The 72,089-nt window shown below is 39.7% G+C and overlaps 2 protein-coding genes and 1 non-coding gene across 3 annotated transcripts in view; 2 read left to right on the top strand and 1 right to left on the bottom strand.

Moving 5' to 3' along the window:
* The window catches only part of LOC105490782 (aldo-keto reductase family 1 member C1), a 14,387-nt gene extending 94 nt beyond the window's left edge, over positions 1-14,293 (top strand). The window contains exons 1-9 of the mRNA XM_011756693.2: positions 1-59; positions 2,596-2,763; positions 3,604-3,720; positions 5,023-5,100; positions 5,545-5,667; positions 8,556-8,665; positions 8,940-9,105; positions 12,214-12,296; positions 14,042-14,293. The exon at positions 1-59 is cut by the window's left edge and continues 94 nt beyond it. Of these exons, the coding sequence (XP_011754995.2) occupies positions 1-59; positions 2,596-2,763; positions 3,604-3,720; positions 5,023-5,100; positions 5,545-5,667; positions 8,556-8,665; positions 8,940-9,105; positions 12,214-12,296; positions 14,042-14,084 (947 nt within the window). The 3' untranslated portion in view covers positions 14,085-14,293. The remainder of the gene's footprint in view (positions 60-2,595; positions 2,764-3,603; positions 3,721-5,022; positions 5,101-5,544; positions 5,668-8,555; positions 8,666-8,939; positions 9,106-12,213; positions 12,297-14,041) is intronic.
* Positions 14,294-33,309: 19,016 nt separating this feature from the next.
* On the bottom strand, positions 33,310-55,049 carry LOC105490781 (aldo-keto reductase family 1 member C1-like). The gene is made up of 11 exons (XM_011756688.3): positions 54,975-55,049; positions 50,895-51,021; positions 49,926-50,100; positions 47,696-47,863; positions 46,706-46,822; positions 45,362-45,439; positions 44,798-44,920; positions 41,850-41,959; positions 41,408-41,573; positions 37,332-37,414; positions 33,310-35,586 (listed from the first exon to the last, which is right to left on the bottom strand). Exons 3-11 carry the CDS (start codon positions 50,007-50,009, stop codon positions 35,544-35,546), a joined length of 972 nt encoding a protein of 323 aa, XP_011754990.2. The 5' UTR covers positions 50,010-50,100; positions 50,895-51,021; positions 54,975-55,049; the 3' UTR covers positions 33,310-35,543.
* On the top strand, positions 50,888-51,020 carry LOC112428210 (U8 small nucleolar RNA). Its single transcript, XR_003020159.2, has one exon. It is a non-coding gene; the product is annotated as a U8 small nucleolar RNA (small nucleolar RNA).
* Positions 55,050-72,089: the final 17,040 nt, after the last annotated feature.

Genomic DNA, 72,089 nt, shown 5'->3' with positions numbered 1-72,089 from the left:
AGCTGAATGATGGTCACTTCATGCCTGTCCTGGGATTTGGCACCTATGCGCCTGCAGAGGTAAAAATAATATTTTTAGTGTTGAGAGTTTAAAGGAGCAAAGCTAGAGTAAGTGGAAGCTGACCAGGTTGTCAGGCTTGTGTTCCCAAGTTACTCTGCATGACTCTCCTTAAAACGACAGTCTTTGTTCTGCAATGCAGTCTTGTCACAGGGTCATCTACTGCTTATTTGGGGCACTGTTTTGTCTTCTGTTTATGTTTATTTCACAGCCTGTCAGTCTATAAAACTCAGCAGAAAGAACACGGCCTGCCTACTCCCTCTCTTGAAGATTGATTGCAATGGGAGTGGTTTCTCTGTTTCTTTGTATAGTTGAACAGATATTTACTTCTTCCAAGAAGACACAATTCAGAGGAATCTTTATGGCAAAAGTTAGTGGAGATGGGTTGCATGAAATCTGTTGGGAGAGTATCACTGATCTGTTGGGCAGCCTCGTGCACCAAACTGTAATACTAGAGTTGGACTAAAAAGAATTTCCCATGTACTACTCTCACCTCTGGGAAAATTACCTGAAAGGATAAAATATCCTCATTTTAAGAAAAAATAAATACTAGAACGTAACAAGGAAAATTTAAATTCTTTGTCTTTGTTTATATGGGTCAGATTTGTATCAAAATATTATAACAGAGAAATTTCTTGTTTCTCTGACAAGAAAATTAATGGAATAGATTTTATTTTCTAGGCTTAGCTCTTTCTATACTGGAAGAAAACTTGTATCTCAAGACTGTCATGGGAATACAATGTGTATGAATAGGGACTAGTTATATAAAATTTGAGTCTCACATTTCTCATCTATACAATATAAGGATTTACAAAGGGACATTTTGAAGACCATTGAAAGGAGTGGTTTACTTTAATATAAATTGTCACGGAGAGGAAGTAAAGATGAGAACACCACTGAAACTCCAGCTTTGGTAAGCCTTTGAGTGCTCGCACAGCAAAGAAATGATCAAGGATGATATGAGTAGTGGGCTGTGAGACCCAGTATCTAGTTCCTTGTAATTTCGTGGGAAAAAGAAAGCCTCTGAAATACTTTTAAGATAGGAAAACAGTTTGCTTTGTTTCTGTTTTTGTCATTTAAAAGATATACTTTCAAATCTGTATCCACATTTGTTATGTAAGTCAATAATTGTAACTTTCACTGCAATCATATGTTTCCTAAAAGAGTTGCCTTGAATTTATGGAGCTGAACCCCATTTTGCTAATCACTTACTCCCTGCAGTCTATTTCTTGTATATACAAATCAATATCCTTAGAGTATACATCTCTACTCCTAGTATTTAGTTCTGTCATGTAGACAGAATGGCCAAAGGCTGGGTAGAAAAGACTTAACATAATAGACTGCTATGCATAGATAGACAGGCCTGTTTCCAATATAAACCTGCTGGTATCTGATAAGGTGGATTTCTCGCTATTTTCTAACTTATAAGAATGGTGGCTATAAGTAACTGCTTGTGCAAACTGTGGAGTTTCTGTGCACCTGCTTTCCTTTTGGAGACTGGAAGTTTTGTGTCTGCTAGGCAGAGTGAGTCAATGTAAGCAGTCCCAGACAAAATCTTAGTAATGGAGTATGTAGAGAGCATCTCTTGTAGACAACAGTTCACATACATTGACAAAATGTGATGCTGGATAAAGTCAGAGCGTTCTGTGCAGCAACAGGGTGGGAGATGAATCACAGGAGCTTACACTGCATTCCTTCATAATTCCTTCCATGTGGCTATTTCCCCTTCTCTCTTTTCCTTCCTTCCTTCCTTCCTTCCTTCCTTCCTTCCTTCCTTCCTTCTTCCCCTCCCTCCCTCCCTCACTCCCTCCCTTCTTCCTTGTTCCCTCCCTTCCTCCCTCTCTCCTTCCTTTCTCTCTCTCTCTCTCTCTCTCTTTCCTTTTTCTTCTTTCTTTCCTTCTTTCTGAGACAGAGTCTCGCTCTGTCGCCCAGGCTGGAGTACAGTGGCGTGATCTCTGCTCACTGCAAGCTCCGCCTCCCGGGTTTCCGCCATTCTCCTGCCTCAGCCTCCCGAGTAGCTGGGACTACAGGCGCCGCCACCACGCCCGGCTAATTTTTGTGTGTTTTTAGTAGAGACAGGGTTTCACCGTGTTAGTCAGGATGGTCTCGATCTCCTGACCTCGTGATCCACCCGCCTCGGCCTCCCAAAGTACTGGGATTACAGGTGTGAGCCACCGCGCCCGGCCATTCCTCGTGTTAATTTCACCATACTAAAATTAATTAAGATTATATCTATATCTGTAGGTTGCGTCCTGTTAATTTTTCAAAAAAAAAATCACTGAACCTGAAATTATTTTGGGGACACTTCCAAGTTAGTGATTAAGCAGTGATTTTCTGTGACTGCAGAAGTTCCTGCTATGCCCAACCTTTATTACTAACTGGGAAAGACCCAGGCTGACTGGGATGGACTTGTTATTCTACATATAGAACACATCCAAGAGAGGAGGAAAAGCTGATTTTTGTGAACGTCGCTGCTTATGCCTGAATTAACCCTCAGGCACATTAGTCAAAAAATACTGCCTTTGGTTGCTCCCCCAGGTTCCTAAAAATAAAGCTATAGAGGCCACCAAATTGGCAATAGAAGCTGGGTTCCGCCATATTGATTCTGCTCATTTATACAATAATGAGGAGTACGTTGGACTGGCCATCCGAAGCAAGATTGCAGATGGCACTGTGAAGAGAGAAGACGTATTCTACACTTCAAAGGTACTGTGCCTATGATGAGCTTGTGTGCACATGTATTTATTGTGATTGTGTGGAGGTGGCAATTCTATGACTGGATCCATAGTTGACGATGAATTGTGCTTATTTATTTCAATTTATTCACAATTATTCATGTAGTAAAACTAAAATCAAAAGCAGGAAATGAAGATGACTTTCTCATCTTTGCAGTGTTCACAATTCAAAGTGCCTTTCCTTTTTGAGTTCAGCACAGATCAGTATGGTTTAACATAGAATATAGAATCAGAAAGAATCCTAATCATATTATATTATTAGTTTCGTCCTGGGTGAGTTTCTTACATTTGTTACGATTCTCAGTTTCCATTATTGTGTTGATCATACAGAGAGAGAAAGCAATATAAGCAAGCTCTGTGAGTATTAAATAATAATGCCTACATTGTCTCAAATTGTGTCCAGCCCAAGTTGACATATTAAAAACTGTGTTTGCTTCCTAAGCTTCTAAACCACAAAGATACTCAGTCTTGCCCATTGGGCTGAATAGATGAAATAATTACACTACTAACATGAGTTGTAAAACATACCAAAGATAATTCAGATAATGGGTATGCTTATGATTTGATAACAATTTTTACCCTTTGAGTAATTTCACTCTTTCATTCAATATATGTACTAACAATATATCCAACATATTACAAAGTTCATCGGGATATGGCAGAACAAAAGGCATCACAAGAAGAGAGAGAATACGTTTGCCTGTGATCATTAGTTTTGAAGTAGTAGAAAATGTCTAAATATTAGGTGGAGCAAACTAGTAAAATTGGCTCATGTTTTCATTACACAACTTCCTTTCTCTCACCTCTGCAGCTTTGGTGCAATTCCCATCGACCAGAGTTCGTCCGACCAGCCTTGGAAAGGTCACTGAAAAATCTTCAATTAGACTATGTTGACCTTTATCTTATTCATTTTCCAGTGTCTCTAAAGGTGGGCAGCTTATGTGATCAAATTTATTTCACTTTTGTTGTCAGCATAAATATTGTTCTCATGGATATTTGAACTAAGCATTTTCCTAGATTGTTTTCATGGATATTTGAACTAAGCATTTTCTTAGGAGGACATAGGTATTATAACATGGAAGAAGAGCCCTAAACATAACTCCTAATTCCCTTTCTATTGTATACATTTTGAATCCATACTTCTGTGATGCATGTGTACAAGAAAAGAGAGTGCAGAATCCTCAAAGCCTCTGCCTCAAAAACTTGAGGAAGTGACAATCATCTCGTTGAAGGCACAAGGTCTTAGTTATGACTCCTGAGTTCACCTCTTGGGATGTTTACAGACACAGAGTTTCATGAAGTTGTGGTGTCCAGAAAAGCTGTTGCACATAGGGTGAACAATGAGTTTCCATCTTCTTGCCTCTTTTCAAGGGGCGAGAACTCAGTCCGGGTGTGTCTTAAACTACAAACCTTCATGGGAAACCTTGTTGCTTCTGCTTCCTCTTTTTTCACACTGGAGTTTTTATTTTTGCTTAGCCATGAATTATTGTGTCATTCATAACTTTTATTTTAAGGTTACAGAAAACTACTCAGACTAGTTAATGCAAGGGTGTATTAGATATAAAAATGGGAAGTCAAAGCCATGGATACATTCAGAATTTGATAAAATCTCTAAAAATGTATCCTTTCTCCATCCTTATCTCTGCTTTATTACAAAAGGCTTTTAAAATAATTGTTCCAACCTTTTTCATTGGTGGCATTTATGGCTTTGGAGCACTTTCAGGCTCATGGTCATTACCGTGAGCTCCTGTGCATTTCCCAACTTCCAAACTAGCCTTGAAAACGCCTCCATGGACCATGATTGGTTCATGGTCCTGTCCATGGAACATCACATGCTCAGGGAGATAAAGAACTCTGATAGTGGCATCTGGGTCAAAAGTACAATCCTTTATTCCTGGATATCAAGGTCTTTTGCAGTTGAAGAGAGGTATTGTCACAGAGAAAATTATAGGAGCAGAAGAAAGTAATGTAAGTCAATGATGACACTCCATTAGTAACCAGAAAGATGGTATTTATTTATACATATAATAGTTATAAGATATTAGAGGAAGTCTGTCTCCTGAAGACATTCCTTATACCTTCATATGTAGCACAGTTTGTACATATCACTCTCTGGAGCATTGCGTCACCTATCTCAAGGAGGATTAGTGTCCTTAAATGTACCTCAGAGCATGGCTATGTGTGGGGAAATTTATTTGTGACATTACTAAACTGACTGCTTCTACTTCAGCCAGGTGAGGAACTGATCCCAAAAGATGAAAATGGGAAATTACTATTTGACACAGTGGATCTCTGTGCTACGTGGGAGGTGAGTGCTTGGAGGAGAGCACAGATAAGAAAGATGAGATAGGAGATATCTGTTTCCTATCTTTCAAGTGCAAGAATGGAAAATGCACCATTGGATCAAAAACTTAGGAGTTTTACAAAGGTAGTTTTTGTAAGCAGTAAGGAAGAAGAAATGACAGGCATACAAAAGAGAGAAGTGGAGAAGAATTGAGGGTAAGGAGGACTGGGATTTCTTTCCTTGCCTGTGCACTAATCTCTCCAGTTTCCTAAGAAGGAAGCAAATTCTTACTCTTACAATCACTATCTTCTTCCCCAATTTTCTGTTTTATTTTCTCCCTTTTAAGAACCACAGCTACGTAGTTTGATTGTCATATCTAGACAGTTGTTTCTTTCACAGTTCTGTGTCACATTTATCTTGACCTTCAGTTGACTACACTAATGACACCTCACAATTCCTTTTTCCCAGGCCATGGAGAAATGTAAAGATGCAGGATTGGCCAAGTCCATCGGGGTGTCCAACTTCAACCGCAGGCAGCTGGAAATGATCCTCAACAAGCCAGGGCTCAAGTACAAACCTGTCTGCAACCAGGTGAGCACCCCCAGCCTTCTCTCTTTTCTGCTCTTCATGCCCCTCTTTCTGTCCTATTGCCAAGTATCCATTCATTTAGTCCCACTGATCTTTGTAAAAGAGAAGATTCTAGAGAGCAAAGCCTCTGTCTAGAAGGTCATAGAGGGCTCCTACTTGTACCCAGCTTAGAAAAGTCTTATGGAAAGGTGTTGCAACTTTGATGCTGAATTGTGAGTTATATTTAGGGGAAGTCAGTTCAATCAAGGAGGCCAAGGATTGTCAATTAGATTCAGGGAAAGGTGGACTTACCCCTAAGCTATGAAAGATGACCAGAGAGTGGATGGGTGAAGGTGATTTGGAGGAAATTGTGCATAGATATGAAGCCATGAAAAGATGGAATGAGCAGTACATAAGGAGAGAGTGAGAGCAAGAGAAGAGAAATACTAGGGATTTCCATGGAGTTCAGATGTCTCAGTGCCTCTTGGTATCTCTGCTTTCACGCTCCTTGACCAAGGGCATAGATACACTAAAAATTATCTGCAGACAATGAAGGTCATCCATGATAGAAAGAGAAACTGACATGTTTATGGAGATAATCTGTTCAGAGTGGATGAAATCAACACTGAGGAAGGTTCAGTAGAACATCAAGCTGACCAATGACTGCCCCGCTCCTAGTCTGCTGCTGTTCTTTGGAGTCTGTCATGCAATCAGCTGCTTAAACACATCTATTCTATGCGTGGTTCTTTCATAGCCTAGACATAATTCCATATTTTCCTTGCATCCTGATTGATGATTCCAGGCCTCCTTGATCAAATTGACTGCCCCCAAATGTTACACACATTTCAGCATTAAAGTCACCACACCTTTCCCAGTACCTTACACTTTTTTGTTTTATTTCATTTTTAAAAATTTAGAGTTAATGAGTAAAGATCAACAGTGGAAATACATAATGTATAAAATTTGTGAATTTGGTATAATGATATGGTGCCATGATAATTACATAAAAGCAATGAGAAATTAATGTGGTTTTAATACTAGTAGTTCCCCAATTTTTAATATGGCAATTTTCAAACTTTCCAAAAATTTGATAGAAGTACTACTGGAGGCCCATATTACCATTTATGTTCAAAATTACTAACATTTTACAATGTTATATAGGGATATATTTGCATAAATATATATAATGTTTCTAGAACCTTTTCAAGGTAAATTGTAAAGATGACAATTGACCCCTAGAGACCTCTCCAAGCATGTCACAGGAATGAACATATTCTCCCAGTTACAGTGTCATTACTGTATCTAAGAACATCATCTACAGCGCCCTCATGTCATTTGGTATCCAGTCCATATTTGAATTTTCCATTGTTTAATCAAAATGTCTTTTGTAGCTCTTCTTTTTTTAACCAGAATTCAGTTGTTTTTATACCATTGTATTTGGTATCAGTTAACTTGTTTTTCCCAGTTATTGAAGGTTTCTATAAATTAGAAGTTAGATGACAGTGTTTTATTACATTGGTTTAAATCTTTGGGGCAAGAAAATGTTTTTATCATGCCATGTTTTTCAAACTGCATCACACTAGACTGCATACAATCACAGAATGCCCCACTAGTGGTAAAACTAGTTTTAAAAACTTGGTTAAACTAACGATGGTCAGATCTGTTGTTTTTAACACATGTTTTCTCTTTAACGATTACTAGTAATCTGCTGGGGGATAATTGTCGACAGAAGAAGTCATAGTCCCATGACGAATTTTCACATATGATTGAGTATACATCAGTGATTTGAAGTTTTTTGTATTGTATTTCTGTGTTCTTGTTTGTTATTTCCTTGGGTTTTTTACAGAAATTTTTCAATTTTAACCACTTGTTTAACTACTCTTACCTGACATTTTACTAAAAATAGTTTCTCAACAAGTAAAAGTAATAAACTATTATTCTGCTAAATCCAGGTAAAAGTTAATGTCTTCCTTCAGTTAGCAATGTACTGAGAATGTAATTACTATAATGATCACCATCAGAGTAGACAAATATTTGTGTTCTTTTTCTCATTCTCTCACTAATTACTATAGACTCATGGATTTTTGTCCTATGCTTTTTAATTCATTTTACTTATTTTTCAATGCTCATATCTACTCAGTAGGTATATATGTGTATATAGATAGATAGATAGATAGATAGATAGATAGATAGATAGATATGTGTGTGTGTGTGTGTGTGTGTGTGTGTGTGTGTGTGTGTGTGTAGAATTTGGTCAAAGACCCCTGAGGGTAGGTCTAAAATACAAAAGCACTTGTTTCATAGGAAACCCACTGGTGACATTTGAGATGTCACCATACAAATCCATCATACAAAAAGGAAAAGTAATTAAAGATTATTAAAATTATCAGTATTTATACATATATGTATGTTTTCTAGTTCATCCATTATATATGCATATATATGTATCTCATAGATGGCATGTATGTATGTATAAAATATGTTAGATGAATTAGAAAACATACATATATATGTATACATTTTGGTTCTTAATTAGGAAACTAGTTCTTTTGTCTTTCAGACCTGCTCTCATGACTCTTCGACCAAATTCTTGATATCTGGCACGATATGATGCCCAAAGCTCAAAGAATCTTACCTCATCCCAGCTCTGAAATGGCCGTGTCTCCTTCTAGTGGTCAGAGTTAGGGAGAAACCAGGATAGGGTTCATAGAGTTGCTTGTGCTCAGAAATAGCATTTCTATTTTCTTAGGAGGGGCATAAAATTTATTTTTATGAAAAAGATCATTTCTTGACAATAATATTCTCAGTTCGAATTTAATGCTCTATATTATTCGGCTTCTTTTACTTTGGTGATTTTAATATTAATATAACTTTTGGATTATCTGATGCCTTTCCATCTTGCTCATCTGCAGGTGGAATGTCATCCTTACCTCAACCAGAGAAAACTGCTGGATTTCTGCAAGTCCAAAGACATTGTTCTGGTGGCCTATAGTGCTCTGGGATCCCATCGAGAAAAACCATGGTAATAAGAGATACACGAATTTTACGTAAAACATTGTTTTAATTTAAAAAAATTTAATTAGCTCATGCTGTTTCCTGGAGTTCACTGACAGCTGACTTGGGATGAGGGAAGAATTTGCATTTCTGACAAGATCCCAGGTGATGTTGAGGTTGCTGTTCAGGGGCCTCACTTGAGAAGCTCTGGTGCAGAGTGGATGCCTTAGTCTGTTTAGGGAGCCGCCTAACAAACTGTATCCCCAGCCTCAGGGCTTCAGCATTTCCGCCTTTCCTTCCAGGGTGGACCAGAACTCCCCGGTTCTCTTGGAGGACCCAGTCCTTTGTGCCTTGGCAAAAAAGCACAAGCGAACCCCAGCCCTGATTGCCCTGCGCTACCAGCTGCAGCGTGGGGTTGTGGTCCTGGCCAAGAGCTACAATGAGCAGCGGATCAGAGAGAACATGAAGGTGAGGAGCCGGGCTGTGGGCCTCAGGGCTGCTGCACAGTGTTCTTCACACGTGTACTTCTTGTAAGGCTCTCAGGATACCCTTGGGCCAGCTCCATTTCCCTGTATTTCCTATGCATGAACTCTTTGTGTACATCACAAGGATTTCTTCTACTCTGGCACAGGAGAGGCAACACAGGTGGAGAGAAATAGGATGGGATCAAAATCAGAGATTTGAATTAGCGTTAAGTCAATGATATCCATATCCCTCTGTTAGGGATATGTCCTTTTCTTTATTTTCTATAATGAGGTGTTTGATTAAATGTTTTTTAGTCTCCAAATCATCGCTGGTTTTTTGTTTTTTGTTTTGTATATTTATGAAGTACAAATTCCTTATATTTATTCTCTTAGAATTTTATCTTTGCAAATTGTTTCTTTAACTCTGCCTTTTTTTTTTTTTTTTGGTGAGGTGGTTGTCTTTATTTTATGTGTAGGAGACCATATTTATACCAATACCTAAGGTTATAAAACAAGCCCAGTTAACACAGAGGCTTAATGCAAAAGCATTTATTGAGCGCAAGATTCCATGGTTAGAAAATTAGCCTGGGCTCAGCCTAAACTCAGTCCAGTCCTTCTGTTCCTGGCCGGGCTCTCATGTGCATGCAGGGCAGTGAGACAGCTCTGCTTCAGGATGTCCATGGGGCATCTGTCTGAGCGCCCCCCTCTCCCATGCAGTTCTTTATCCTCCAGTCATCCCGCCCAGGGTTCGTCTCGGAACCGGGCACGACCCCAAGGCAGTGAGTGGACACGTGCAAAGCCTTTTCATGTCTAGGCTCAGAGCTGCCAACCATTGCTTCTGGGAAATTCTATCACTTAATGCAAGTTACACGATAGGTCAGACTCAAGGGGTGAGGAAATACACACCACCTCTTATTGGAAGGAGCTGGAAATTCATATAACCAAGCAAGTGGATACAGGGACATGTGATTGTTAGAGGGCATGTTCCTAATTAATCTATCAGTTATATGATATGTGTGAAATAATATATTAATAGGTATATGTATGAATACGAATATATGTAAATTGATGTATTATTTTATATATTCTCAAGAATACATCCAAGTCTCTAAAGAATTAATATCAAATACATACATATATATGTATGTTTTCTAATTATATATAGATACATGAAATATGCATCATATATGGTATATATATTGTAAGTCCTGTGTCGTATATATGACATATATCACATATATGTATATGTCACTATTTTCTAAAACCTTAAGTAAAATCAGTGTAGAAATCCATAGGATACTCTGAAATAATGACACAGAGAATGAGAATGAGAAAGAAAGTAAAAAATGACAATGAAACAATAGATGAATCTAGGTAATGGCATTCACTATATGATTTTAAAAATATTTTTAGACATTTGAAAACTGACAAAACAAAAAGGAAATGTCATAAAAGACTGTGGAAATTATCAGTATTTATACGTGTGTATGTTCTCTAATTCATCTAGTATACATAGATATATATATGAGATATATGTTATATATGTTCAATTAATTAGAAACCACATATATATGTATTTTTTCTGGATATTAATTCTTTAGAGACTTGAATGTATTCTTGAAATAACGTCTTCCAAATTTTACCTGTGTTGTCATATTCTCTGTGGTTGTTTTCACAAACAAAAGTTTCTATCCTTCATGTAGACTCATTTTTCATGCCTCTTTCTTGTGGTTGGTGAGTTTTGTGTCTTATCCTATATTGGGACTATCACAATATTTTACTGTGTTATCTTACAAAATTATTAATATTCTTTCCTTATAAATTTGGTTAATTCGAATAGGATTGACTTTTTAAATACTATATGAAATAAGGATCCAAACATGCATACCTAATTTTTGAATTTTTAGCAAAATCTCCCACCAACATTTATTGAAAAGTTCACATTTGCTCACATAACTGATTTTTTTAACTGTAACATATATGAAATTTCCATGAACAATTATCTGGCCTCTCTTCCATCTTCAATTAACTTTTTTACTTTTCTGTACTATGATGTTAAAAAGTAAATTTCACTTCCAGTATGTTACAAATATTTTTCTAACTTCATTTATTTAATAATATCTTAGCTATTCTTGACTAATGTGTTATTGAAAACTTTGAATTGTCTTATTAACTTCTGCAAGGAAATAAATGTTTTAGTCTCTTCTTGACATTGTAATAAGCCTACCGATCAAGGTGGAGAGAACGGAATCTTTGACAATATGGAGATTTCCAATCCATGATCATAATATGAATTTCCCACTTATTAATAAATGGTATTTTAATAAATATAACATTAATTTCATAACTTTCTCCATTACTGATAATTATAATAGTTTTTGATAACTTTTCATTTTGTTTTGTGGGTTTTCCAATATTAGAAATTTTAATAGAAATATTAAAAGAATAATGCAACACATCTTCTTACCTAGATTCATCAAGTGTTACATTGATGTCATTTTTTTACTCTTTCTCTCATTTTCTGTATTACTCCTTCAGTTTCCCTATTGATTTATATGCTTATTTGATTTAATGTATTAGAGTGACATCTTTTTGATAGAGTCTCCCAAATTTATACAGTGAGTACCCATGCTTTTTTAATGTAAAATCATTAATATTTAGACAATTATAGGCTTGAGTAATGTTGAAAACTAATTTTTCCTATTATACCTGTGCATTAGAGAGATAGATATTCAACATTATTCATCAAACCTACTAAATTACACTAGACATTACAAAATTTGCCGCTAGATTCTTGTGGGTCTTCTAGGTACATGACCCTATCATGTGGGCACAATGTCAGCTCTGTTTCTTCTTCAGCATCTTTTGAGATATTCTCTTTGTCTGCAGTGTTGTACAGTTTCAAAATACTTTATCTCGGAATGGATTTCTGCTTACTCTTCATCTGGTTTTCATTGACCCCTTGAGTGTTTAGAGAGGTCTTTCATAAATTTTGGAAACGTATCAATCTCTTAAGTATTGTCTCTGCACCCTACTGTCTGATTTACTTGGTGTTTCCCAATTGGCAATGATGTAATCTAAAAATAATTAAAGTTTTCTATTACTTTGATAGGTCTTTGAATTCCAGTTGACTTCAGAGGACATGAAAGCCATAGATGGCCTAGACAGAAATATACGATATTTGACCCTTGATATGTAAGTAATTTTGGTGATGGGTGTCCTAATTTATTTTCAGAGGAGGAATGTAGGATGGGTGTTGAGAGTGACCTCCACAGCAGGGGCACAGAGGCCAATGTGAGACAGAGGTGAGACAGGAGCTTTCTGGGCCTCTCCTCCTGGATTCACTCCAGAGCCCTGTTCTCTGGCAGGGAGAGTGGCCCGGGGTCAGCGTGGGTTGACTTGTGCCTCTGCTCTTATGACTTCATGAAACTTTCCAGAGCACCAAGATCATTGCTGAATCTGCACCTTCCATGTAGGCCTGGCATTTCTACCACTGTCTAGTGCCATGCTGCAGATATTACCCATGTGTTCGCATTAGATGTTTCCAAATTTGTGCTTATATGTTGTTCTTCCCAACCTGCACAATGTCTTACCAGATGAAAGGCAGTTCCACCAACCTTGTGGGCCAGGTTCCAATTCCCACCTACTTCACATGGAATTGCTTGCCAGATCCTGTCAATTTAGCATTTTCAGTCTTTTCAAACCTTTTCCCTCCTTTTCTTTGCATCTTTTCCCATGAGCCAAACACAGCATTTGCCTACAAAAATTCTGTCTTAGTGGAGCAAATAGGAGCGCTTGGCCTTGATGTTCTGCAATATGGAGATCTCAGTGCAGAGGATGAAGAAATTTTAAAATCAAGTGAAGAGTGTAGATGCAAAAGCACCATTGCTGGAGATAATTTATAACCAATAACAGACGTTTACTATTCCTCTATGTTCTAAGGTTCTAGGATTCATAGAAGGTCACTCATAAAATGAGGGAAAAAAGAAGTTATGTAACTGATGGCAGTGGAGATTTTAATAACTAATAGAGATGATGAGATAATGTGTAAAAAAAGCACAATGGCACATCATAAGTATGCAAAATTTGGTAGATATTATTAGTAGTATTTTATTATTTAGAGGAAAATACCAAATGAAAAAGGAAATCATAAAAAAGAAAAGGAAAAGTGGCAAGCATTAGAAATTTTTTACAACCAATTAATGTTTTCTGGGATCGTAAAATCAATCACTAGTGCTATTTCCTAGAATTCAAATATGATCTGGAGTAAACCACTTGCAAGCTTCTGAGTGTTTGCTCTTGGTGTAATCACAAAGGATAGGCTCAATTCCCTAATTAACAAGTTGTAACTGTACATGTGAGCAGTCATTTATCTGTGTCTTTATGGGTTATTGGTGCCTATAAAATGGTTTATGCATTGTAGCTCTTTGGATATTGGACCCTATATCAAACACAACAATTTACATTTCTGAATCTAACCAGTGTGTTGCATATGATAGGCAGGTAATAATACGTTAACTGATTAAGTATTATTGCTACCAGTATAATTGCCATACTCAAAATTGTTTGTTAGTGATGAGCATATATCTACCTTGTTCCTCTTCAGTGTAAGGCAGAATGAGTTCCTGTTTTTACTGAGAATTTGAAATAGAAAAGTCAGAATATCTCTTTGCTCTGTTGACAGATGTAGAGAAATATGTTTGAACATTTGACTTTGTGTGTTTTATGTGTTAAGTTCCAGGCAGGGGAATAGAATTAAGTGATTATTTTGAAAATACAGATACAGTAAAGTTATGTTCATTAAACTAAGAAACACAGATTCTAGAGCAGTCAGAAAATGAACTTCTTAACATCTACACTAGTGGCTGTTTCCTACACTGTGCTACTTGCTAGTAACAGAGTCATTGCCATTCAGGGTGTACATTTTTTTCTCTTTCCAGTTTTGCTGGCCCCCCTAATTATCCATTTTCTGATGAATATTAACATGGAGGGCATTGCATGAGGTCTACCAGAAGGCCCTACGTGTGGATGGTGACACAGAAGATTTCTCTATGCTGGTGACTGGACACGTCATCTCTGGTTAAATCTCTCCTGCTTGACCACCTCACCAAGCTACAGCTAAGCCCATTGGCCAGAAAAGACAGACAATAACTTTTTTATCATTTTGAAAAAATTAAATGCTCTCTCCTAAAGATTTTTCACCTGCTTTAGTCTCCATAACTTCTATGTTTTCTTTCCTTCTGACACACTAATGACCCAAAATTGTGATTTGCCTATGTGTTTAGGGCCGGGGTTGGAAGATGATAACAACCATTTAAGATTCATTTCTGCAGTGGGAATGGGTGGAGGTTCACCCTCTGGGAAAGGGGCAGGTGACAGGTATTGGTCAGTGCCTCTCTAGCTCTTGTTGGAAGCAGCACATGCAGCATGGAGTCTACAGGGTGAGCGATATTGACCACCAATTCATGGGGTCCCTCCAGCAGTGTGAGGGTCAGAGTTTCTGGAGCCTTGGGAGGAGGCATCCCTGTGAGAGGGGGCGTCAGGGAGGTGGAAGGGCACCCACCAGAAAAAGTGATTAGAAGTGAGGTATGAGGAGGTTAAATAAGAGAGAGTCAAGCACATCTCTGCTTGGAAAAACATTTCAGCACCCTCTTTTTTTTTTTTTTTTTTTTTTTGATCATTATATCTTGTTCATGAAAGGGAACTTTCCACAATGCTTTAACAAACCCCACAGTTGAGAGTCAGGCATGAATCTTTGATGTGTGCCCAGTCACAGCGTTGACCCTATTGGTCTCTGGTGGGGCAAGACATCAAAGTCATCATTGACTAATCACATTCCCCTGACTACCTCATATTTAGAAAATATCCTTAGATTGTAAAAATGTGCTGTTCATTGGTTATATTTAATATTTTAAATATTTTATACATTAAGCAAAGCATAGTTACAAGTATAAAACAGAAATATCCCAAAGTCATTATGTATTGCACTCAAGATTAAAATGGGAAATAATAAATCTAATAAATCATGTGTTCCAAGACTTCAAGCATCTTTTGGAAACAGGGTATGTGAAACAGCACACTGTTTTCAAACATTGGTAAATTTTAAGAACAACTCTTACAAAGGCATTTCATTCTTATACATAATTTTCAGGGGAACTAAGTAAATCAGCTAATCATGAAGACATGATTTTCATTTCAGACAACACTTTTGAAAATGTGGGATAGTCTCAGGGCTTAATGATCAAAGCATTTTGAGAACAGTGGTTTTTAAGCTGGGCACACTTTCTAACACATTTACCCGCCACTATTCTTACTCTAGTAGCCACGTTAACCCCTTCAGAGACTCCTTCTCAAGGCATGTCTCAGAGCTGATAGGCATCCCAGCAAGTTTGCAGCTCACAATTTTTCCGTAAATTACTTACTCTATAAAATTGGAGGAGGCCATAAACTTTAGAGGGCCCTAGACCAATTTTTTGGATTATTTTTGGTCTACTGTCATTCCGTTGATGATCTTAGATATTCTCTGCATTAAATATCACCTCTAGGCAGAGAAATGCCCCCACAAATATTTCTAGCTCAGATTTTTCCTCCAAATTCTACAATGGAAGATCACAGTGTGAACTCTGCATCGCCACATTAAAGTCTAAACGACATTCGCACTTAGCATGTCTCAAAGAAACCTCATGTAAACCACGGCCATCCTGTTCTACCTTAACTTTCTGAGTCTAAGGAATGATAATTTCACATCTCATAAACCCGATTGATATAATTGTCAAGAAAAGATTGACATTTTGTTAAAACTTAATAGTCAAGTGTGTAACGCTTAAGCAAACTTTCATATTTCAAATCTCTTTTGCACGTGTAACTCTGACTTCAAGATGTGAAATAATCATTGGGTCAGTCATTTGTAAATACTAAAACTGCTATGGACTTTTTCCAGTTTGTCACCATCCATTTTTATAAAACTCTTACGGTTAAAAAAGAAAAAAAAAATTTACTCAGAATTTCATAAAGCCAAACACCCGATTTCAGGAACACTTATGATGTCAAAAAATTGTATAAGGACGTCTAATCACTAATTTTACTATTTTTTCTCTCAAATGCTGAAGGGAAGAATTCAGGTTGAATGAAAGGAAATAGTAACTTATAGCCATATAGAATTATAAAGATTTCTTGTAAATGTGAATATACGGTAACATAAAATCATGTATTTTTGAAATTTTGGATTCTACTCATTATTTTACTTCAAGATTTAAAATATAAATGTCTAGAAGTAAGTATAATTCTAAGTTAATATGTGTGCAATGTAGGAAGCTGTAATTACTGACCAAAACCATGTGAAGTGGAGAAAACCTGGGGATGTAGATGTTTTTTACATGAAATTGAAGTTAAATTCATATTGATTTAAAGAAAATTATTGTAATTTTTTAAAGTTTTTGTCATCTCCACAGCAATCACAAAAAGAATAATTGTAGAATATATGCAAGAGGAAAATCAGAAGGGAATCCAAACTTCATTTAAAAAATCAGGCGGCCGGGCGCGGTGGCTCAAGCCTGTAATCCCAGCACTTTGGGAGGCCGAGACGGGCGGATCACCAGGTCAGGAGATCGAGACCATCCTGGCTAGCACGGTGAAACCCCGTCTCTACTAAAAAATACAAAAAACTAGCCGGGCAAGGTGGCAGGTGCCTGTAGTCCCAGCTACTCGGGAGGCTGAGGCAGGAGAATGGCGCAAACCCGGGAGGCAGAGCTTGCAGTGAGCTGAGATCCGGCCACTGCACTCCAGCCTGGGCGACAGAGCCAGACTCCGTCTCAAAAAAAAAAAAAAAAAAAAAAAAAAACACAAATAAAAAATCACGCAACCTCACACAATGGTAGTAACGGTGGATATGAAGGATAGAAAGCTATAAACCTCGTAGGAAAACACTGAAAATGGCAAAAGTGACTCCTTCCCTGTCACCAATGACAGTCATGTGTTGCATAACGCCTGGACTATCTTCTGAGAATGGCTTTGTTAGGCAACTCTGTCATTATGGGGACATGATAGCATTAGAGATAATTCTCTCAAACACTGTCATGGCCTTATCAACTATGCTTCTGTAATGTTCTAAATCCTTTGCTGCCATTCCAACAATGTTTACCACATTTTCCTAAGAAATGGGATCCATTTCACCAAACCACTTTTCTTGCTCATTCATAAGAAGCACTTCTCATTTGTTAAAATTACATCATGAGATTGCAAGCATTCCGTAACATTCAAGTTCCAATTTGAATTCTAGTTCTCCTGCTATTTCTACCACATCTGCAATTACTTTCTCCACTGAAATCTTGCATTCCTCCAACTCGTCCATGAGGGTTGAATTCACTTCCTCTAAACTCCTGTTCAAGTTAATGTTTTGCCCTCCTGTCATGAATCATGAATGTTTTTAATGGCATCTAGAATAGTAAATCTTTTCCAGAAGGTTTTCAATTTTCTTTGCCCAGGTTCTTCAGATGAGTCACCATGGTAGCCGTAGACTTATGAAATGTATTTCTTGAACCATAAAAGAACAACATCAAAATTACTCTATGATCCATGGGAAACAGAATGCATGTTGTGTTAGCAGGCATAGAAACAACAATAATCTCTTTCAACCTCTGTGTAAGAGAGCTCTTGGTTGATTAGGTACCTTGTCAACAGGCAGTTCTCATTTCAAAAAACTGTTTTGCTTTGCTGAGCAGTAAGTCGTAACAGTGGGCTTAAAATATTCAGTAAACCATTATTTAAGGAGATGTGCTGATATCTAGGCTTTCTTGCTTTATTTATAGAACACTTGCAGAGTAGATATAGCTTAAATCTTAAGGACCCTAGGATTGTTGGAATGGTAAATGAGCATCATGTGTTACAATATAGCTAGCCAGGGAGGGGAAAGATCTCTTTATAAAAGCTACTGAAAGAAATCAGAGATAACACAAACGACAAAACAAGTACAAGAGGCAGCAAAAGGTAACAGATGTCAACTATAAGATCTCATCAAGAACTAAGAAAATGGAGAAAAGTACAAGATGGCAGATGGAAGGCAGTGTTAGCATGCCTCTCCCACTTGAGATTAGTGTGTAGGGATTTACATTGTGAATTTCTTTTCAAGAACAAATGCAGAGACTTAACAGAAACACGAAAAAATTTTACGTACACTTTGAAGAAGTCACAGGCACAGCCCTACTCCATGAAACAAGAAAAAAACACCATATCCCCAGATTCTGAGGGGACAGAGTTCACTCCAGAGTATACATCCCCACTGGGGATCTGGAAATTCAGGCCACAAGAGAAGGCTTTAATCCTATGCAGAGTGGGAATGCATTTAGGGAGCCAGTGAAATACACAAATAGAAGCAGCAGTGGGAGGTGCCTTGCAGGCATTCCCAGTCTTCAGTGTGAACTCAGGGAAGCCATTCCTGACTATATGTCACAGGGGCCCTTGGCGAAGTCAGCAAATGAGCTCAGAGAAGGGTCACAGGGTAAAAGAAGCTCCCAACTGAATTTTGTGATATAATCTCAAGTGGGGACACGTGCCCTTGAGTAGAACCCACAAGGGAGAGCTGGAATTGCATTGCAGACATGAGTGCAGAAGCCGGGTATCCAGCCTTGTGGGCAGACCAGGGGGGATGTGGCCTGAAAGCCATGATTATTATCTCTATGGGAAAGCTGATGGCCTGGGGCTGGTCTGAGTTTTGTGCACAGACTGTCTGGATATAAATCTGGCACTGTTAGCAGAGCATTACAGGAATGAAAGGAATGAAAACTGCCTTGCCAACTCCATGGGTGCTGGGTGAGGCTCCCTGTGGGGGAGGGGGGTGCACAGCAAGCTATTCAATCTTAAGTACAAGGCATTTGAGGTCGGGGCATGGAAAAATGCTGAAGCACTGTGTGTATGTTATTTGTGCTGAGAATGAAACTCCTTGGCCTTGAAAACAAGACAGGGAGTGGTGTGTGTGGTGTGATAAGGAATGCTGAAAACGGCCTCCTGAGAATGAGGTTTGAGTGCTTTTACGAGGCCACAGATGTCTCACGACCTGACCTCATGAAGCCATCTAGTGCAGGTTTGTGGTTTAACAAGCCCTTTCAATAAGTACTTGGTGGATGGATGCTGTAGTGGACCTTCTTAGAAGAGCTGCCCCTGCCACCACCCCGCACCACGCCGCTCAGCTACAATTGTCTGAGAACTCACTGTAAGCTGTAAGCAGCCCACTACTTCCCACTCCCTTTGTGAATTCTTCTGTGCAGCAGAGGCAATGAAACTCTCCTCTGGAACATTACCCCAGCAGCCTGAGAACCACCCCTTCACCCTCACAGGGGCTGCAGCCTGCCTCATCCAAGGAGACTCAGAGTGCAGGACCACCTAACCCTGGACTCACTGGTGGTACCCCTCCACCCACCCTGGTAGCTTAACAAAAGATACACTTTTAGGAGCTTCACAGCCCACCCCACCCCCTCCCTCATTGCCTGAGAAATCACTTTCCCTGGGCAACTCAGGTCAAGCTCAAATCCCACTGTTACCACCACAGCTGGTGCTCTTTTGCAAGTGCCACCCCCTAGCTGGAGACCAACCAAGACAGTCCACACAGCACCTCTAGGAAGAATAAATAGAACTGTTCCCAGGAAGGAGAAAACACCTGCATGACCTCAGCTATTATCACTGTGTACCACACCCTGACCAACCAGAGGTCTTGAGTGGGTCCACATGACGAGTTCACTGCTCGCATAACCAGCATTCAAGAAGCCAGCACACTAAGCCTATCTACAACCAGGGAATCTCAGAGTCTATGTCACTCCCCTGCCACCTCAATCAGAGCTGGTGCTGGTATCCACTGCAGGGAGACTGGTGCTGAGAGGAAGCCTGGGCTGGATGGCTGGAGGATGAAGAACTGCATGGAGGAGACGGAGGCAACCCAACAGATGCCCCATGGCCATCTTGAAGCAGAGCTGCCTCACTGCCCTGCACACACATGAGAGCCCAGCCAGGAACAGAAGGACTGGGCTACATTCAGGCTGAGCCCAGGCCAGTTTTCCAAACTTGGAATATGAGTTAAATAAATGGCTTTGTATTAAGCCTTTATGTTAAGAGGGTTTGTTTTATATCCCAAAGTATTCATATAATCTTGATCTCCTCTGCATACAAACAGGACAACCAACGCAATAAAAAAGAGTCAGAGTTAACAAGCACTTCACAAAGATAAAACTCTAAGAGAATAAATATAAGAAGTATATACTATGTGAGTATATATGGAAAAGAAAGAAATTCACAATGACTTGGAGACTAAAGAACACCTAATTAAATTCCTTGTTTTAGAAAACGAAGAAAAGGAGATGTACCTGGCAGAAGGATACAAAGTCAATTGTCAACTCAATGCTGAAACCCAAATCTCTTGTTGTGATCCCATCCTAATTCTCTCCACCCATGCTGCCTCTCCTGTGACAGAGTGGAAAACCCTTACAATGAACATAAAGCATTTGTGCATAGAATATGCCAGGGAAATGGAGCTGGCCCAAGGGTGTCCTGACAGCCTTACAAGAAGCACACATGTGAACGACACTGTGCAGGAACCCTGAGGCCCACAGCCCGGCTCCTCACCTTCATGTTCTCTCTGATCCGCTGCTCATTGTGGCTCTTGGCCAGGACCACAACCCCACGCTGCAGCTGGTAGCGCAGGGCAATCAGGGCTGCGGTTCGCTTGTGCTTTTTTGCCAAGGCACAAAGGACTGGGTCCTCCAAGAGAACCGGGGAGTTCTGGTCCACCCTGGAAGGAAAGGCAGAAATGCTGAGGCCCTGAGGCTGGGGATACAGTTTGTTAGGCGGCTCCCTAAACAGACTAAGGCGTCCAGTCTGCACCAGAGCTGCTCAAGGGAGTCTCCTGAACAGCAGCAGCAGCATTACCTGGCATCTCCTCAAAAATGCAAATTCTCTCCTCTCCCCGAGACAGCTGAGATTAACTACAAAAGACTGAGCATGCTTTGATTAAACATTTCTCATCAAAATAGTATTTTAGATAAACTTCCTGTTGCTCTTAGTACCATCGTAAGTTTCGCTGCGATCCCAGAGCACTACGGGCAACCAGAACAATGTCTTCTGACTTGCAAAAATCCAGCAGTTTTCTCTGGTTGAGGTAAGTAAGACATTCCACCGGTAGATGACCAAGATAGAAAAGCATTGGATAATATGAAATAGTTATGTTAATATTAAAAGGACTAAAGTTAAAAGAAGCTGAATAAATGATGTGTAACATTAAACGTGAACTGTCAAGTAATAACATTTTTCATAAAAATAAATTTATATCCCTGTCTCCTAAAAGCATCAGCCCTTTCTGAGCACAGACAACTCTAGGAACCTGATCCTGCTTTCTAAATAAACTTTACTACTACAAGGAGACCTGGGATCAGGTAAAATTCTTTGAGTCTTGGGCATCAAATTGTGCCAGAGAAAAAGAATTTGTCAAAGAGACATGGGGGCAGGTCTGAAAGACAAAAGCACTAGATTCATAGAAATGTCACTGGTCACATTTGAGCATCAAAATAAAAAGTCTTATCTGCTATATCGACGTGAGCATTTAAAACACAGTAAAATTAATTAAAAATCATTTTTAAAAATCCATGAGTCCACAATAATGAGTGAGAAAATTAGAGAAAAACCAAAAGTATGTGCCTACTCTGGTGGTGGTTGTTGCATTAAGTACATTCTCAGGACACTGCTAATTAAAGGGAAGTCGTTAAATTTTTACTCTGGTCTAGAGAAATAACTGTTCCTTATTTTTACTTAGTGATTTTTTTTTCTTTACTTTTTTTTTTTTTTTTTTTTTTTTTTTTTGAGAGGAGTCTTACTCTGTCACCCAGGTTGGAATGCAGTGACTCAATCTCGGCTCGCAGCAACCTCAGGCTCCTGGGATCAAGTAATTCTCCAGCCCCAACCTCTTAAGTAGCTGGGATTACAGGCACCTGCCACCACACCTGTCTAACTTTTGTGTTTTTAATAGAGATAGGATTTCACCATGTTGGCCAGCTGGTCTCAAACTCCTGACCCCAAGTGATCCACCCACCTTGGCCTCCCAAAGTGTTGGGATTACAGGTGTGAGCCACTGCGCCCAGCCAATAATTTTTTTATAGTAAAATGTCAGGTAAGAATATTTAAAGAATATTTAAACAAGTGGTTAAAACTGAAAATGATTTTTAAAAACCCTAAGGAAATAACAAATACAATAAGAAAACAGAAGAAGTTCAAAATCACTGATATATACTCAATCCTATGTGAAAATCTGACATGGGAATACGACTTCTTGTTGAGAATTATCACCCAGCAGATTAGTAGTTATTGTTAAAGGGAAAATGTGTTAAAATGAACAGATCCGACCACCCTTACTAGCTTAACCAAGTGATCAAAACTAGCATGACCACTAGTGCCGCAACCTGTCATTTCATGCAGTCTAGTGTGGTGCAATTTGAAAAACACAGCACGTGAAAGACACTTTCTTGCCCAAAAGGCTTAACCTGATGTACTAAAACATTCAAATCTAACTTCTAATTTACAGAAGCTTTTTCAGTAACTTGAAAAAACAAGTTAAACATTATCCAAATAAAACAATCTGAAAATCACAGCTGAATTATGGTTAAAACAAACAAGAGTTACAAAAATTCTTTGATTAAACAATGGGAAATTTGAATATGGACTGGGTATCAAATGACATGAGGGCATTATAGTTAATTTTCTAAGATATAATGACACTGTAACTAGAATATCTTTCTGTTACATGCTTTGTGAGCTCTGTAGGAATAAATTATCATCTCTACAGTTTAGATTCAAAAGGTTCTGAAAATACTATATGCATTTATGCAGATGTATCCTATATATGCCTATATATTTGGGAATGTGGCTAAAGGTCAACAGTTTGAATATAAATGGTAACATGCATGTCCCACACTATTTATTTCAAAGTTTCTTAAGGTTTTAAAAATGCCAAAATAAAAACCTGGAGAACTACTGAGAGGTTACAATGTGCTAGCAGCCCTCACTCTCAGCACCTCCTCGGCCTCGATGTCCATTCTGGCGGCGCTTGAGGAACCCTTGAGCCCGCCACTCCACTGTGGGAGCCTCTCCCGGCTGGCCCAGGCCGGAGGCGGCTCCCTCTGCTTGCGGGGAAGTGTGGAGGGAGAGGCGCGGGCGGAACCGGGGCTGCGCGCGGCCCTCACAGTTCAGCGCGAGTTCCGGCGGGGGCCGCACTCGGAGCGGCCGCCGGCCCATGACAGTGAGGAGCTTGGAACCGGGGCTGGCAGCTGCGGTAGGTGCACTGAGTCCCCTGGCAGTGCCGACCCGCGGGCACTGCGCTCGAGTTCTCGCAGGGCCTCAGCTGCTTCCCTGCGGGGCACGGCTCGGGATCGTGGACCTGCAGCCCGCCATGCCCGAACCCCCACCCTGCGGTGGGCTCCCGCGCGGTCCGAACCTCCCAGACCAGCACAGCCCCCTGCTCCGCGGCACTCGGTCCCATCAACCACCCAGGGGCTGAAGAGTGCGGGTGCAGGGCGCCAGAGTGGCAGGCGGCTCCGCCCACGGCCCTACTCCAGGATCTGCTAGGTGAAGCCAGCTGGGCTCCTGAGTTTGGTGGGGACTTGGAGAACTTTTATGTCTAGCTAAGGGATCGTAAATGCACCAATCAGCACTCTGTGTCTAGCTCAGGGATTGTAAACCACCAATCAGCACTCTGTCAAAACGGACCAATCAGCTGTCTGTAAAATGGACCAATCAGCTCTCTGTAAAATGGACCAATCAGCAGGATGTGGGTGGGGCCAGATAAGGAAATAAAAGCAGGCTGCCCTAGCTAGTGGTAACCTGGTAGGATCCGTTGTCAGATTGTGGGAGATTTGTTCCTGTGTTATAAGTCTTGCTGCTTGTGTGAGCTGTAGAAGTTGCTGCGAAGGATTGAAGCTTTATTCTTGAAACCAACCAAACCAGGAACCCACCGGGAGGAATGAACAAGTCCAGACCTGCTGCTTCTAAGAGGTATAACACTCACGTGAAGGTCTGTAGCTTCTTTCCTATCAGTGAGACCACAAACCCACCATAAGGAGGAAGCTCCAGGCACATCTGAACGTCTGAAAGAACAAACTCCGGGCACACTATCTTTAATAACTGTAAAACTGACTTTGAGGGTCTGCAGTTTCATTCTTGAAGTCAGCAAGATCAAAAACACACCAATTCTGGAGAAACTACTAACGTTAAAACCACCTGAATTTTAGCGGTTTTATTGGACTATCTTGGGGCTGTGTGTGTTATACTAAATTCACAACTTTTATACTCTAGTTCAATCATAGACCTTTACTGTTTGACTCTTACGTTGTAAAAAGTGAGTTTGAACAAAAATGTGTAAGTTATTGGGAAAGGTGCAGTGACCTTAATGCTGAATAGCATGTAACACTTAGGGAAGTCAGTTTGATCAAGGAGGTGTGAAATTGTCAGAACACAGAAGAAAGGTAGACTTAACCCTAAGCTATGAAACAACCATGCATGGAATAGATGTGTTTAAACAGTTGATTACATGACAGACCCCAAAGAAGAGCAGCAGACTAAGAGTGGGGGTAGTCACAAGTCAGCTTGATATTCTGCTGAACCTTCCTCAGTGTTAATTTCATCCACTCTGAACAGACATCTCTAAAAAGTAATTTTCTTTCTATGATAGGTGGCTTTCATTGCAGCTAATTTTTAGTGTTGCTATGCCTTTGGTTAAGAAACATGAAAGCAGAGATACCAAGAGGCACTGAGATGTCCAAACCCCATATAAACCCCTACTACCTCTCTTCTCTTATTCTCAGTTTCTCGTAATATACTGCTTATTTCATATTTTTATGGCATTATATCTATGCAGAGTCTCTCCAAGTCACCTTCACCTATCCAGTCTCTGGTCATCTTTCATAGCTTAGGGTTAAGGCAACCTTTCCCTGATTCTGACAATCCTTGGCCTCCTTAATCAAATTGAGCATCCTGAAATGTTACACAATTCAGTATTAAAGTTGTTCTGCCTTTTCACTAAGACTTTTCCAAGCAGGGTACAAATAAGAGCCCTCCATGCCCTTCTAGACTGATGCTTTGCTTTTGGGAATCTTCTGTTACAGAAAGGTAAGTGGGACTGAAAAAATGAACACAAGGCAGTAGTACAGAAAAATGAGCAGAGATAAGAGAAAGGAGAGGAGGCTGACGGCATTCACCGGGTTGCAGACGGGCTTCTACTTGAGCCCTGGCTTGTTGAGGATCATCTCAAGTTGCCTTCAGTTGAAGTTGGACACCCCGATGGACCTGGCCAATCCTGCATCTTTACACTTCTCCATGGCCTGGGGAGAAAAGGATAGTGAAAAATCATTTGTGGAATTGGCTGCAGATCAAGATAAATACAAGGTAGAAGTGTAAAAGCAACAACTCTTAGGATATGACAAACTAGCTAGCAGTGATTGTCAAGAAGAGAAAAATTAGCAGTGATTGTCAAGAAGAGAAAAATTAAAACATAATTGGGGAATAAGATAGTGAGAACAAGAGTAAGAATTTCTGTTTACTCCTTAGGAAACTGAAGAGATTAATGCACAGCAAAGGAAAGGGGTCCCTGTCATCTTTCTTCCCCAATTCTTCTCCTCCCGTATCACCTGTTGAATTCCTGGCATGGGTTTTATTCCCCACAACTCAGTAAAGCCACCTTTGAAAGCTCCTAAATTTCTGGATGAATGGTGCATTTCCCATTCCCGCACATGGAAGACGGAAACCAGATTTCTCCTATCTCATCTTTTGTATATATGTCCTCACCTCATAGCACTCACATCCCACGTGGCACAGAGATCCAGTGTGTCAAATAGTACCTCTCCATTTTCATCTTTTGGGATCAGCTCCTCACCTGACTGAAGTAGAAACAGTTTAGTGATGTCACAAATCAAGTTCTCCACACATAGCCATGCTCCCAGATACATTTAAGGACACTAATCCTCCATGAGGTAGGTGAAGCAATGCCCCAGAGAGTGATATGTACAAAGTGTGTTACATATGAAGGTATAAGGGATGTCTTCAGGAGACAGGCTTCCTCTAATCTTTTACAACTATTGTATGTATAAATAAATGCCATCTTTCTGGTTCCTAATAGAGTGTCATCATTGACTTACATTACTTTCTTCTGCTCCTATAATTTTCTCTCTGGCAGTGCCTCTCTTCAACCATAACAGACCTTGATATCCAGGAATAATGGGTTGTACTTTTGACCCAGGTGCCACTATCATAGTTTTTTATCTCCCTGATGATGCGATGTTCAATGGACAGGACCATGAACCAATATGGTCAATGGAGGTGCGTTTCAAGGCTAGTTTGGAAGTTGGGAGAGCCACAGGAGCTCGCTTATGGTAATGACCATGAGCCTGAACATGCTGCAAGCCATAATTGTCACCAATGGAAAAGGTTGGAACAAATTTTTTTAAAAAAATCCTTTTGTCATAAAGCAGAGAGAAGAATGGAGAAAGTATACATTTTTAGAGATTTTATTAAATTCTTAATGTAGCCCTGACTTTGACTTCCCATTTTCAAATCTAATACATTCTTGCATTCAGTAGCCTGAGTAGTTTTCTGTAACTTTAAATCAAAGGTTATGAATGACACAAGAATTCATGGTTAAGCAAAGATAGAAACTCCAGTGTGAAAGGAGAGGGAGCAGAAACAACAAGGTTTCCCAAGTCTACGTGAAAGTTTGTAGTTTAAGACGCAACCGGCCTGAATTCCGCCATATCTGTTTACCCTTGAAAAGAGGAGTGAGGATGGAAACTCATTGTGCACCATGTGTGCAGCAGCTTTGCTGGACACCAGTTTCATGAAACTCTGTGTGAACATCCCAAGAGGTGAACTCAGGAGTCATAACTACGACTCCTTGCGCATTCAAGGAGATGATTGTCATTGCCTCAAGTTTTTGAGGCAGGGGCTTTGAGGATTCTGCACACTCTTGTGGTCGTGCATCAGAGAAGTAGGGATTCAAAATTTATTCAGTAGAAAGGGAATTAGAGTTATGTTTAGGGTTCTTCTTCCATGTGATAATCCCTATATCTTCCTAGGAAAAAAATTAGTTCAACCATCCATGTAAACAATGTCCATGCTGAGAACAGAAGTGAAATTAATTTTGTCACACGAGTTACATACCTTTAGAGACACTGGGAAATGAATAAGATAGAGGTCAACAAAGTCCAGTGGAAGATTTTTCTGTCCCCTTTCCAAGGCTCATCAGACCAAATCTGGTTGATGGGAAGTGCACCAAAGGTGCAGAGGTTAGAGAAGGGAAGTTGTGTTGAATGAAAACTTGAGCCAATTTTTACGAGTTTGCTCCACCTAATATTTAGACATTTGCTCCAGCTAATATTTTCCAGTACTTCAAAACCGATAACAAGAGGCAAAATTATTTTCTCTTCTTGTGATGCCTTTTGTTCTGTCATCATATCCTGATGAACTTTATTATATGTTGGATATATAGGTAGTACATATACTGGTGACAGAATGAAATTACTCAAAAAGTAAAAATTTTTATCAAGTAATAATCATGCCCATTATCTAAATTATCTTTGGTATGTTTTACAACTCATTTTAGTAATGTAATTCTTTTATCCTTTCAGCTCCATGGGCAACAATAAGTATATGTGGTTCAGAAACAGAGGAGGCAAGCAAATTTTTTAATATAACAACTTGGGCTGGACACAATTTAAGATACTGGAAGTATCATTATTTAATACTCACAGAGGTCACTTATATTGCTTTCTCTCTCTCTGATCAAAATGGTAATGAAAACTCAGAATCATAACAAATGTAAGAAATTCCCCCAGGAGGTAAGAAATACCATAATATGATTAGGGTTTTCTCTGATTCTATAGTCTATGTCAAACCATATTGATCTGTGCTGAGCTCAAGAAAGTAAAGGGACATTGAAGTGAAATTTGAGTACAAAGCTATCATCATTTCCTGCCTTCAATTTTAGTTGTAATACATGAATATTTGTGAATAAATTGAAATGAATAAGCACAATTCACCCACAACTACTGATCCAGTCACAGAATTGTCATCTCCACACAATCACATTAAATACCTGAGCAAACAAGCTCATCAGAGGCACAGTACATTTGAAGTATAGAATATGTCTTCTCTCTTCACACTGCCATCTAAACTCTTGCTTCGGATGGCCATTCCAACCTGCTCCTCATTATTGTAGAAATGGGTAGAATCCAGCTTCTACTGCCAATTTGGTGACCTCTGTAGCTCTATTCCAAGGAACCTGGAGGAGCAACTAAAAGTAGTTAGTATTTGCTGATTGATGTGCTTGGGAGGTAGTTCAGGTACAAGCAGTGACCTTGACATAAATGAGCCGTTCCTCATGTCTTGGATCAGTTCTCCATGCAAGATCACAAGCCCATCCCAGTCTGCCTGGGTCTTTCCTGGTTGGTAATGAAGATTGGGCATCCCAGGAACTTCTTCATTCCGAGAAAATCACTGGTTGACCACTGGCCTGAAGGTTCCCAAGAGCACATCCAGTTTTAGAAATTTGCTGTAAAAATCAACAGGACTCAACCTACACTTATAGATATAATCTTAATGAGTTTTAATGTAGTGAAATGAACACAAGAAAAAAGGCACATGGAAGGAATTATGAAGGAATACAGTGCAAGCTCCTGTGATTCCTGTCTCATGATTTTGCATGGAAAACACTGACTTCCTCCAGCATCATATTTTGATGACATATGGAAAGTGTTGTCTACAAGTGTTGCTCCCCACATATCCGTTCCTAAGATTTTCACTGGTTGCTGGTTACATTGACCCATTCTACCTAACGCAGACAAAAAGTCCAGTCTCCCGAAGGAAAGCAGGTGCACACAAGCCCCACAGTTTGCACAAGCAGTTACTTACAGCCACCATCTTTTTCAATTAGGAAATAGTGAGAAAACCACCTTCTCAGATACCAGCCAGGTCCGTTTTGGAAATAGGCACATCTATGGAGAGCAGTCTATTATGTTAATTCTTTTCTACACAGCCATTAGTCATTCTGCCTGCATGACAGAACTAAATACTAGGAGTAAAGATGTAGACTTTAAGGATGTCGATTTATAGATAAAAAATAAACTGCAGACAGTAAGACATTAAAGTGGGTTTCAGATCTGAAGTTAAAGTCAACTCTTTTAGGAAAAAAATCAAATTGCAGTGACATTTACAATTATTGACTTATGTAATACATTTGGGAGCATATTCGAATGTATATATTTTAAATGCAGAAACATAAATAACACAAAGTATTTTCCCTGTTTAAAAGTATTTCAGAAGCTTTCTTTTTTCACTGTCTCTTTGGGGTTGAACTGGCAAGTGTCTTTTGAAGCTTCTCTCATTCTCCTGTGATGCACACTTTTTACTTTTTAAATTTTCCCTCAGTATTTTACTTCCTGAGTTGATGAATCAGGCTTCAGGCCAGTAGAGAAGGTATTCTGGGGTAGGCACTGTTTGTAGCTAAAGCAGGTGAGTAGATGTAAAGCCCAATCATGGGCAGAGGTCCTGGCCTTGATGAAGGTGGTTAGGGGACCTCTCAGTTAGATGTGCTGAGGTTTCATCATGGTAAAGAATGGGAGCTTACTCAGCTCCCCTGCCAGGTCAGCAGGAAAGCTATCCCCGTCCTAGCTTCACTCCTGTCCCAGGGTTCCGGCTGTTCAGATCAGATAGGCACTTCTTCTCATCTATAGAAATGTTGGTGTTCCAAGTCGGGAAGAATTATGACTGCCTCTTGTGTAAGCCTGCATCTGGACAGTGCTTCTCCTGTGGGGGTGCAATCATCATGAATTGTTCCAGGAAGGCTGTCTATAGGTGCATCCACTCTGTGTTCCTGTGGGAGTAGCCCCAGTTGTGTCTTCAGTGGTACATCAGCGGGGAACAAGGACCGCTTCTCCAGGACCTTTGTCAGTCACAGAAGCTGCCTTCCTGTTGGGGTAAAGGTGCAGGCTTTTCCTATTGCACCCAGCTCTGCAATTGTTTGTCTGCTGTAAGAAATTTCCCAACAACGGAAAGACTTGGGACTCAAGGGGCTGCCGTTCAGGTTTTTCTGTCCCACTGGTGTTCCCTTAGGCAGTACTCTCTTCCCTCCCATCGAAATGGGACTTCCAGAGAGCTGGACTATGGTGATTGCTACTGCTCTTCCGGGCCTAGACACCCAGCGGGGCTCCCAGACTCCAGGCTGGTGCTGGATTTGTTGGCAAAGGATCCAGTGAGATGACCTGTCCTCAAGTCTCCCAGCAGTGGATACCAACACCAGCTCTGATTGAGGTGGCAAGGGAACAACACAGACTCAGAGATTCCTTGGATGCAGATAAGCTTAGTGTGCTTGATTGCCGGTTACGTGAGCAGTGAAGTTGTCATGTAGACCCACTCAAGACCTCTGGTTGGCCTGGGTGTGGTACACAGTGGTAATAGCTGAGGTCATGCAGGTGTTTTCTCCTTTCTGGGAACAGTTCCCTTTATTCTTCCTAGAGGTGCTGTGTGGACTGTGTTGGTTGGTCTCCAGCTAGGAGGTGGCACTTGCAAAAGAGCACCAGCTGTGGTGGTAGCAGTGAGATTTGAGCTTGCCCTAAGTTGCCCAGGGAAAGTGGTTTCTCAGGCAATGAGAGATGGGGGTGGGGAGGCTATGAAGCTCCTAAAAGTGTATCTTTGTGTTTAGCTACCAGGGTAGTTGGAGGGGTACCACCTGTGGGTCCAGGGTTAGGTGGTCCTGCACTCTGAGTCTCCTTGAATGAAGCAGGCTGCAGCCCCTGTGAGGGCCAGGAGGTTGTTCTCAGGCTGCTGGGGTAATGTTCCAGAGGAGAGTTTCACTGCCTCTGCTTCACAGAAGAGTTCACAAAGCGAGTGGGAAGTAGTGGGTGGCAGTGAGCCTCAATTAGCACCCATGGAGTTGGCAAAGCAGTTTTCATTCATTTCATTCTTGCAATGCTTGACTAACAGTGCCAGGTTTACATCCAGGCAGTCTGTGCACAAAACTCAGACCAGCCCCAGATCATCAGCTTTCCCATAGAGATAATAACCATGGCTCAGGCCACGTCCCTCCTGGTCTGCCCCCAAGGCTGGACACCCACCTTCTGCGCTCATGTCTGCAATGCACTTCCAGCTCTCCCCTGTGCGTTCTGCTCAAGGGCACATGTCCCCACTTGAGATTATATCACAAAATTCAGTTGGGAGCTTCTTTTACCCTGTGACCCCTCTCTGAGCTCATTAGCTAACTTCACCAAGGGCCCCTGTGACATGTAGTCAGGAAAGGCTTCCCTGGGTTCACACTGAAGACTGGGAATGCCTGCAAGGCACTTCCTGCTGCTGCTTCTGTTTGTGTATTTTGCTGGCTCCCTAAATCCATTCCCGCTCTGCATAGGATTATAGCCTTCCCTTGTGGCCAGAATTTCCAGATTCCCAGTGGGGATGTGTGCTTTGGACTGGGCTGTCTCCCCTCAAAATGTGGGGATGTGATGTTTTTTGCTTGTGTCATGGAGTAGGCTGGTCCCTGCTTCTTCTTCAAAGTGTATGTGAATTTTTTTGTTGTTGATTTTTCTGTTAAGTTCCTGCATCAGTTCTTGCAAAAAAATTCACAGTGTAAATCTCTACACACTAATCTGTCCTTCCAAGTGGGAGAGGCATGCCAACACTGCCTCCCATCTGCCATGTGGTACTTTTCTCCATTTTCTTAGTTCTCCATGAGATCTCTTGGTTGGCATTCACTACATTTTGCTGCCCCCTGTACTTGTTTTTCATTTGTGTTATCTCTGATTTCTTTGAGTAGCTTTTAAAATTTTTCTTGTAGAGATCTTTCCCCTACTTGGCTAGCTATATTCCTAAGTGTGATGTTCATTTACTATTCCAACAATCCTAGGGTCCTTAAGATTTAAGCTACATTTGCAATGCAAGTATTCTATAAATAATCAAGAAAGCCTAAATATTTCAGCCACATCTCCTTAAATAAAGGTTTACTGAATATTTTAAACCCACTGTTAAGAAGTCCTGTGCAGCAAAAGAAAAACAATTTTTTGAAAATAGGACTGCCTTTTGGCAATGTACCTAATCAACCAATAGCTTTCTTACAGAGAGGTTGAAAGAGATTACTGTGTTTCCATGCCTGATAACACAATATGCATTCTGTTTCCCATGAGTCATAGACTAATTTTGATGTTCTTGTTTTGTGGTTCAGGAAATACATTTCATAAGTCTACGGCTACCATAGTGATTGGTCTGAAGAATCTGGGCAAAAAAATTGAACACCTTCTGGAAAAGATTTACTATTCTAGATGCCATTAAAAGTATTCATGATTCAAGACAGGAGGGCAAAACATTAACTTGAACCAGAGTTTGGAGAAGTGAACTCAGCCCTCATGGATGACTTGGAGGAATGCAAGATTCAGTGGAGAAAGTAATTTCAGATGTGGTGGAAATAGCAAGGGAACTAGAATTCAAATCGGAGTTTGAATGTTACTGAATGCTTGCAATCTCATGATGCAATTTGAACAAATGAGAACTGCTTCTTATGGATGAGCAAGAAAAGTGGTTCGGTGAAATGGATTCTATTTCTTAGGAAAATGTGGTAAACATTGCTGGAATGACAGCAAAGGATTTAGAATATTACAGAAGCATAGTTGATAAGGCCATGACAGTGTTTCAGAGAATTATCTCTAATGCTATCATGTCCCCACTATGACAGAGTTACCTAACAAAGCCATACTCAGAAGATAGCCCATGTGTTATGCAACACGTGACTGTCATTGGTGACAAGCAAGGAGTCACTTGTGCCATTTTCAGTGTTTTCCTGCCAGGTTTACAGGTATCTGTCCTTCATATCCACCATTACCATTTTGAGAGGTTGCATGACTTTTTTTAATGATGTTTGGATTCCCTTCTGATTTGCTCTTGCATATATTCTACAATTATTCTTTTCATGATTGGTGTGGAGATGACAAAATCTTTATAAAGCTATAACAATTTTCTTTAAATCAATATGAATTTAACTTCAATTTCTTGTAAAAACCATCTACATCCCCAGGTTTTCTCCACTTCAAACAGTTTTGGTCAGTAATTAATTTCCTACAATGCATACATATTAACTTAGAATTATACTTATTTCTAGACATTTGTATTTTAAATCTTGAAGTAAAATAATGGGTAGAATCCAAAGTTTCAGAAATGCATGTTTTTATATTTTACCATATATTCACATTTACAAGAAGTCTTTATAACGCTAAAAGGCTGTAAGTTACCATTTCCTTTCCTTCAACCTGAATTCTTCCCTTCAGCATTTCTTTGAGAGAAAAAATAGTAAAATTAGTGAGTGGAGGTCCCTGTAAAATTTTCTTTCATAGCAAGTGTTCCTGAAATCAGGTGCCTGACTTTATGAGATTCTGAGTAACTTTGTTTTTTAACAATAAGAGTTTTATAAAAATGGATAGTAAAGAACTGGAAAAAGCCCATAGCAGCTTTAGTATTTACAAATGACTGACCTAATGATTATTTCACATCTTGAAAACAGAGTTACACGTGCAAAACGGATTTGAAATATGAAAGTTTGCTTAAGCCTTACACACTTGACTACTAAGTTTTAACAAAATGGCAATCTTATCTTGACAATGACATCAATCTAGTTTATGAGATGTGAAATTATCATTCCTTAGACTCAGAAAGTTAAGGTAGAACAGGATGGCCGTGGTTTACATGAGGTTTCCTGGAGACATGCTAAGTGTGTATGTCCATTAGACATTACTGTGGAAATGCAGAGTTCACATTGTGATCTTGCTTTGAAGATTTGGAGGAAAAATCTGAGCTAGAAATATTTTTGAGGGGATTTCTCAGCCTAGAGGTGATATTTAATGCAGAGAATATCTAAGATCATCAACAGAATGATAGTAGACAAAAAATAATCCAAAAAATTGGTCTAGGGTCCTCCAAAGTTTATGGCTTTCTCCAGTTTTATAGAATAAATAATTTACAGAAAAATTGTGAGCTGCAATACTTGTTGGGATGCCTATCAGCTCTGAGACATGGCTTGAGAAGGAATCTCTGACAGGATTAACATGGCCACCAGAGTAAGAATAGTGGAGAGTAAATATTAGAAAGTGTGCCCAGGTTAAAAACCACTGTCCTTCTCTAAATGCTTTGGTCATTAAGACATGAGATCATCCCAAGTTTACAAAAGTGTTGTCTAAAATGAAAATCATGTCATCATGATTAGCTGATTTACTTAGTTCCCCTGAAAATTATGTATAAGAATGAAATGCCTTTGTAAGAGTTGTTCTTACAATTTACCAAAGTTTGAAAACAGTGTGCTGTTTTACATACCCAGTTTCCAAAAGAAGTTTGAACTCTTGGAACACTTGATTTATTGTATGTATTATTTCCCATTTTAATCTTGAGTGCAATGCATAATGGTTTTGGAATATTTTTGGTTTTTACTTGAAACCATGCCTTGTTTAAAGTATAAAACATTTAAAAGATTGAATATAAAAAATGAACTGTACATTTTTACAATCTAAGAATATTTTCTAAATATGAGGTAGTCAGGGGAATGTGATTAGTCAATGATGTCTTTGATGTCCTGCCCCACCACAGACCAATAGGGTCAACGCTGTGACTGGGCACACATCAAAGATTCACACCTGACTCACAGCTATGGGGTTTGTTAAAACCTCGTGGAAAGTTTCTTTTGATGAACAAGATATAATGATCAGAAAAAAAAAAAAAAAGGGTGATGATATGTTTTTCCAACCATAGATGTACTCGACTCTCTCCTATTTAACCTCCTCATACCTGACTTCTAATCACTTTTCCTGGTGGGTGTCCTTCCATCTCCCTAACGCCCCCTCTCACAGGGATGCCTCCTCCCAAGCTCCAGAAACTCTGACCCTCACACTGCTGGAAGGAGCCCATGAATTGCTGGTCAATATCACTCACCCTCTACACTCCATGCTGCATGTGCTTCTTCCAACAAGACCTAGAGAAGCACTGACGGCTAAATACCTGTCACCTGCCGCTTTCCCAGAGGTTGAACCTCCATCCACTCCCACTGCACAAATGAATCTTAAATGGTTGATATCATCTTCCAACCCCGGCCCTAAACGTATAGGCAAATCACAATTTTGGGGCATTAGTGTATCAGAAGGAAAGAAAACATAGAAGTAATGGAGACCAAAGTAGGTGAAGAATCTTTAGGAGAGAGCATTTAATTTTTTCAAAATGAAAAAAATATATATATTGTCTTTCTTTTCTGGCTGATGCGCTTAGCTGTAGCTTGCTGAAGTGGCCAAGCAGGAGAGATTTAACCAGAGGTGACGTGTCCAGTCACCAGCATAGAGAAATCTTCTGTGTCACCAACCACACATAGGGCCTTCTGGTAGACCTCGTGCAACGCCCTCCATGTTAATATTCATCGGAATACGGATAATTAGGCGAGTCAGCTAAACTGGAAAGGGAAAAAAATGTGCACACTCTGAATGGCAATGACTCCGTTGCTACCAGGTAGCACAGTGATTTCTAGGAAGCTGCCACCAGTATAGGTGTTAAGAAGTCCATTTTCTGACTGCTCTAGAATCTGTGTTTCTTAGTTTAATGAACATGACTTTATTATATCTGTAGTTTCAAAATAAAGAATCATTTAATTCTATTCCTCTGCCTGGAACTGAACACATAAAACACACAAAGGCAAATGTTCCAACTTATTTCTCTACACCTGTCCATAGAGCAAAGAGATATTCTGACATTTTCTATTTCAAATTCTCAGTAAAAACAGGAACTCATTCTGCTTTACCTTGAAGAGGAATAAGCAGACATATGCTCATCAGTAACAGACAATTTTGAGTGTAACAATTATCCTGGTAACATTTATATTTTATTTTATTTTTTACATATTACTTATTACGTGCCTATCATATGCAACACACTTGGTAAGATTCAGAAATGTAAATTTTTGTTTTTGATATAGATTCCAATATCCAAAGAGCTATAATGCAGAAACCATTTTGCACAGATAAATGACTGCTCACATGTACAGTTACAATTTGTTAATTAGGGAATTGAGCCTATCCTTTGTGATTACACCAAGAGCAAACACTCGGAAGCTGGCAAGTGGTTTACTCCAGATGATATTTGAGTTCTACAAAATAGCACTAGTGATTGATTTTATGATCTCAGAAAACATAAATTGCTTGTAAAAATTTCTAATGCTTGCCACTTTTCCTTTTCTTTTTATCATTTCCTTTTTCATTTGGTATTTTCCTCTAAATAAAAAAAATACTACTAATAATATCTACCAAATTTTGAGTACTTATGATGTACCATTGTGTTTGTTTTATTCACATATTATCTCATCATCTCTATTACTTGTTAAAATCTCCACTGCCATCAGGAACATAACTTCTTTTTTCCCTCATTTTGTGAGTGACCTTCTATGAATCCTAGAACCTTAGAACATAGAGGAACAGTAAACGTCTGTTATTGGTCATAAATTATCTCCAACAATGGTGCTTTTGCATCTGTACCCTTCATTTGATTTCAAAATTTCTTTATTCTTTGCACTGAGATCTCCATATTGCAGAACATCAAGGCCAAGCCCTCCTATTTGCTCCACTAAGACTGACTTGTGGAGGAAAATGCAGTGTTTGGGTCATGGGAAAACATGCAAAGAAAGGCACAAAAAAGCTTTGAAATGATTAAAAATACTTAATTGACAGGATCTGGCAAGCAATTCCATGTGAAGTAGGTGGGAATTGGAACCTGGCTCACAAGGTTGATGGAACTGCCTTTGATCTGGTAAGAAATTTAGCAGGTTGGGAAGAACATCATATAAGCACAAATTTGGAAACATCTAATGTGACCACATGGGCACTATCCGCAGTATGTACACTAGACAGTAGTACAAATGGCAGGCCTACATGGAAGGTGCAGATTCAGCAATGATCTTGGCTGCTCTGCAGAGTTCCATGGAGTCATGAGAGCAGAGAGACAGGTTGACCACACTGACCCCGGGCCACTCTCCCTGCCAGAGAACAGGGCTCTGGAGTGAATCCAGGAGGAGAGGCCCAGAAAGCTCCTGTCTCACCTCTGTCTCACATTGGCCTCTGTGCCCCTAGTGTGGAGGTCACTCTCAACACCCATCCTACATTCCTCCTCTGAAAATAAATTAGGACACCCATCACCAAAATTACTTACATATCAAGGGTCAAATATCGTATATTTCTGTCTAGGTCATCTATGGCTTTCATGTCCTCTGAAGTCAACTGGAATTCAAAGACCTATCAAAGTAATAGAAAACTTTAATTATTTTTAGATTACATCATTGCCAACTGGGAACCACCAAGTATGTCAGACAGTAGGGTGCAGAGACAATACTTAAAAGATCGATACGTTTCCAAAATTTGTGAAAGACCTCTCTAAACATTCAAGTGGTCAATGAAAACCAGACGAAAAATAAACAATAATCCATTCCCAGATAAAATATTTTGAAAATGCACAACACTGCAGACAAAGAGACTATCTCAAAAGATGCTGAAGAAGAAACAGAGCTGACATTGTGCACATATGATAGGGTCATGTACCTAGAAGACCCACAAGAATCTAGAGGCAAATTTTGTAATGTCTAGTGTAATTTAGTAGGTTTGATGAATAACATTGAATATCTATCTCTCCAATGAGCAGGTATAATAGGAAAAAATAGTTTTCAACATGACTCAAGCCAATAATTGTCTAAATACTAACGATTTCACATTCAAAAGGCATGGGTACTCAACTGTGTAAATTTGGGAGACTCTAAATATCAAAAAGATGTCACTCTTTCTAACTCATACAATCAAGTAAGTGTACAAATTCATAGGGAAACTGAAAGAGTGATACAGAAAATAAGAGAAAGAAAGAGTAAAAAATGATTCCTCAAGAATCTAGAACTAGAAATACCATTTGACTCAGCCATCCCATTACTGGGTATATACTCAAAGGATTATAAATCATGCCAATATAAAGACACATGCACACGTGTGTTTATTGTGGCACTATTCACAATAGCAAAGACTTGGAATCAACCCAAATGTCCATCAGTGACAGACTAGATTAAGAAAATGTGGCACATATACACCATGGAATACTATGCAGCCATAAAAATGGATGAGTTCGTGTCCTTTGTAGGGACATGGATGCAGCTGGAAACCATCATTCTCAGCAAACTATTGCAAGAGCAGAAAACCAAACACCACATGTTCTCACTCATAGGTGGGAATTGAACAATGAGATCACTTGGACACAGGAAGGGGAACATCACACACAGGAGCCTATTGTGGGTTGGGGGGAGGGGGGAGAGAGAGCATTAGGAGATATACCTAATGTAAATGATGAGTTAATGAGTGCAGCACACTAACATGGCACATGTATACATATGTAACAAACCTGCACGTTGTGCACATGTCCCCTAGAACTTAAAGTATAATAAAAATAAATGACAACCATGTAGCACTTGATGAATCTAGGTAAGCGCATTTGTTGCATTATTCTTGTAGTATTTCTATACATTAGAAAGTCCACAAAACAAAAATGAAAAGCGATCAAAAACTATTGAAAGTATCAGTAATTACTAGGCGCAGTGGCTCTCGTCTGTAATCCTAGCACTTTGGGAGGCCGATGCAGGAGGTTTGCCTGAGTTCAGGAGTTCGAGAACAGCTTGGGCAACACAGTGAAACCCCATCTCTACTAAAATACAAAAAATTAGCTGGGTATTGCAGTGTGCGCCTGTAGTCCCAGCTACTCGGGAGGCTGAGGCAGGAGAACTGCTTGAACCCAGGAGGCAGAGGTTGCAGTTAGCCGAGATTGTGCCACTGCACTCAACCCTGGGTGACGCAGCGAGACCCCATCTCCAAAAAAAAAGAAAATATTAACAGCAATGGAGAAAGTTATGAAATTAATGATATATTTGTTAAAAGATAATTTATTAATAAGTAGTGGGAAATTCATATGATCATGGATTGGAAATCTCAATATTGTCAAAGATTCGGTTCTCTCCACATTGATCTGCAGGCTTATTACAATGTCAACAAGAGATCAAAACATTTACTTGCTTGTGGAAGTTAATGAGATGATTCAAAATTTTAAATACATTAGTCAAGAATAGCTAAGATATTATTAAATAAATGAAGAAGTTAGAAAATTATTTGTAACATACTGGAAGTGAAACTTACTTTTTAACATTATAGTACAGAAAAGTAAATAACTGAACTGAAGATGGAAGACAGGCCAGATAATTGTTCATGGAAATTTCATATATGTTACAGGTAAAAAAAAAATCAAGTTATGTGAGCAAATATGAACTTTTCAATAAATGTCGGTGGGAAATTTTGCTAAAAATTCAAAAATTAGATATGCATGTTTGGATCCTTATTTCATATAGTATTTAAAAAGTCAATCCCATTAGAATTAACTAAATTTATAAGGAAAGAATGTTAACAATTTTGTAAGATAACACAGTAAAATATTGTGATAGTCTCAATATAGGATAAGACACAAAATTCACCAACCACAAGAAAGAGGCATGAAAAATGAGTCTAAATGAAGGATAGAAACTTCTATCTGTCAAAACACAACCACAGAGAATATGACAACACAGGTAAAATTTGGGAGATGTTATTTCAAGAATAAATTCAAGTCTCTAAAGAATTAATATCCAGAATAAATACATATATGTGTATGGTTTCTAATTAATCTAAAATATATATTAAATAACACATGTCATGTATTATATAAATCTATATATACTAGATGAATTAGAGAACATACACATATATATAAATACTGATAACTTCCACAGTCTTTCATAACTTTCATTTTTGTTTTGTGAATTTTCTAATGTATAAAAATAATTTTTAAATCATTTAATAAATGCCATTACCTAGATACATCAATTGTTTCATTGTTGTCATTTTTTACTCTCTCTTATTCTCTGTATCACTATTTCAGAGTATCCTATAGATTTTTTCACTTATTTAACTTAATGTTTTAGCAAATAGTGACATATACACATATACATGATATATGTCATATGTATGACGTAAGTTTTATAATATATATCATACATGATGCATATTTTATATACCTATATGATTAATGAGAAAATATATATATATGTATGTATTCTGGATGTTAATTCTTTAGAGACTTGGATGAATTCTTGAGAATATATGAAATAATATATCAATTTATATATATTCATACATATACCTATTGATATTATTTTACACATCTCATCTAAATGATAGATTAATTAGGAACTGCCCTCTATAGTCACATGTCCCTGTACCCACTTGCTTGGTTCTATGAATTTCCAGTTCCTTCCAATAAGAGGTAACAATAAGAGGTGGTGTGTATTTCCCCACCCCTTGAGTCTGACCTATCCTATAACTTGCATTAGGTGATAGAATTTCCCAGAAGCGATGGTTGGCAGCTCTGAGCCTAGACATGAAAAGGCTTTGCACGTGTCCACTCACTGCCTTGGGGTCGTGCCCGGTTCCGAGACGAACCCTGGGCTGGATGACTGGAGGATAAAGAACTGCATGGGAGAAGGGGGCGCTCAGACAGGTGCCCCATGGACATCCTGAAGCAGAGCTGCCTCACTGCCCTGCATGCACATGAGAGCCCGGCCAGGAACAGAAGGACTGGACTGAGTTCAGGCTGAGCCGAGGCTAATTTTCTAACCATGGAATCTTGAGCTCAATAAATGCTTTTGCATTAAGCCTTTGTGTTAACTGGGTTTGTCTTATAACCTGAGGTGTTGGAATAAATATGGTCTCCTACACACAAAAATAAAGATGAACAACCACCTCATAAAAAAAAAAGGCAGAGTTAAACACACAATTCACAAAGACAAAATTCTAAGAGAATAAATATAAGGAATTTATACTACATAAATATACAAAAAAATTCACGATGATTTGGAGACTAAAAAACATCTAATCAAACACTTCATTACAGAAAATTAAAAAAAAGACATATCCCTAGCAGATGGATATGGATAGCTCTGACTTAACGCTAATTCAAATCTCTGGTTTTGATGCCATCCTATTTCTCTCCATCTGTGTTGCCTCTCCTGTGTCAGAGTAGAAGAAATCCTTGTGATGTACACAAAGAGTCCATGCATAGGAAATACAGGGAAATGGAGCTGGCCCAAGGGTATCCTGAGAGCCTTACAAGAAGCACACGTGTGAACGACACTGTGCAGCAGCCCTGAGGCCCACAGCCCGGCTCCTCACCTTCATGTTCTCTCTGATCCGCTGCTCAGTGTAGCTCTTGGCCAGAACCACAACCCCACGCTGCAGCTGGTAGCGCAGGGCAATCAGGGCTGGGGTTTGCTTGTGCTTTTTTGCCAAGGCACAAAGGACTGGGTCCTCCAAGAGAACCGGGGAGTTCTGGTCCACCCTGGAAGGAAAGGCAGAAATGCTGAAGCCCTAAGGCTGGGGATACAGTTTGTTAGGAGGCTCCCTAAACAGACTAAGGCATCCACTCTGCACCAGAGCTGCTCAAGTGAGGCCCCTGAACAGCAACCTCAACATCACCTGGGATCTTGTCAGAAATGCAAATTCTTCCCTCATCCCAAGTCAGCTGTCAGTGAACTCCAGGAAACAGCACGATCTGATTCATTGTTTTTTTTTAGCAAACCAGTGTTTTAGGTAAACTTCCTGTATCTCTTATTACCATTGTTTTTCTCGATGGGATCCCAGAGCACTAAAGGCCACCAGAACAATGTCTTTTGACTTGCAGAAATCCAGCAGTTTTCTCTGGTTGAAGTAAGGATGACATTCCACCTGCAGATGAGCAAGATGGAAAAGCATCAGATAATCCAAAAGTTATATTAATATTAAAATCACCAAAGTAAAAGAAGCCGAATAATATAGAGCATTAAATTTGAACTGAGAGTATTTGCCAAAAAATGATGTTTTACATACAACTTAATTTTATATCCCTCTCTCCTAAGAAAATCGAAATGCTATTTCTGAGCAAAACCAACCTCTACGAACCCTATCCTAGTTTCTCAATAACTCCGACCACTAGAAGGAGACACGGCCAATTTCAGAGCTGGGATAAGGTAAGATTCTTTGAGCCTTAGGCATCAAATTGTGCCAGAAATCAAGAATTTGGTCAAAGACTCATGAAAGCATGTCTAAAAGAAAAAAGAACTGATTTCCTAATTGATATCAAAAATGCATACATATATATGTATGTTTTCTAATTCATCTGACATATAACATGCATATCATATATGCCATCTATGATATATATATATATAAAATAGATGAACTAGAAAATATACATATACACATAAATACTGATAACTTTCATAGTCTTTCATTACTTTTCCTTTTTGTACGATGGATTTGTATGGTGACATCCCAAATGTCACCAGTGGGTTTCCTATGAAACAAGTGCTTTGTCTTTTATACTTGCCCTCATGAGTCTTTGATCCAATTCTTCTTTTAGATAGATAGATAGATAGATAGATAGATAGATAGATAGATATACTGAATAGATGTGAGCATTAAAAATAAGTAAAATGAATTAAAAATCACAGCAGAAAAATCCATGAGTCTATAGTAATTAGTGTGAGAATGAAAAAATGAACATTTGTCTACTCTGATGGTGGTCATTACAGCAATTACATTCACAATACATTGCTAATTGAAGGAAGAAGTTAATTTTTACCCTGACTTAGAGGAATAATAGTATATTATTTTTACTTGCTGAGAAATTACTTTTAGTTAAATGTCAGGTAAGAACAGTTAAACAAGTGGTTGAAATTGTAAATGATTATGTAAAAACACCAAGGAAATAACAAATGAGAAATAACAAAGAGGAAAACAGAAATACAATACAAAAAAGTTCAAATCACTGATGTATACTCAATCATAGGTGAAAATGTGTCATGGGAATATGACTACTTCTGTTGAGAATTAGCTCCCAGCAGATTACTAGCAACTGTTCAAGAGAAAACATATATTAAAACAATAGATGTGACCATTGTTAGCTTAACCAAGTTTTTAAAACTAGCTTCACCACTAGTGGGGTATTCTGTGATTGTATGCAGTCTCGTGTGGTGCAGTTTGAAAAACATGGCATGATAAAAACATTTTCTTGCCCCAAAGATTTAAGCCAATGTAATAAAATACTCACATCTAATGTTTACTTTACAGAAACTTTCAACAACTGGGAAAAACAAGTTAACTGATATCAAAATACAACAATATAAAAACAATTGAATTCTGGTTAAAAAAAGAAGAGCCACAAAAGATATTTTGATTAAACAATGGAAAATTCAAATATGGACTGGATACCAAATGACATGAGAGCGCTGTAGATGATGTTCTTAGATACAGTAATGGCACTGTAACTGGGAGAATATCTTCATTCCTGTGACATGTTTGGAGAGGTCTCCAGGGGTCAATTGGCATCTTTACAATTTACCTTGAAGAAGTTCTAGAAACATTATATGTATTTATGCAGATATACTCCATATAACGTTGCAAAATGTTAGTAATTTTGAATACAAATGGTAACATGGGTCTCCAGTATTATCTTTACCAAATTTTTGGAAAGTTTGAAAATTACCATAATAAAAATTGGGGAACTACTAATATTAAAATAACATTAATTTCTCAATGCTTTTATTAAATTATCATGGCACCATATCACTATACGAAATTCATAAATTTTATGCATTTATGTATTTCCACTGTTGATCTTTACTCATTGACTCTAAGTTTTTAAAAATGAAATAAAACAAAAAAGTGTAAGTTACTGGGAAAAGTGTAGTGACTTTAATGCTGAAATGTGTATAAGATTTGGGGCAGTCAATTTGATCAAAGAGGCCTGGAATCAACAATCAGAGCTCCGGGATAAGATGGAATTATCTCTAGGCTATGAAAGAACCATGCATAGAACAGATATGTTTAAGCAGCTGATTGCATGACAGACTCCAAAGAACAGCAGCCGACTAGGAGCGGGGCAGTCATTGGTCAGCTCGATGTTCTGCTAAATATTTCTCAGTGTTGATTTCATCCACTGTGAACAGATATCTCTGTAAACAGGTCATTTTCTCTTTCTACCATGGATGACCTTCATTGTCTGCAGATAATTTTTAGTGTATCTATGCCCTTGGTCAAGAAGTATGAAAGCAGAGATACCAAGAGGCACTGAGACATCTGAACTCCATGGAAATCCCTAGTATTTCTCTTCTCTTACTCTCTCTCTCTCTCCTTATGTACTGTACATTCCGTCTTTTCATGGCTTCATATCTATGCACACTTCCATCCAAATCACCTTCACCCATCCACTCTCGGTCATCTTTCATAGCTTAGGGGTAAGTCCACCTTTCCCTGAAACTAATTGGCAATCCTTGGCCTCCTTGATCAAACTGACTTTCCCTAAATATAACTCACAATTCAGCATCAAAGTTACAACACCTTTTCGTAAGACTTTTCTAAGCCGGGTACAAGTAAGAGCCCTCTATGCCCTTCGAGACAGAGGCTTTGCTCTCTAGAATCTTCTCTTTTACAAAGATCAGTGGGACTAAATGAATGGATACTTGGCCAATAGGACAGAAAGAGGGGCATGAAGAGCAGAAAGGAGAGGAGGCTGAGGGCGCTCACCTGGTTGCAGACAGGTTTGTACTTGAGCCCTGGCTTATTAAGGATCATTTCCAGCTGCCTGCGGTTGAAGTTGGACACCCCGATGGACTTGGCCAATCCTGCATCTTTACATTTCTCCATGGCCTGGGAAAAAGCAATTGTGAGGTATCATTTATGTAGTCGACTGAAGATCAAGATAAATGTAACACAGAACTGTGAAAGCAACAACTGTGTAGATATGACAATCAACTAGCTAGCCATGATTCCTAAAAGGGAGAAAATAAATGAGAAAATTGGGGAGGAAGATAATGATTGCAAGAATTTCTGTTTCCTCCTTAGGAAACTGGAGAGTCTAGTGCACAGGCAAGGAAAGAAATCCCAGTCCTCCTTACCCCCAACCCTTCTCCTCCACTTCTCTCTTTTGTATGCTGTCATTTCTTTTTCCTTACTGCTTACAAAAACTACCTTTGTAAAACTCCTAAATTTTTGATCCAATGGTGCATTTTCCATTCTTGTACTTGGAAGATAGGAACCAGATGTCTCCTATCTCATCTTTCTTATCTGTGCTCTCCTCCAAGCACTCACCTCCCATGTAGCACAGAGATCCACTGTGTCAAATAGTACTTTCCCATTTTCATCTTTGGGGATCATCTCCTCACCTGGCTGAAGTAGAAGCAGTGAATTTAGTGATGTCACAAATCAATTTCTCCACATAAATTTCCCCACACATAGCCATGCTCTGAGGTACATTTAAGGACACTAATCCTCCGTGACGTAGGTGATGCAATGCTCCAGAGAGTGATACATATAAAGTGTGCTACATATGAAGGTATAAGGAATGTCTTCAGGAGACAGGCTTCTTCTAATCTCTTATAACTATTATATGTATAAATAAATACCATCTTTCTCGTTGCTAATGGAGTGCCATCATGACTTACATTACTTTCTTCTGCTCCTATAATTTTCTCTGTGGCAATACCTCTCTTCAGCTGCAAAAGACCTTAATATTCAGGAATAATGGATAGTACTTTTGACCCAGATGCCACTATCAGAGTTCTTTATCTCCCTGAACATATGATGTTCCATGGACAGGACCATGAACCAATCATGGTCAATAGAGGTGTTTTCAAGGCTAGTTTGGAAGTTGAGAGATGCACAGGAGCTCATGGTAATGACCATGAGCCTGAAATTGCTCCAAAGCCATAAATACCACCAATGAAAAAGTCTGGAACAAATACTTAAAAAGCCTTTTGTAATAAAGCAGAGATAAGGATGGAGAAAGGATTTATTTTTAGAGATTTTGTCAAATTCTTAATGTAGCCATGGCTTTGACTTTCATATCTAACTCACCCTTGCATTAACTAGCCTAAGGAGATTTCCGTAACCTTAAAACAAAAGTTACGAATGACACAAGAATTCATCGCTAAGCAAGAATAAAAACTCAATGTGAAAAGAGAGGATGCAGAAGCAACAGTTTCCCATGAAGATTTGTAGTTTAAGAGACTCCAGGACTGAGTTCTTGCCCCTTGAAAGGAGTCAAGAGGATGGAAACTCATTGTGCACCCTATGTGCAACAGCTTTTCTGGACACCACAACTTCATGAAACTCTGTGTCTGTGAACGTTCCAAGAGGTGAACTCAGGAGTCATAACTAAGAACTTGTACCTTCAAGGAGATGATTGTCATTTCCTTAAGTTTTTAAAGCAGACGGTTTGAGGATTCTGCACTCTCTTTTCTTGTAGACATGCATCACGGAAGTACAGATTCAAAATGTATTCAACAGAAAAGGGATTAGGAGTTATGTTTAGGGCTCTTCTTCCACATTATAATACCTATGTCCTCCTAAGAAAATGCTTAGTTCAAATATCCATGAAAACAACATTTATGATGACAACAAGGGTGAAATCAATTTGATCGCAAAGCTGCCTACCTTTAGAGACACTGGAGAATGAATAAGATAGAGGTCAACATAGTCCAATTGAAGATTTTTCAGTGACCTTTCCAAGGCTGGTCGGACCAACTCTGGTCGATGGGAATTGCACCAAAGCTGCAGAGGTGAGAGAAAGGAAGTTGTGCAATGAAAACTTGAGCCAATTTTACTAGTTTGCTCGACCTAATATTTAGACATTTTCTACTACTTCAAAACTAATGATCACAGGCAAAATTATTCTCTCTCTTCTTGTGATGCCTTTTGTTCTGCCGTATCCTGATGAACTTTGTAATATGTTGGATATATAGTTAGTACATATACTGAATGAAAGAGTGAAATTACTCCAAAGGTAAAAGTTGTTATCAAATCATAAGCATACCCATTATCTGAATTATCTTTGGTATGTTTTACAACTCATGTTAGTAGTGTAATTCACCAATTCAGCCCAATGGGCAAGAATAAGTACCTCTGTGGTTTAGAAACTGAGGAGGCAAATACAGTTTTTAATATGCTAACTTGGGCTGGATGCAATTTAAAACAATGTAGGTATCATTGTTTTATACGCACAGAGCTCTCTTACTTTGCTTTCTCTCTCTTTCTCTGATCAAGATGATAATGGAAACTCAGAATCCTAACAAATGTAAGAAATTCACCCAGGAGGTAAGACATAACATAATTTGATTATGGTTATATATATATATATATATATATAAGGTTATCTCTGATTCTATAGTCTATGTTAAACCATAGTGATCTGTGCTGACCTCAAAGAGTAAAGGGACTTTGAAGTCATGAGTTGGAACACTGCGAAGATGAGAAAGTCATCTTCATTTTCTGCCTTTGATTTTATTTTTCATACATGAATAATTGTGAATAAATTGAAATGAATAAGCACAATTCACCCTCAACTATGGATCTAGTCATAGAATTGCCACCTCCACACAATCACCATAAATGCATGTACACACAAGCTCATCATAGGCACAGTACCTTTGAAGTGTAGAATATGTCTTCTCTCTTCACAGTGCCGTCTGCAATCTTGCTTCGGATGGCCAGTCCAACGTACTCCTCATTATTGTAAGCATATGCACAATCAACATGACGGAACCCAACATCTATCGCCAGTTTGGTGGCCTCTAGAGCTTTATCTTTAGGAACCTAGGGGAGCAACCAAAGGTAGTATTTTCTGACTGATGTGCCTTAGAGTTAGTTCAGGCACAAGCAGCAACGTTTACAAAAATCACCTTTTCCTCCTTTCTTGGATGAGTTCTGTCTATGGAATCATAAGCCCATCCCAGTCTGTCTGGGTCTTTCCTGGTTAGTAATAAAAGTTGGGCATAGCAGGAACTTCTGCAGTCCCAGAAAATCACTGCTTGACCAGTAGCTTAGAAGTGTCCCTAAAACAACTTCAGGTTCAGTGATTTTTTGGCAAAATTAACAGGCCGCAACCTCTAGTTATAGATATAATCTTAATTATTTTTAGTATGATGAAATTAACATGAGGAAATAGCCACATGGAAGGAATTATGAAGGAATGCAGTGTAAGCTCCTGCGATTCCTCTCCCACCCTGTTGCTGCACAGAACACACTGACTTTATCCAGCATCATATTTTTTCAATGTATGTGAACTGTTGTCAACAAGAGATGCTCTCTACATACTCCATTACTAAGATTTTGTCTGGGACTGCTTACGTTGACTCACTCTGCCTAGCAGACACAACGCCCAAAAGAAAGCAGGTGCATAGAAACTCCGCAGTTTACATAAACTGTTACGTAGAACCACCATTCTTATCAGCTAGGAAATAGTGAGGAATCCACCTTATCTGATACCAGCAGGTTTATACTGGAAATAGGCCTGTCTGTGGATAGCAGTCTATTATGTTAAGTCTTTTCTACCCAGTCTTTGGCCATTCTGTCTGCATGAGAGAACCAAATACTAGGAGTAAAGATGTATACACCAAGGATATTGATTTGTATAAGAAATAGACTGCAGGGAGTAAGTGATTAGCAAAATGGGGTTCAGCTCCATAAATTCAAGGCAACTCTTTTAGGAAACATATGATTGCAGTGAAATTTATAATTATTGACTTATTTAACAAATGTGGATACAGATTTGAAAGTATATCTTTTACATGACAAAAGCAGAAACAAAGCCAACTATTTTCCCATCTTGAAAGTATTTCAGAGGCTTTCTTTTTCCCATGAAATTACAAGGAACTAGGTACAGGGTCTCACATCCCACTCCTCATATCATCCTTGATCCTTTCTTTGCTGTGCGAGCACTCAAAGGCTCACCGAGGCCGGAGCTTCAGTGGTGTTCTCATCTCTATCTCCTCTCCGTGCCAATTTATATTAAAGTAAACCACTCCTGTCAATGGTCTTCAAAATGTCCCTTTGTAAATCCTTATATCGTATAGATGAGAAATGAGAGACTCAAATTTTATATAACTAGTCCCTATTCACACACATTGTATTCCCACGACAGTCTTGAGATACAAGTTTTCCTCCAGTGTAGAAATAGCTAAGTCTAGAAAATAAAATCTATTCCATTAATTTTCTCGTCAGAGAAACAAGAAATTTCTCTGTTACAGTATTTGTATACAAATTTGACCCATATTAACAAAGACAAAGAATTTAAACTGTCCTTGTTAGGTTTTACTTTTTTTTTTTTTTCTTAAAATGAGGATATTTTATCGTTTCAGGTAATTTTCCCAGAGCTGAGAGTAGTACATGGGAAATTCTCTTTAGTCCAGCTCTAGTATTACAGTTTGGTGCACGATGCTGCCCAACAGATCAGTGATACTCTCCCAACAGATTTCATGCAACCCGTCTCCACTAACTTTTGCCATAAAGATTCCTCTGAATTGTGTCTTTTTGGAAGAAGTAAATATCTGTTCAACTATACAAAGAAACAGAGAAACCACTCCCATTGCAATCAATCTTCAAGAGAGGGAGTAGACAGGCCATGTTCGTTCTGCGGAGTTTTATAGACTCTGACAGGCTGTGAAATAAACATAAACAGAAGACAAAACAGTGCCCCAAATAAGCAGTAGATGACCCTGTGACCAGACTGCATTGCAGAACAAAGACTGACGTTTAAAGGGGAGTCATGCAGGTAACTTGGGAACACAAGCCTGACAACCTGGTCAGCTTCCACTTATTCTAGCTTCCACTTACTCTAGCTCCTTTGAACTCTCAACACTAAAAATATTATTATTACCTCTACAGGCGCATAGGTGCCAAATCCCAGGACGGGCATGAAGTGGCCATCATTCAGCTTCACACGCTGATGTTTCGAATCCATTTCTGTCACTGGCCTGGTTGGCAAATGTTTCTTTCTTCGTCCCTCACAGGTTATAAGAGCAATTAGCTGGCAACGCCCCTGGAGATACTGTCTGTGGGTTAACCAATGGCATGTGAGAGGAGGGACAGAGGCAGTCTTACACAGGCAGTGATAAAAATGGAATCCAGTTCAACTGTTTCTTATCTAAGAAAATTCATAAGTAAATTATCAGGTGGGCATGATACACTCATTAATTTCTCTCAGAAGTATTTTTGCTGTTCCAAATCTCTATATATATGATATAATTATTCAAAGAGATTTGTAGAACAAATGGTGACTTTACATAAGACTACAGAAAAGGAGCTACTAAGCTCTTTTTGGTTTGTGCCATGATGATGTTTCTTCTGTATCTTACAGCATTTGAAATGACTAGTTTTCATTTTTCTCTCTCACACACACACAATTTAAAGGAATGACTAATGAGCACTTCTTTAAAATATTGCCCTCAATTAAAAATTAAAGTTAAAATTTTAAAATGTGTTATTTTTTTCATCAGCAAGTTTATTGTTTCTTTCTTATTAACCTTATGAGAGAAATATCCCTTCCTGATCAAATTGCAGTCCTGATAAAGTTGTAATCCTGATGTGGGTGTAAATAAAAAATAAAATTTGATGTGGTTTTATTGGAGGATTTCTTATTAACGGCGTTTGGACTTTGGATATACTTTGTAATATGCAAACTGTGCCTTATTTTATTTATCTTATCCAGCCAGTTTTATGAGTTACTATCAAAAAGTAACAAGCCAAACACCTGATAACTATTAGATATACTTTCTAATATTGTTAAACATTATTCATAAGGAAAAACTGGTAACTAATGACATATAAACTGGTGAATAATCCTCACATGGGATAATTTTTACTTCATTCTCCCTTTGGAGGGCAGGTTAGAACATGAATGTGGTTTGCATGATCCATGATTCACATCTTGGAGTAGTCACAACTTGCAGTGCCGTGATTGCTTCTATTTATTTCTTTATAAAACAAACAGAAATTGAAACATAAGTAAATTGTTATACATTGACATAAATGTAATATTATAAAGATATTGAAATTTTTCAACAAGATGGTGGATTATAAGACTCCCATATGACTCATAGAAACATCAGAAAGTATCTAAAATTGACTGAAATAAAGTTATTTATTTATGGAGTAGCTCAGTAGCTCAGTAGAGATTCAGGGTGACTATACACATACAGATGTTACAGGCAAAAGACTAGGGGAAGAGACATGCAATAGTCCATCTAAGTCATTGAGAGAAACTGGGATGTGAAATTTTTTAATAGTAAGTGATTCAAAAGCCATTGGTTATTTGGGGAAAAATAAAATGGCAAAAACAATCCATGTAGGTGCATGTTCAGAAACAAATTAAGAAGGCCTTGAGGTTTTATATAGGGCTGATGCCTTGACTGAGAACCTGACACACATATGAGTTGATGACTGTCATGACAGAACAAATCTATATACAGTAAAAAAGATGTTTTATTTTTTTCAAATGCCCAGTTAAATAAAATAACAAGGCATACAGGCCGGGCACGATGGCTCATGCCTGTAATCCCAGCACTTTGGGAGGACAAGGAGGGCAGATCACGAGGTCAGGAGAAGGAGACCATCCTGGCTAACATGGTGGAACGCCATCTCTACTAAAATCCAAAAGAAAATAAAAACAGCTGGACGTGGTGGTGAGCACCTGTAGTCCCAGCTACTCAGGATTCCCCTGCTAAAGCAGGGGAATCACTTGAAACCAGGAGGCAGAGGTTGCAGTGAGCCGAGATGGCACCACTGTACTCCAGCCTGGTGACAGAGCAAGACTCCAGCTCAAAAAAATAAAACAAGATAACAAGGCATACAAAGAAACAAGAAATCACAGTCCATTATGAGAAAGAAAATAAATCAGTAGAAATCATTCCTGAAGAATCACAGGTATTAAAATTAGTAGAGAAGCATTTAAACAACTGTCTTAAATATGCTAAAATTGCTAAGGAAAACTATGGATTAAGAACTACAGAAAATCTGGGGAAAAAAAGAAAATCTAAATATAGTCATAACACAGAAACTATAAAAAAGAAAAGGAAACGAATTGGAGGGAGAATACAATCATCAAAACTTTTTCAAATTGGTTAAAGACAAGAATCTACAAATTCAGGCAACTTAAAGAACTGCATATAGCATAAACTCAAAGAGACTCAGACCTGTATGTGTTATCATCCAACTCTAAAAGCCAGACAAAGAGATAATCTTTACATAGCAAGAGATTTTGGGAAGCTGAGGTGGGTGGATCACCTGAGGTCAGGAGTTTGAGACCAGCCTGGATAACATGGTGAAACCCTATTTCTACTAAAAATACAAAAAATTAGCTGGGCATGGGGGCACACATCTGTAATTCCAGCTACTCGGGAGGCTAAGCCAGGAAAATAGCTTAAATCCGGGAGGCGGAGGTTGCAGTGAGTCGAGATTGCACCATCGCACTCCAGTTTGCGCAACAAAAGCAAAACTCTATCTAAAACAAAAACAACAACAAAAATAAAAAGCAGGAGAGAAAGATGATGCAAGGGTGCAAGGGATCCTGGACAAGATAATCCACAGATTTCTTATGAGAGTCTTTGGAGGATATAGTAGGTGATATATTTAATGTGATCAATAAAGAAATAATTTTACCCAATAATTCCATACTTGGCAAAAAAAAATTATTCCAACTTTTTTAAAATTTTTTTTTGAGATGGAGTTTTGCTCTGTCACCAGGTTGGAGTGCAGTGGTGTGATCTCAGCTCATTGCAATCTCCGCCTCCCGGGTTCAAGCAATTATCCTGCCTGAGCCTCCTGAGTAGCTGGGACTATAGGCAGGCACAACCACACCCAGCTAATTTTGGTATTTTTAGTAGAGATGGGGTTTCACCACAGTGGCCAGGATGGTTCAATCTCTTGACCTCATGATTCCCCACATTGGCCTCCCAGTGTGCTGGGATTACAGGCATTAGCCACCGCACCCAGCCAAATTATTTCTTAAAAATTAGAAAGTTATTAAGACTATGTGATGTAAAAGCTGAAGGAGTTCATTGCCATTAGAACTGCTCTACAAGAAATGCTAAAGAGAGTAATTCGCTTTGAAATGAAAGAATTTCAGACAGCAACATGAAGTCATATAGAGGTATAAAGACCTCTCGTAAAGGTAGGTGTAAGAAAAATGTGGAAACACATATTTGTGAAAGTTTGCTTTTTACTGTCATTTTCTTCAAGATTTACATTACAAATGTGTACGAATAAGAATACATTTCTGTTAACATGTACACCACATATAAAGTTGTAATTAGTGACATCAATAATGTGAAGTGGAAACGTAGCTGTGGAAAAGTAGAGTTTTTGTAAGGAATTGAAGTTCACATTGATTTCAATGTGGATGGTATAACTATAGGATGCAGTATGTCATTTCAATGGTAACCACAAAGAAAATAATTACAGATTATGCACAACATAAATTAAAAAGGGAATACAAATTTCAGCAAAAAATCATAGCAACCCCAAAATATTGTTAGTTGAGTATATAAAGAACAAAAAGCTGAAGACATAAACTTCTTTCTTACATACAAAATCCAATCAGTTTATCTCAAGAATCTCCAAAGCCTTATCAGGTTTAGAAGCAACTTAAATGTCTAAAATGCAAAGATGTATCTGAGATCCAAGACAAATTTCTACCAGTTATGAGCAGGTAAAATCAAAAACAAGTTATTTACTTTCAAATGACAAAGGTTTTATAGGCAGCGGTTGAACAATCTCATTTCAAAAGGGAAATATCAGTTGAAAGAGAAGAAGAGACTTCATGCAAGTTGTAAACCCAACAGGGCAGAAATTAAATCTTAAACTTGCAAAATCATCTTCCGTGACCCTATATTCTTCATTCTGGGCACACTGGTGCCAGGGGTAGGCTTCTGGGGCTTTGGGCAGCACTGTACCTGTGGCTTTGCAGGGTGCAGCCCACATGGCTGCTCTCACAGTTTGGAGTTTAATGCCCCTGGCTTTAAACGCTGAAGTTGTAAGCAGCTGATAGATTTATAATTCTGGAATTCTTAGGGGTGAGGCCTTTCTCCCACAGCTTCGTTACACAATGCACCTATGGGGTCCCTCTGCAGAGCTCCAGCCACACATTATTGCTCAACACTGCCTAAATGAAAGCTCTATGTTGGGGCTCCAGCCCTGGAACAGGTTTCTTTCTGGGCATCCAGGATTCCTGACACGTTGTGTGAAATCTAGGTGGCAAGTGCCAAGCCTCAACCACTCTTATGCTCCAGAGAGCTCAGGCTCAAAGCTCCCTCTTCTATTTTCACTCTCTGCTCATCATTTCTCCAGTGACCAAGTGTGTGTCATGCACCTTGCCAAGGCTCAAGGGGTACCTTGTACACGGGGGCTTCTGCCTGACCAATGTGGGTCGTGGAGTCGACAAGAACTAAAACTTTCCACAGCTTGTATACAATCGGGGGGAAAGAAACTGATCTCAGGAGACCACGGGAATTCTCAGTCCTGTAGGTGAGGGAGAGGGGGAGGAACATGAGGAAAGGAAGATGGAAAGAGGGAGGAAAGCAGATGGAAGATGGAAGACCGGGGAGGAAAGAAGTGGGATGTCCTTGAGTCATACATAAAGAACACTCATGTGCCTCAAGTAAATAACTGATCCTAATTTCTTCTCTCTATCTTTTTTCCTAAACAAGTGTTACAGTTTGCAAAGAACTCCAAATAGTTTCTCAACAAATATATATTGATATGACACTTTAAACAAAATGATGTTTGCCAGCACTGCTTGTCCTGAGATTTCCTGTTTGGTTGACTCAATTCTCTGGGGTGAAGACGATCTTTGTGAAGAAGAAGGAGTACGCTTGAGTCTCACAGAGGTTTGTGGGTGAAGTCATGTCTGTGAGAGGCTGTGGAAACTCACAGTTTGCTGCATTGCTGTGGAAAATGGTGGGACGCCCAAAGCCGTGCAGGAGGAAAAAGGAAGAGCTGGGAGGCTGTGGAGGAGGCTGTGGAGGAGGCTGTGGAGGAGGCTGAGGTACCGCGGATGCCCTGGAGAAAATTGTGGGGAAAAGAGAGAGATGCCTAAAGCCACATGTAGGAAGTTTTAATTATGACATTAGATGAAATTTCACAACCCATGAAATTTAAAGTAAATTCCACATTGCTCAGTTTTTTCATAGAGTGAACTCTGAAGAAACAACTGTGTCACCGTGTTCACTCTGGATGAGTGACGATTCCACCAAGCACTTTTTGAGATGCCTGCCTCTTCTGCACTGTTTGTTATTTTACTATTTCTCAATACTATTGTTCACCCCTGCAATCTACTGGAGTTGAGGTAGTCAGAGTGACTCAGCAGCTTGCACACCTTCTGACCACTCCTGGATAGGTCAACAGCAGGGGAGGTTGTAAAGAGAAAATTATTCATTTTTATAGTTGTTTTGATTAGTATAAAACAAAGTGAGAAAAACCTATTTCTGAATGGTTGAAACTCCATGTGATATGGACAGGAGACAGGGAAATACTGGGTAGAAGAGGGTGATTTCCCAGCAAAGGCTCCACCCTCCAGCCTGGATACCTGTGCCCCTAAATGAGAACAGGCATTTCAGTTTTCACACTCCTAAAATTTGCCTTTTGGCCCACCACGCCTCCAGTCTGCCCCTATGTAAACCCCCAAACCTAAGATCCAGGGCAGACCAGCAGGTGAGGAGACAAGGAGGCAGCCAGATGGATGGCAAACAATGACACGGAGAAAGAGAGAACAGGAGGGACATTGGACACTGAAAGGAGTTTGGCCTTGGAGGATTGGAGAAGAGTCCGGCCACTGGGCAGCCTGACTCCATGGGAAGATCACCTTCCTACTCCTTTCCCCCATTCCGACTCCCCATCCATCTTGTTGAGAGCTGCCTCCACCACTCAATAAAATCTTGCACTCATCCTTAGAGCCCACATGTGATCCGACTCTTCTGGGATGCCTGGCAAGAGCTTGGGATAGAGAAAGCTGACACACTGGCCCTCTGCCTTTGAGATAAGTCAGAGAGTCCATGGAGCTGCAGTCTCAAGCCGTCTGCAGATGGCAAAGCTGAAAGAGCTTTGTAACACTGTGGTTGCAGGCACCCACACCTAGACGCTATCATGGAGCCAGAGACCAAAGCGCTTGCCTTGACCTATGCACCTGCCCATCTCCATTCTCCCCCTCCCTCAAGGAGTTTGAACAGGTGACCCACACCCCTGTCACAAGTCCTGCAAGGGGAATCAGGAAACTGTCTCATTTCACATACAAATCTGTTAGCACCATATCAAGAAGTCTAAGGAATGGTAAGCTCTGGGGGTCGCCCAGGAGCATCTGTAACTTCTCTCATCTTTTCCCTGACTCTTCTTCCTCTGTGTATTGATGTCATCCTCAGGCTGGGTGGAGGCTGCTGCAGCAATTTTAGAACTCCCAGGGAAACAGGACAAGAGCCACTTGAAGAAGAGGGGCAGCTGCATCTTACAAGCTTCTTCTAGATGTGAGAGAAACCTTCTCAGAAGCCTGCAGCACAGTCCCTCTCATGTGGCATTGGCTAGGGCAGGGTTGCAGCACTCTTCCCACTGTAGCTCATGCCAAGGGCAAGGGAATAAACATGACTGACCTTAGCAAAGCTTTTCTAGTAAAATGCATGTTGGTGATAATACAATCCTAACCCCTAAAACCATAATGAAAAATTGATATTTTCAAAAAGTTAGATATTTGCAACCTTGCTTATACCTCAAAATAGCTTTGCAAGTTTTTAAAGAACTGGAAATAAATCCAAGTCTTAAATGTAAGACCTGAGACTATTAAGTGCTAGAAGAAAATCTAAGGAAAATTTATTGTGGCAAAAATTTCCTAAGTAGGTCTCGGCAAGGAACTCAGACTAAGATTTCAAAAACACAAATGAGAAAATAGGAGGAGACATATATGACTTAATTCAACAAATAAAGCAAAAAAAAAAAAATCAACAGAGAACAGACAACCTACACAATGGGGAAAAATAATTGCAAACTGTGAATCTAACAGGGGACTGACATCCAAAATTTACAACGAACTCAACCCAACAAAAACAATTACAAGAAAACCCAAATAACCTCTTTAAAATTCATCAAAGAGCAGAGGTTTCCCAACCACATGCCTAGGCACACCTATAGGCACTTAATACCTGTCCACTGGATCCTCTTTCTTCCACTGTGGAGACTCAGAAGGCTGGGAGGCTGGGAAATTATTGGGTAAATACAATGGACATTATTCAGGTAATAGCTGCACTAAAAGCCCAGACCTCACCACTGTGCAATACATCCACGTACCAAACTGCACTTGTAAAGCTTAATTTTACACAATTCAAAAACAAAATAAATAAAACATAGTAATACCTAGACTTTACTACAGATCAAATGAATAGCAACCTCTGGTGTAAGATTTTATCTTTTGGCAAGATGGTCTACAAAAATACAAGCAAGGCAATTTGTTCTGGCTGTACGCACATTGATCCAGTTTGGTTGCCACAAGCACAGATCAACAGGTAAAAGGGAAAAGAGATCCCAACCAGCAGAAAACCTAAAGGAGAAATCTAGAGAGAATGAGTGTACTCTGAGGATTTCAATTTAGTTCATTTTGTAAGCAAATCTGAATATGTAAACCTGTGTGGAGATTGAAAGAATGGAAAGAGGAAAGATGAGACACCCAATGACTGCAACCCTTAATGAATCAAGAACTTGATGAACTGATGTGTAGTGAAAATCAAAGAGAAAGAGGCTTCATTAGTATAAGTGTGTTAAAGGTTCATAGAGCAGTTACAAGTACTTCCTTGTCGGTACAAGTTCTAACATGGAAGTATTTGCCTGAAGTATAATCTAGGTATGAGTAGAAACTTTCAGTTGTTGACAATGTAAAGAACAGAAATGCTGGAGTTTTCTGCATGTATAGTGAAAAAAAAATGTCCACAAATCCTGGGAAATAATTGTAAACTGAGGGAATAAAGGGACTATATCTAGAAGGGGACATATGATAGAATATAATTGATATCAGAGCTAAGGAACAGGTTTTTATTTATTTATATCTGAGATGAGTGACTGGTGATATAGTACTTTCTATTAGCAAGGTTAGATAATTAAGGCTTACTTGCTTCAAGTTCTCCACAAAGCTAGTACCATAGGCTCAATAGTGCTCCCTCCCCCTGCCCTGCCAATAACTCATGGCTTTATCTTTGGAACCTGTGACTATGTTACCTTACGTGGCAAAGCAAACTTTGCAGATGTGATTATGTTAAGGATCATAAGGTTTTCCTGAATTCTCTGGTTAGGCAATGTAATCACAAAATCCTTACAAGTGGGACCCAGGAGGGTCACAATCAAAGAGGACATGTAAGGAAAGACACATAGGACACAGATCCTAAGATGCCATGCAGTTGACTTTCAAGATAGAGTAAGTGCCATGAGCCAAGGAATACATTCTCTGGAACCTGGAAATGGCCAGGAAAAGCATTTTCCCCTAGACCCTCAAGAAGAAATGCAACCTTCTGGACACCCTGACTTTAGTCTGTTGAACCAGATTTTGGAATTCTAATCCCCAAAACTGGGAAAAAATTAGTTACAGTGTTTCAGGCCACAATCTTTGTGATGACTTTTTTACAGCAGAAATAGGAAATGAATTCTAACATGATTCAGCAATTCTCGTCCTCTCTCTCCTGCATCATCAATTTTTCTGTTTCTACTAGATTCTTCCTAAGAGCATGTAGGCATGCTGTTTTTTCTGCCATCTCAAAGAAAATTGTCATTTGTCTCCATTATTTTCTCCATGGACTTCTCAATTATCTGGTGTACTTATAAACCATTATTTGAATACGTTCTACACTTCTGTATCTAATTCTTCTCTTCCTACATTTTTTTGAATGCACTCTATTCAGGTTCTTGCCTCTACCAATTTATCAAAATTGGGACAAGGGAGAGGATTTTGAAAAATAACTAATGAGTACCAGGTTTAATACCTGGGTAACAGAATACTCTGTAGAACAAACCCCCATGGCATGAGTTTACCTATATAACAAACCTGCACGTGCACCCCTGAACTGAAAATAAAAGTTACAAATATTGAAAATAAAAAAGTTTTGGAGACCTAAATTACATTATTTAATTCCAATTCTGAACAATTATATTATTTAATATTTATGAAACAATTCTGATACTAATTCTGAACAATTACATTATTTAATAATTATGAAAAAATTAAAGTAAAAGAAATACACATAACAGTGTCATGGCTAGCCTTTGACATTCCCTTAAAAAATTAAAGCACAACATTCTGAGAAATTACATTATTCTAATGTAAGGAAGTGTGTGAAGAGCAAAAGTCAGAGAAGGCCCCAGTGGCCCTGAGGGCTCATCTAGTTGTGGGTGGGCTTGTACTTGAGTCCTGGCTTGTCTGAGGATCAGTTCCAGCAGTTAGTGATTGAAACGGAACACCCTGATGGACATGGTTAAGCCTGCGTCTCTGCATTTCTCCAGGGTCTAGGGAAGAAGGAAGTGGGTGTAGATCTTCAGTGTAGCCTGGCTTTGTCATTGGTCATGAAACCTTTTCTTTAGTGTGGTAAAATACATACACCATAGAATTCATCATTTAACCATTTTAAAACAATAGTTTATTGGTATTAAGTCCATCCACCTTGTTGAGCAAGCATCACCAGTACACATATACTACAATTTTAATCATCCCAACCTAAAACTCTACTCATTAAACAACAACTACCCATTTCCCCTTATTTCATCCTCTGGCAACCACCATTCTACTTCCTGCCTTTCATTTAATTATTCTAGGCACCTCACATAGTTGGACTCACACAGTATTTGTCATTTTGTGTCTGGTTAATTTAGCTTAATAAAATATCCGCAAGGTTCAACATTATTACTGCACATATCTGAATTTCCTTTCTTTTCAAAACTAAATAATGTCCCTTTGCATGTATACACTACATTCTGTTTATCCTTTTATTTGCTGATGCTCACTTGCATTTTCACCTTTTGATTGTTGTGAATAGAATTATTATAAATAAGGTTATTGTGAATAATAACATTGTTTCAAAAATATCTATTTTAGTTTCTGCTTCTAATTTCTTTAGGTATTGTGAGCCCCAAATATCTGAGACATGCCCCAGTCAATTTAGAAATTTATTTTGCCAATGCAAAACCTCTCTCCTGTTGTCCAGGCTGTCCTCGGCTATGGTTACTGGGTTTGTTTTCAGCACAAAGGTCGCAATGTTGTGTTATACTTTCCAAGCGAGCCTTCAATCCTTTTCCTTTTATATATTTTTGCATGAAAGTTAATGAGGCATCTCATCCAAAATGCATGCTATCATGAGTATATTTTGGCACTGGGTGAACAAGGTGCTTTGGCATCCACATCAGGTCTTCATCATTTACTTTTCAACCTTTCTTATCTTGAATACATCCTCTGTCCTTGGCAGCCTTTTTAACCTCAAGAGTATACTGGGATTTGAAAGTTATCAGAACTATTTGGGGAATTTAAGGTGCCTGAACCTCAGTACTGCTGTAGGTTGGGTACCTGGCTGTGCATTCAGTGAAAGCATTCCCTCTAGCTAGACTGCAATTCCTGTGCTGATGGCCTGGACAACACATAACAGCTATTTCTCTTGGGGTTGTCACCACCTCCAATAGCTCCAACATGGCTTTGCGTATTTAATTTTAGTATTATCTGCCATTAGCAGTCCCCTTTCCTTGCAAATAGCTCTGTGTGCAAGGACTATCATGAAAGAATATTTGGAATCAGTTTAGATATTGGTTCTCTTACCTTTGGACAGATGCAAGGCTCTCATAATGGCGATTTACTCAGCCTTTTGCATAGAAGTCCCTGTTGGGAGAGTTCTTGCAGCTATTACCTCCAAGACAGTCACTATAGCCTAGACAGCATTCCTCCTTCTGTTGGTGACTAGGCTGCTTCTGTCCACAAAGAGCATCCAGTCTCCACCCTGGAGGGCTGTGTCCTTCTGATGTGGTTGACTGGGTGACTCTTGATCTATAACCACTAGGCAGTTGCATAGCAGTTCCTTTGGTTGCCCGGTATGTGTCAACAAAGTGGCAGGGTCTAAGGCTCCAGTGGCCTGTAGTTTCATTAGACCTTACCTATGGTACACATTGCAGTGTGGTTTAATGCCTTTTGAATAAGAAAATTATTTTCTTTCTTTGCTACATTTGTATAGAGGAGTTTTGTAGATTGGCAGGAGATTTCATTTTTGCCATTCTTTTCCAGTATAAAGGAAAACATGCTTGATAGTTATGTCCCAAATTAGGTAAAAAAAGATTGAAATTGGATGTCACCAGGGGCCCCTAATTTCCACCTGTAGTAACGTAACTTCTCTCTGTGTTCTGTAGACACAGAACTTCCCTCCCTTTCACAGACTCCTCATTGGTACGGCCCAATTACATCCACTTCCCTAAGCATATGGACCCCCCATCTCTGTCATCCCACCCCCAGTGATTCACTGAGGGAACAATTCCAGCCCTGGGTCCCCAGATGATGTAAGGTGTTGAAAAACCCACCTTCCCATAGAGAGCCAAGAGCAGAGCATGGACATCTTTGATTAGTACCAAGGAAATATGAGAATAGTGAAACTTTGCTGTGCCTGTATTCTTGGGTATTAGTCCATTCTCACACTGCTATAATGAACTAAAGAGCTACCTGAGACTGGGTAATTTTCAAAGAAAAGAGTTTTAATTGACTCACAGTTCCACAAGCTGTACAGAAAGCATGGCTGTGGAGGCCTCAGGAAACCTACAATCATGCAGGAAGGCAAAGGGGATCGAGCACATATTCACATTGCTGGCGAGAGAGAGAGAGAGAAAGAGAGAGAAGGTGGAGGTGCTGCACACTTTCAAACAACTAGATCTCATGAGAACCATATGATAGGAACAGCAAGAGAGAAATCAGCCTCCATGATTCAATCATGTCCCACCAGGACCCTCCACCAACAGTGGGAATTACAATTTGACATGTAATTTGGGTGGGGACACAGAGCCAAACCATATCACTCTGCGCCAGCCCCTTCCAATTCTCACATTCTTCTCACATTTCAAAAGACAATTATGCCTTCCTAACAGTCCCCCAAAGTCTTAAATTATTACAACCTTGCTCAAAAGTCCAATTCTAAAGTCTCATCTGAGACAAGGCAAGTCCCCTCCAACTATGAGCCATAAAATAAAAAATAAGTCAGTTATTTGCTAGACACAATGGGGGTATGGGTATGGAGTGAATGCTTCTGTTCCAAAAGGGAGAATTGGCCCAAAGGGGCTCAGGCCCCATACAAGTCCAAAACCCAGAAAGGCAGTCAATAAATTTCAAAGCTCCAAAATAATCTCTTTTGACTCCATGTCTCATATCAAGGCCACACTAATGCAAGAGGGGGGCTCCCAGGGCCTTGGGCAGCTCTACCCCTGTGCCTCTGCACAGTAAAGCCCCCATGACTGCTTTCACTGGCTGGCATTGAGAGTCTGCAGCTTTTCCAGGCACACAGTACAAGCCTTCAGTGGATATATCATTCTGGGGTCTGGAGAATGGTGGCCCTCTTCTCATAGCTCCACTAGGCAGCGCCCCAGTGGGAACTCTGTGTGGGAGCTCAAACTCCACATTTCCCTTCCACAGTGTCCTAGTAGAGGTTCTTCATAACGGTTCCATCCTCGCAGCAGGCTTCTGCCTGGACATCCATGCATTTGTAAACATCCTCTGAAATCTAGGCAGGGCCTCCCAAGCCTCAACTCTTGGACTCTGAGCACCCACAGGCTTAACACTACATGGAAGCAACCACACACTGGGGCAAACATCCTCTAAAACAAGATCTCAACACGTATCTGAGGCCATTTTAGCCATGGCTGGGACTGAAGTGGCTGGTATGCAGGGTGCCATGTCCCAAGGCTTCACAGGGAAGTAGGGCCCTGGGCTTGTCCCATGAAATTATTTTTCTCTCCTGTGCCTCCAGGTCTGTGATAGACGGGGCTAACATGACGGTCTCTGAAACACCTCGGAGGCATTTTCCCCATTGGCTTGGCTATAATAATCGCCTCTTTTTACTTATGCAAATTTCTGCAACCGGCTTGAATTCTTCCTCAGAAAATGAGTTTTTCTTTTCTACTACATGGCCAGGCTCAACTTATTCAAACTTTTATGTTCTGCTTCCCTTTTAAATATAAGTTCTAGTGTCAGATAATCTCTGTGGGCATGCATATGAGAATATGCTGTTAGAGGCAGAGAGGCCACATCTTGCTTGCTTTGATGCTTAGAAATTTCTTCCATCAGATACCCTGAATCATCTCACTCAAGTTCATAGTTCCACAGATCTCTAGGGTAGGGACACGATGATGCCAATCTCTTTGCTAAAGCATAGGAAGAGTGACCTTTACTCCAGTTCCCAGTAAGTTTCTCGTCTCCATCTGAGACCTCCTCAGCCTGGACTTCATTGTTCATATCCCTGTCAGCATTTTCTTCACAACCATTCAAGTCTCTAGGAAGTTTCAAACCTTCCTTCATCTTTTCATCTTCTGAGCCCTCCAAACTCCTCCAATGTCTGCCTACAACCCAGTTCCAACGTTGCTTTGACATTTTCAGTTATCTTTATATCAATGCCTCACACTCGGTACCAATTTTCTGTATTATTTTATTCTCCCGCTGCTATAAAGAACTGCCTGAGACTGGGTAATTTACAATGAAAAGAGGTTTAATTGACTCACAGTTCTGCAGGCTGTACAGGAGGCATGGCGGGAAGGCCTCTGGAAGCTTATCATAGAGGAAGGTGAAGGGGAAGAAAGCATGTCTTCACTTGATTTGTGATAAAATGGATGGTGTGAGACTTAACTGAGTTCTTCTTGTAGAATCAATGTCTAGAAATGACCAATCTAATGATCATTTTGTATCTTGTAAAGTAAGTCTTCTATCCTTATCAGAGACAGATTGGAATGTTTAATACTTCAACTTAAGTGTCAAGAGTGAACAATGCCTAGAAGACCATTCGAACTCCTCTCTCAACAAACCATTTCTGTATGTTCCTGTAAGATACACATGTACAGATAGGAAGGAATTGAAAAAAAAGGCAATAGATTAATTCCAGCTTCATTTGGAATCACTGGCAGTTGTAATTCGAGCTCTTCCTATATTGAAGTTGGTGGAAATAAAGAACGCAGGAGTCTTGTCTTCTCCCGGGCTCTCACAGAGGAAAAGCAGGAAAGACAGTCAGATTAGCTGGAGCCGATGACGGATCTGAAGCACAGCCATCCCGTAGGCTGAATGCTGGACACTTCATGTGGGTGCTGGGATCTAGCTCTTGTGCTCCTGAAGACACAAATGGACCCCGGGGTCTGAAGGGTCCTAGATCAGCTGTCCTTGCAGGGTGGTCAGCAGGGAGGAGTCCTGCACCTGGTAGACAGTGGGTGCTTGGAAGGGCTTGTCTGAGCTTCCATTTCACTGTCTCTAACTTGCCCCTCTCCAGGTCACAGAGATCTTTTTTTGCATGAAAGTGACATGACAAGTTTACGACTCTGAGGATTCAGAGGTTGATAATTTTGTGGGTAGATTATATTTAGTATTATTACTATTATTATTATTAATGTTACCTAACTGATGTCAAGTGCTTTCTGTGTATTTTAAGCATTTTACATAGTTTTAAATTTTAATTTCTGAACAACTCTCCTATAGAAATACTCTTATTATTATATATTTCTTACATTTTCAAAGTCTAAGTTCAGGCTGCTCTCATCTTCCACCCTGGTCAGAGCCACTCAACTCAGTTCTTGGTTAAATATGAGAATGGCCAAGATTCTACAAGTAAATGGAAGCCAACGTGAATACTTGGTGGCACCTTTGCTGTGAGATTCTTCGGCCTGGAAGTATTAACCAGAGAATATCAACCAACTAAATCTTTTCTCATGTAAGACGCCACTGTGACACCAAAAATTAGATAATGAGGAAGGACAGTTTAGGAGGCATAAAGTCGCAGTAGACACTGGATTGTGCTTGTGGGGTCTAAGGCTCTTGGCGTCCTACAGTATCACTGAAAATCAATGACTGATGTCGCTTTGGAGGGATTGCCCCCAGAATGACAGGGACCAATGTGCTCAGTCTTGGTAGAACTATGACATCAGAGAGCACCAGATAACAGCTGTCAGACAGAGCCAACTTCTTTTCAATGGCATAGTTGTCCGTCTCATCCACTATGAATACTTAAGCATAAGTTAAGCATAAGTCTTACATACGTTATGTCCACCTTTTATTACTGTTCTTAACTACAGAGCAGAGCTAAAGAGAACAGAACAGAATGTCCCATAATTTCCTGGCTGACAAAAATAAAATTAATACATGTGTGCTTAAAATTCATACAGTAAAAAAAGGTGGGAAGTGAAATAAAAACCTCCTCAACACTCTGCGTTTTCACGTGAAGCATTGCAGGAACAGGAAGCAGGTCCACCGTGCGCTGTGGGTTCCTTTGTCCTGCAAGGCTTGTTTTCTGGGAAGCTCACAAGCACAGTCTCTCAGATTGAGTCATTAATCCACTCCCTGTTTGAAATTTGAGGGACAGTGTGCACTCGCTATGGTCCTGACTTTGCCCACAGGCAAGGCCAGCTTGGTGAGATGAGTCTGTGCCATGGGTGAATCTAGCTGGTCACATGCATGGGAGTGGCTCTCGGGCTTCTGCTTCGGCATCTGGCTGCTCTTGCTGTGATATGTCCTGGATTTGGCTGCAGTGTTCCTCCCTCTCAGACCTCCCACAGAAGTTCTGATATTGCTGAGCAGGGCACAGCTTTGCATAACCCCCTGCCTGAGACACCAGCACATTGACTTTCGTCGCTTCTAGGCTGAGAAGTCAGCCACACAGAGGGCACTCAATAAATGCCTGTGGCATCAATGTGAAAAAACTGCTTGAGAACGAAGGATAAAAAGAATCATAAATGATCTGTAGGCCTCAGCTGGTTGGAAACTGGAAAGGTTGGGTGTTATTGACTCATTTATTGTTGTTAGCCAAAAATAGATGCTGTAATGTGTATGTGTGTGTGCCTGTGTGTGTGTGTGTGTGTATACTAGTGTGTATGTGTATGCAAGTGTGTGCCTGTGTGTGTATGTGTGTGTGCCTGTGTGCATGTCTCCATGTATATGTGTGTACCTGTGTGTATGTGTGTGTGTGCCCTAGGATTGTTGGAATGGTAAATGAGCATCATACCTAGGAATACAGACAACCACGGAGGGGAAATATCTCTACCATGAGAATTACAAAACACTGCTCAAAGGAAATCAGAGATGACACAAACAAATGGAAAAACATTCCACGCTCATGGATAACAAGAATTAATACTGTTAAAGTGGCCATACTGCCCAAAGCAATTTGCAGATTTAATGCTATTCCTATCAAACTATCAACGACATTCTTCACAGAACTAGAAAAAAACACTATGTTAACATTTACATGGAACCAAAAAAGAGTCTAATAGCCAAGGCAGAACAAAGATGGAGGCATTACATTACCCAAATTCAAACTATACTGAAAAGCTACAGTAATGAAAACAGCATGACACTTGTACAAAAACAGACACATGATCAATGAAACAGAATAGAGAGCCCAGAAGTAATGCTGCACAATCACAATCATCTGATTTCTGACAATTAATAAAAACAAGCACTGGGGAAGGGACTCTGTATTCAAGTGATTGGTACTTGGGTGACAAAATAATCTGTACACCAAATCCCCATGATATGTGTATATATTTGATCCTTGTTAACTGAGAGAAACTATCTGTGCAATAAGACAATGATCTGACCTGTGGAAGGCACAGCCATCTAATCTTCCTGATTAGCCAAGGAGAAGGCCCGCCTACAGGTTACACAATGGCAGACACAAGCACCAGCAGGAGGTAGAAGGTTCAGTGGGTATATATCAAGTTCCTAGAGGTATGCCTAAGCATGAAGTTGGGAAACCTCTGCTCTTTGCCCATTTTAAAAGAGGCTATTTGGGTGGTTGTTGTTGTTTAGTTAAGTTTCTTATCATTTTTTTTTCTTTTGAGACGGAGTCTTGCTCTGTCACCCAGGCTGGAGTGCAGTGGCACAATCTCGGTTCACTGCAGCCTCTACCTCCCAGGTACAAGCAATTCTCATGCCTCAGCCTACCAAGTACCTGGGATTATAGGCATGAGTCACCCCTCCTGGCTAATTTTTGTAGTTTTAGTAGAGATGGGGTCTTACCATGTGGGCTAGATTGTTCTCAAACTCCTGACCTCAGGTGATCCACAAACTTCAGCCTCTCAAAGTGTTGGGGTTACAGGCGTGAGCCACTACACCTGGCCATAAATTTTTGATATTAGTTTTCTTTTGGATTTACAGTTTGTAAATATTTTCTTCCATTTTGTAGGTTGTCTGTTCACCCTTTTGATTATTTCTTTTGATTTACAGAAGCTTATTTGTTTAATTAAGCCACGTATCTGTTTTTATTCTCTGGTTTGTGTTCTTGAGGTCATACTCCTGAATTATTTCCCTAAATTTGTTATAATTTTTACCCAAAGAATTTTCCTTACATTTTCTTATAGCTCTTTAGTTTCAGTTCTTACATTTAAAACTTTAATTTATTTTGAGTCGTTTTAAAACCTTGCCAAGCAATTTGGAAATAGACACAATATTGAAAATGTCTAACTTTTTTGAAACACATCCCTAATTGGGGTCAATTGGAGAATCAAGCAGTAATGGAGGATGTTGCCATTGTTCAGCTGCACTTCGTGTGCTTATGGGCATGGGAAAGGATAAATGTTACAGGTGAACAATATCCTTCTTTCAGTTCTGACAAGGACCTGAAGAACCATATGCTGATTTTATTGCTCAGCTCCAAGAGGCTGTGTAGAAAGCCATAACTGATAAAACGACTCTGGATGTTGTAGTACAACTTCTTGCATATGATAATGCTAATGCAGGGTGTCAAACTGCTATTAGACCCCTGAGAGGGAAGGCTCATTTAGCTGAATGTATTAAGGCTTGCAGTGGCATTGGAGGTAACTTACATAAGTCTACTCTTTTAGCTCAGGCTATGGCTGGATTAAGAGTAGGAAAGAATATGCCCCATTTCTCAGGCTTTTGCATTAATTGTGGGCAACTTGGACACACAAGAAAGGAATGTAGAAAAGGAAATCAAAAGGCAAGAACTAGTACCATCAATCAATGGAAAAATCCCAGTATATGTCCCCGGTGTAAGAAAGGCAATCACTGGGCAAGTCGGTGTCATTCTAAATTTGGCAAAGATGGACAACCTCTTTCAGGAAACGGGAAGAAGGGCCTGCCTTGGGCCCCTCAACAAACCAAGGCACACCCATCACAGCAAATGCCTTTACAAATGTACAATTATCTCCCACCTCAGCAGGAAGTGCTCTGTAGATCTCTACAGCACAATTCCCATTTGCTTACTTCCTGGAGAGTCACCAAAGAAGGTCCCCACGGGAGTTAGGGGACCCTTACCCTCAGGAACAGTTGGTCTATTACTTGGAAGGTCTAGTCTAAATTTAAAAGGTGTCACTGTGCATACGGGAATAATTGACTCTTGTTATACTGGATAAATTCAATTTTTTATTAGTCCCTCCATGGTCTGCCTCCGCAGGAGAAAGAATTGCTCAGTTGTGGCTGTTACCTTACATAAAACTAGGAAGCAGCACAATGAAAAGAACAGGAGGCTTTGGTAGTACTAATCCAGCAGGAAAGGCTGTGTATTGAGTTAATCAAGTGACTGAAAAAAGACCTATTTGCACAGTAACTATTCAGGGAAAATGTTTTGAAGGACTGGTAGATATTTGGAGCTGATGTCTCTATTATTACTATAAATCAATGGCCCCAGCACTGGCCTAAGCGAAAGACATCCATTGGTATTGTTGGAGTAGGAGCTGCCTCGGAAGTTTTTCAAAGTTCCTTGATTTTACTATGTCAAGGGTGGGATTGTCAGGAAGGGACAATTCGGCCAATCATTACACCTATTCCTGTCAATTTATAGGGTAGAGACTTATTGCAACAATGGGATGCTGAAATATCTATTCCTACAGATCAATATAGTAATGATAGTAGACAAATGATGAAAACTATGGGATATCACCTGGGAAAAGGACTAGGAAAAGATAAAAAAGGCCAATCAGAACCTTTAGAATTACAAGGGCAAACAGATCGGACCAGATTGGGGTGTCATTTTTAGGAGCGGCCATTGTTGAGCCTCTGGCTCCCATTCCTCTTGTTTGGCTAACTGCCAAACCGGTTTGGGTGGAGCAATGGCAACTGAAACGGGAAAACCTGGAGGCTTTAAAAGAACTGGTGCAGGAACAATTGCAAAAGGGACATACAGAGCCTACTTTCTCCCCTTGGAATTCTCCTGTATTTGTCATTAAGAAAAAATCAGGGAAATGGAGAATGCTAACAGATTTAAGGGCTGTTAATCCTGTGATTCAACCCATGACCTGCAGCTGAACAACACCTGACAGGACAAAAGGAAAATAAAAAGCCTGAACAAGATATATGGGGGAGGGATGCACATACAAAGGGCTGGGAAAAAGGAAAGATAATTTTATGGGGAAGATGATTTGTTTGTGTCTCTCCAGGTGACAATCAGCTACCTGTGTGGGTGCCCACCAAACATCTGAAGATCTATTATGAACCACAGCATCTACTGGACCCACCTGTACAGTGCAAATTGAAGGGTGAAGGATTACTTTTAAGCATCGATTTGCTCTCTCTGTGCCTTCTGTTAGAAGCGGCCTTTTTCTCGTTATCAATCGTAAATTTTACCCGACAGTAATTAAGCAAAGAGGCAGAAGCTGAGTTACCAATGCTTCAGCAGTAGCATGCCTCCCAGCTACAGCCACAGAAGTTTTTGATTCTGTTTCAGTAGATTTACCAACATGGAGGTGAGGGTATGCTTGTATTTTTGCAGGAGATGAACAAACCATGTAGGTACCCTCAAGATGTGTACAACCATGGACTGGGTTGCCCCAGTATAAGCCATGCTGAGAAACTGCTGGATTGCCAAGGTTTTACCTATAGATGCTTAAAGGACCAGTGCTTTCTGACTGAACTCCTCTCTATCCTGAATACAAGAGACCCTAATAGTTAGGCAGGAGTATCATTACCCCTACTCAGCATGAAGATGTTGCAGAAGACGGACCTTCATCCTTCTGCAACCCCTAGGATTAAGGGTCCTCTTGTAAAAGGGAAAGGGGAGATATGTGAGAAGCCTTCAACCCAGAGCAACTCTATTTTGAATAAGGCCTAAGAAAAATGAAGCTGGATCACTAACCAGCAATTAAGTGCTGCACAGCCTGCAATTGCCTTGCTCAGTTAATTTAAAAAAAGAGGCCACCTTATGGTAATAATAATGATAGCTATAGCAGTTTTTACAAAAAAGAGAAGGGGGGCATGTTGGGAGAAAAGCTGAGTGTTTGGAGAGAAGCTGAGCCAGGGCTTGCAGGTCTGCTAGACTTGCTGGCACCTTGCTTCTAGCACTCCCGTTATCTCAAGCAGTCATATGTTTCTCATTCACTTGATACACTGTTTCTTTTCAACCCCCGCATCCTCACCATCTGTTTGTTTGTTTGTTTGTTTGAGCACCAATAAATAGCATGGGGTCCAAGAGCTCAGGGCCTTTGCAGCCTCCACACTCACAATGGCCCCCCGGTCCCTCTTTCTCTCTCAAACTGTCTTTTTCTCATTCCTTTGACTCCACCGGACTTCATTACCCCCACAACCTGGTGTTGGGTCTGATCACCCCAACAGGTATTTGAATAAATAAACATCTTTTTCACTCCATATGGATTTGTTCTGTGTCATGACTATCACCAGTCGTTTTGCTTGCCAGGTTCAGTCTTGGTATCAGCCCTACATAAAACCGTAAGGCCTTCTCAGTTCTTTTCTGAACATGCACTTACTGTTACTGTGTGTACACTTTTTTTATTTTCCCAAATAGCCAATGGTTTTTAAATACCTTACTATTTCAAAAATCCACATTCTAGTTTCTCTTCCGTAGCTTAGATGGCCTACTGTGTGTCTCTTCCCTTAATCTCTTGCCATCTGTGTGTATATAGTGTGGGGTCCAGCCCTATGGGGCTTTGCGGATGTTCTCCCCATGTGTGGAGATGAGAGATTGTAAGTAATAAAGACACAAAACAAAGAGATAAAGAGAAAAAAGCTGGGCCTGGGGTACCACTACCGCCAAGATGCGGAGACCTGTAGTGGTCCCGAATGGCTAGGCGCACTGATATTTATTGCATACAAGACAAGGGGCAGAGTAAGGAGGGTGAGTCATCCAAGTGATTGATAAGGTCAAGCAAGTCATGTGATCATGGGACAGGGGGCCCTTCCCTTTTAAGTAGCCGAAGTAGAGAGGGAAGGCAGCACAGGTCAATGTTTTCTTCTATGCACTTATAAGAAATATCAACGACTTTAAGTCTTTCACTATTTCTTCTACCATTATCTACTAAGAACTTCAAAGAGGAACCAGGAGTATGGGAGGAACATGAAAGTGGACAAGGAGTGTGACCACTGAAGCACAGCACCACAGGGAGGGGTTTAGCCTTCGGATGACTGTGGGCAGGCCTGGATAATATCCAGCCTTCCACAAGAAGCTGGTGGAGCAGAGTGTTCCCTGACTCCTCCAAGGAAAGGAGACACCCTTTCCTGGTCTGGTAAGTAATGGGTGTCTTCCAAGACACTGGCATTACTGCTTGACCAAGGAGCCCTCAAGCAGACCTTATGCAGGCGTGACAGAGGGCTCACCTCTTGCCTTCTAGGTTACTTCTCACAGTGTCCCTTCAGCACCTGACCCTATACCCGCTGGTTATTCCTTGGTTAAATTAGTAATACAACAAAGAGTAAAATTAAAAGCTAATGATTAATAATGTTTATACTAATTATTGATAATGTCCATGATCCTTTCTGTATCTAATTTGTATTATAACTATTCTTATTCTAACTATTTTCTTTATTACACTGAAACAGTTTGTGCCTTCAGTCTCTTCCCTC

Source organism: Macaca nemestrina, chromosome 9 (genome assembly GCF_043159975.1).
Source record: "Macaca nemestrina isolate mMacNem1 chromosome 9, mMacNem.hap1, whole genome shotgun sequence".
Lineage (NCBI taxonomy): Eukaryota > Metazoa > Chordata > Mammalia > Primates > Cercopithecidae > Macaca > Macaca nemestrina.
This window is presented reverse-complemented; position numbering and strand designations above follow the sequence as displayed.

What these genes read in the sequence shown, in the direction of transcription:
- LOC105490781 (XM_011756688.3), bottom strand. Translation starts at nt 50,009, where the DNA reads ATGGATTCGAAACATCAGCGTGTGAAGCTGAATGATGGCCACTTCATG. An exon ending in GCACCTATGCGCCTGTAGAG is followed by an intron (nt 47,864 to 49,925) that starts GTAATAATAATA and finishes TTGCTCCCCTAG; the next exon opens with GTTCCTAAAGATAAAGCTCT. An exon ending in ACATATTCTACACTTCAAAG is followed by an intron (nt 46,823 to 47,695) that starts GTACTGTGCCTA and finishes TCACCTCTGCAG; the next exon opens with CTTTGGTGCAATTCCCATCG.